At 41.0% G+C, this 69,646-nt stretch overlaps 8 protein-coding genes across 16 annotated transcripts; 2 read left to right on the top strand and 6 right to left on the bottom strand.

Annotated features, from left to right (window-relative positions):
• The first annotated feature begins 15,093 nt into the window (after positions 1–15,093).
• LOC115682868 (phospholipase D zeta 1) lies at positions 15,094–25,905 on the top strand. Of its 9 annotated transcripts, XM_056312470.1 has the most exons (20): positions 15,101–15,603; positions 16,336–16,437; positions 16,585–16,700; positions 16,795–16,936; positions 17,498–17,668; positions 18,187–18,360; positions 18,976–19,218; positions 19,317–19,433; positions 20,537–20,676; positions 20,774–20,923; positions 21,275–21,431; positions 21,523–22,044; positions 22,722–22,832; positions 23,262–23,408; positions 23,491–23,688; positions 23,832–23,933; positions 24,477–24,608; positions 24,777–24,842; positions 25,236–25,297; positions 25,444–25,905. In XM_056312470.1, the coding sequence occupies exons 1-20, from the start codon at positions 15,373–15,375 to the stop codon at positions 25,691–25,693; spliced, it is 3,333 nt and encodes a 1,110-aa protein (XP_056168445.1). In that variant the 5' UTR covers positions 15,101–15,372; the 3' UTR covers positions 25,694–25,905. The 9 variants fall into 9 exon arrangements, 6 of the variants coding, with proteins under 6 accessions (XP_056168446.1, XP_056168447.1, XP_056168445.1 ...); XR_008816815.1 differs by lacking the exons at positions 24,777–24,842; positions 25,236–25,297; positions 25,444–25,905 and adding exons at positions 24,025–24,130; positions 24,270–24,358 and having other exon boundaries at positions 15,094–15,603; positions 24,477–24,516; XM_056312475.1 differs by lacking the exon at positions 15,101–15,603 and having other exon boundaries at positions 16,339–16,437; positions 16,610–16,700.
• A 7,386-nt stretch (positions 25,906–33,291) lies between these two features.
• Positions 33,292–37,501, top strand: LOC115682893 (probable protein phosphatase 2C 41). Its single transcript, XM_030607250.2, has 6 exons — positions 33,292–33,484; positions 34,928–35,175; positions 35,289–35,579; positions 35,907–36,024; positions 36,149–36,372; positions 37,119–37,501. The coding sequence occupies exons 1-6, from the start codon at positions 33,307–33,309 to the stop codon at positions 37,374–37,376; spliced, it is 1,317 nt and encodes a 438-aa protein (XP_030463110.1). The 5' UTR covers positions 33,292–33,306; the 3' UTR covers positions 37,377–37,501.
• A 1,111-nt stretch (positions 37,502–38,612) lies between these two features.
• Positions 38,613–42,974, bottom strand: LOC115682892 (uncharacterized). The gene is made up of 7 exons (XM_030607248.2): positions 42,560–42,974; positions 41,721–41,918; positions 41,083–41,355; positions 40,807–40,909; positions 39,848–39,966; positions 39,550–39,726; positions 38,613–39,374 (listed from the first exon to the last, which is right to left on the bottom strand). The coding sequence occupies exons 1-7, from the start codon at positions 42,872–42,874 to the stop codon at positions 38,634–38,636; spliced, it is 1,926 nt and encodes a 641-aa protein (XP_030463108.2). The 5' UTR covers positions 42,875–42,974; the 3' UTR covers positions 38,613–38,633.
• A 2,807-nt stretch (positions 42,975–45,781) lies between these two features.
• Positions 45,782–47,227, bottom strand: LOC115682894 (leucine-rich repeat extensin-like protein 2). Its single transcript, XM_030607252.2, has 3 exons — positions 47,181–47,227; positions 46,961–47,045; positions 45,782–46,844 (listed from the first exon to the last, which is right to left on the bottom strand). Exons 1-3 carry the CDS (start codon positions 47,196–47,198, stop codon positions 46,063–46,065), a joined length of 885 nt encoding a protein of 294 aa, XP_030463112.2. The 5' UTR covers positions 47,199–47,227; the 3' UTR covers positions 45,782–46,062.
• Positions 47,228–48,108: 881 nt separating this feature from the next.
• On the bottom strand, positions 48,109–48,537 carry LOC130138513 (uncharacterized). The gene has a single exon (XM_056312737.1). The coding sequence runs from the start codon at positions 48,535–48,537 to the stop codon at positions 48,109–48,111; it is 429 nt and encodes a 142-aa protein (XP_056168712.1).
• Positions 48,538–50,573: 2,036 nt separating this feature from the next.
• Positions 50,574–51,590, bottom strand: LOC115682896 (major allergen Pru ar 1-like). Its single transcript, XM_030607254.2, has 2 exons — positions 51,239–51,590; positions 50,574–51,099 (listed from the first exon to the last, which is right to left on the bottom strand). The coding sequence occupies exons 1-2, from the start codon at positions 51,420–51,422 to the stop codon at positions 50,801–50,803; spliced, it is 483 nt and encodes a 160-aa protein (XP_030463114.1). The 5' UTR covers positions 51,423–51,590; the 3' UTR covers positions 50,574–50,800.
• Positions 51,591–54,727: 3,137 nt separating this feature from the next.
• On the bottom strand, positions 54,728–55,291 carry LOC115682899 (major allergen Pru ar 1-like). Its single transcript, XM_030607256.1, has 2 exons — positions 55,108–55,291; positions 54,728–55,017 (listed from the first exon to the last, which is right to left on the bottom strand). Exons 1-2 carry the CDS (start codon positions 55,289–55,291, stop codon positions 54,728–54,730), a joined length of 474 nt encoding a protein of 157 aa, XP_030463116.1.
• A 7,839-nt stretch (positions 55,292–63,130) lies between these two features.
• On the bottom strand, positions 63,131–67,899 carry LOC115682867 (major allergen Pru ar 1-like). The gene is made up of 3 exons (XM_030607224.2): positions 67,760–67,899; positions 63,891–64,011; positions 63,131–63,516 (listed from the first exon to the last, which is right to left on the bottom strand). The coding sequence occupies exons 1-3, from the start codon at positions 67,814–67,816 to the stop codon at positions 63,227–63,229; spliced, it is 468 nt and encodes a 155-aa protein (XP_030463084.2). The 5' UTR covers positions 67,817–67,899; the 3' UTR covers positions 63,131–63,226.
• Between the last annotated feature and the right edge of the window lie 1,747 nt (positions 67,900–69,646).

Genomic DNA, 69,646 nt, shown 5'->3' with positions numbered 1-69,646 from the left:
GCCCTCGTCGGATCGTCCAATCGCAAGTTGCCTCGAATTGCACCTACTGGAGGGAAAACCTGCATTGATACAAAAAACGATACCACTGTCACGTCCCAATCTGGAATCAAGATCGATACTTGACGACCGAACATGATCCAAACGGAGCCGTGACTTGTGGAAATACGTTAAAGCGACCCATTTATTTTTAACAATGCGCAAGCGGAAGCAAATAGAAATAAACAAGATAACATGAGTAATATAAGCAAACATCGCATGTTGTATTTACATGATGCGTGCTTATTTTGACAAGCCCCTTTTTCGGGCCCTTGCTTATTTTTTACATGCCATCGTCAAGGCGGTTCTGCACACGAGTTAACTATGAACAAACAAAACTTTGGCTTGGTCATCCTACTCCCACTACTTCTTATGGCTACTCGCTCCTTGCTCCACGCTCGTCTCCTCCCCGCATCCCGTCCGTCTGGCCGTCTTACACCCCGCCTGTGGCCTTCCCCAGAGCCGGTCCTTCTGTGCCGCCAAACGGCCCGTTGAACCCATGTAGGGGTCCAACCTAATCTCCGTTCGCGAGGCGATACCACGCCACGTACGGATGAGGAACCAAGTCCTCATGGCCTTCATCTACCATAATATACGTCGTAATCCGACGATAGGCACGACCTTCTCGGGCATCTATCACCGTGAGCAACTCGGCTCTCATCTCCACGGGATTACCAAACCGGGTAGGGGGAGACGTCATCCTACGAACCTAAAAAGAAGAAAAATAACGGGGAATGAGTTGGGGAGACTCAATAAGTGAAAACACTAATATCAAGTGATGATGAATCAATCGCCGTTAGCATAAGTTGGCTCTTACCGTATCGGCACCGATGGCAAATCAATAGCAAAGTTCATGCTACGAAACAACAAACAACATCAAACATGATTGTCACGCGTGAACATCATTAGCCAAAGAAGGAACAAGCTATAATCGTCCAAGTAACCGATAAACGGTCCAAGCAAACCATGTTACAACGCATCTCAATTTCCTTTCCCGATATTAGGGAATTCACTTACTCAAACAAATAAAACAAGAACTAGAAAGTGAAAGGCATGCGGTGAACAAGGGAGTCTCGGGCGTGGCTCTCTAGCTTGGCCGAATCAAAAGAAAAGAGAGAGTCAGTGGGGAATTCTCCTTGGGCATGAACAAGGAAATAAGAGAGCAAGTAGCCGGTGGTGTGTGTGTGTGTTTGGGCGTGAGAATGAGGGGAGAGATGGTGATGGTGTGAGTAATTCTCAACAAATTGGGACTTCCTCTATTTATAGTGACCAAAGCAAAAGAATAGACAAAATTTCATCATGACAGGGGGGTCCCTAAAGTCTAAGGTCATTTAAGGATTTGTCATCATGAAAGGGCTTCAAAGTCTAAGGTTATTAATGGACATGAGCCAAAGAGCATAATGAAGGTGATCTAGACAAATCTAAGCCATTATTGGCTCTAATTCTCTCCCTTTCTCTCTCTCTTGGCCTCTCTCTCGGCTCCCTCTTCCTTGGCCGACTTCCCCCTTGTTTTGTGTCAATAATTGATGATTACGAGTCATCAAACTTCATTTAATGAGATGCACAACTCAGCTGGTCAGAAATAAATGAAGTGGGACACCTAAGCTTAGGGTCCATTATTGGTGGCTTTTAGAGAATTGACTTGGTCAATATTTTTGTCTCTAGTTCCTTCTAATTTCTGAACCGTGGGACTCAATTCTGGTCCTCTGGGATTGTTGGTTCCACTCACAGATGATTCAGGTCAACCGGTTCACACAAACCGACTAATCGATAGTTAACACGCAACCCCGCATCGTAATATCTAACTTGTTTTCCGAGGGTTTTTCGCGACAAAATACGCATAACAATTCCATTTAATCCGAGGTTCGATGCGAGAATGTCCTCAAATATCACCTAACACAACCAAATCAAGGTCCAAGTTAAATGGAATAAACTCAAGCTAATCGGCTGGCTGGGCGCGTGACCGGGTCTAACTGGGTAATAGGCCGGTTGCACTGTTAGCCCATACGGGCACGCGACTGGGCCACACGGGCACATGGTCGGGCCGCACGGGCGCTGCGTCGGGCGATGTGCCGAGCACCACGCCGGCTGCATGAGCAACATGCCGAGCACAATGCCGACCCACATGAGCAAGGGGCCGGTTCATGAGTCTAACACATGCATTGGCTCATGTATGGGCACAATGCAGGGCTCATGGCCAAGTCCATTGGGTACGGGACTAGATCGGAATCGAATTTGATGAGCACATTGCCTGGCACAAGGGTCAGACACAATGACCGGCACACGGCCGGGCACGTTGCCGGCCCGTGGCCTAACTGACGGTCACGATGGCCGGTCATGTCCGGGCACAAGGCCTAGCCGGCACATAACTTAGTCCGCGGCCGGCACATAACTTAGTCTGTGGCCAAGTCATTGGGCTCATGGCCTGGCACATGGTTCATCCATGGCCTACCCGACTTGACGCAACGATTCATGACCGATTCGCGACCAGTCCACGTTCGAGTATCATTGATCCATGGTCGACCCTCGATTGTCATGTGGCCTTGTGGAATCCAGTACCTCGAAATTAACTCATGGTCATCTGTGGCCGATGCATGGCCGTGCGGTATCACTCACGACCGACACATGCCGACACAGTACTGATCCATAGCTATCCTGGACCGTCCCACTAACGACCCTTATGGTCGAAGGGTCACTCCACGGTCATATTACTCTAATCGTCTTGCGTAATCGGGGAGTCATTCCACTGTCGATCCCTAGGCCTATTCATGGACAATCTTTTGATTAAACCATGACCAACCCTCAGTACACTCGTTCCGACCATGTTATCCGTTTCATTACCGACCATCGGCTTGGACTACTTGTCCAATCTTTTATCACATACCTTCGGCTTCCTATGCCCGAATTCGGGGATGTCACAATATTGGTCTTTCGTGTTAATTCATGTCTTCATTAGTGTTAAGTGGTATTTCCAACCATGAATTGTACGTGTATCAATTTATAATGTGAAACTTATATATGAATGATATGATTAACTGTAGACCACATGCCCGATGAAATGCCAAAACTAGATTCGCATAAGTTTGTCACTTATTTCCGGTTTACTTCGAGTGTGATTTGACCTGTCTTATGAGAGTTCACTATTTTGGTTTGTATGTGGAACTTGAAAAATACCAAGCAAGCTTGTTTGCCGAACTTGACCTTCTCATCTTGTTTGTCGAACTTGATTTTCCCATCTTTGCTAGTTATCAATGAGAGGTTTTTACAAGCTAATTGGTTTGTTTGTTACTCTCTTGTAGATGTCTAATGAATTACAATTGCACTTAACCTAGGTTGACTTATGAGTTGGAGACATCACGATGTATACAGGCCGCCATGTAGAATATCTCCATGGTTGTAAGTCAATGATAGTGAACTATAATGCAATTGTTAAAGCTGTAATTGGTCTAGGATACACAGTTCAAAAGTTATGGTACCGAATTTCTAGGTATTCCTTGAGAGGTGGTGTTGTGAAGATTTTTGGTGATGATCGAGTCCTAGAATTGATGATTCTAGGATCGAGCTTTGATGTTATTAAAGTATATATTGAAGGAGCTGCTCTTGGTGATGGTTGTGGTGCTCTTGGTGATGGTAATTTTGATGAGGATGCTAGTGAGAGTGATGATAGCAATAGTGATAGTCAATCAGAGTAACGTCCACTAAAAGTGTCATTAAAAAGTTCTCGCTAAATGATGTTCGTAATTTCCACGACCTTAGACAAAGATGACGATGAAGGACTTGATGAAGAAGAAAAAAATCTACAGTTCTCGCTAAATTTAACGGTAAAATTTGATGAAAGATAACTGGGTAAATGTATCACACATGTATAAGTTTGGAGTAATTTGTCACAGATGTACCGGTATGGGGTTTTCGTGATATTAACACATACAAATTTCCACGTGGACTTGCAATGTCAACTGCCATGTATCATCTCATCAAACAAATTAACGGAAAAATTTGACAAAAGTTAACATATGGTAAATATGTCATGCGTATGCCCGTTTTGGATTCTTGGTAATTCAAAGATTATTTTTGGGTAAATTTATCACTGATGTACCAGTTTGTAGGTTTTTGTGGTATTAATCCATTATTTTAACACAAAACCATCTCAAGTTATAGATTGGGTAGGAATTAAAACTTAATTATTTTCGCAAATTGGTTGCACTAAACCAAGCTACTTAATGGCAATGAAGATGTGCGCCAAAGTAAAGGGATGACTCACGCTGAGTTGTTCACTTCAATCGTTAGTTTCTAAATAGACGTTTTGTCCTTTGTAGCTGGCCTATGTAGCATATTGGTCCTATCTTGTCTCCCCGAAAGAGAGGAGAAATTGCTAATATTCGATTAGCATGCGAAAATTATATATTTTTGTGATATTTGAAAAAGTATAGAGCGATCAGTCCTTCCTTTAATCAATTTTTAGAAGGCTTAGGCTATGCTATGTAGTAAAAGTAACAATCATGATAAATTTGTTTGACTCCTTGTCACACCCCCAACACAAAAGAGCAAGGGTATAACACGGCCGTCCTAACACGCAAGGGCGCAACCTCAACAAAACCAAAATTCAACCTAATATCAAATATATACATCCATATATATATATATATATATATGTAATAAAAAGTTCATTTGGTTACAGTATCAGAGTTCACTATAATCCATCAAAAAAATATATACATATCCACCACAACTAACTTAGAAGCTCATTAGCTATAACATCTCATACCAAAAATCCCCATCACCAAAAGTCCTCCCGAGAACGATATGCTCACGCCCTACTTGCTACTTGTTGAAAAACCTGAAAAGTAAGTAAGATGAAAGGAGTCAGCTACCACGGCTCAGCGGGTAATATATTTCTTCTAAGCGGATCGAACAATCACATGCAACGCTATAAAATGACATCATAACTCCTCGTCACAAATTCAATATACAATATATGTAAAATATCAAAAATATATGATAGCTTTCCAACAAAACTTTGTAACGTACAAGATTAGTCAATAAAACCTACTCGACAACAACACCAACCACCAATGGTCTATCCATTGACTAATCTCATCAAATCACACGTCGATGGTCCATTCCATCGACGAATCTAATGCTCACTATCAAACTATAGTCACGTTTAACGGCGTGACAAATGCGGCCAAGTTTACCCCCTGGCTAGGTCTACCACCTATATCAGCCGGCGGTTCGGCCGAGAAAGACATCCTAACAGTATGCATATTCCCCCTCAATGGGTTTTCATCATAGCGATATGAGCCATAACAACCAAAATCTTTCTCTGACAACTCACAATTAACATCAGAAAGTCATTTCATAAACCGATTTCACAAACCGAATCACATAATCAGTTTCTATCATTAAATAGAATCCATTTTATAAAACATTTCGCATCCAATACAAACAGCTTTTGGTAATTCTTTTCACAAAACATTTGAGCAAAATATTCACAAATACTCATTTCAAGCTACTTTGTAAGACTTTCCAATATATTGTCAATAGACTAAAAGATAGTAAAAGTTTTTTTTTTGGTAAAGTAAGATGTATTTATACTTTTAACGCACCAAGTACAAAGAAAGGACGTCGTACTCAAAAACCTCGTAAGGATAGTAAAAGTTCGATCCCATTTATGCAGAAAACATGCTCTTAATAACTCTTACTAAATTATAACATTACCATTTTCAAAACATGAGCTAGTAAATTCATAGAAGAAATAGTACCACTCACTTGAAAAAAGCCGAAAACCAACCTATGTGGTTACTCGAGCCAATGCACTCGAATTCCTAACAATTAACCGAAATACGGTATCAAAAACCGAGTAAAATCTACTTTTAACTAACTGCTCGATTGAACTACACTTATTTGTCCATAAAACGACTCCTAACGCTAACAAATAAACTCGGTTATAGCAGGCGTTCACTTTTCTCCGTTACTCGTATTATCCGATACGCGTAACTCGAACACAAAACCTCTTAAATTCATCCCGGACAAACCATACTTCGAAATAGTTACTCGACAAACCCCACCGCTCTACAACACCATAAACCATCATTCCACACAAAATCGCAGCTTAATAACTCCTCAATCGAGCCTCGTAATTCAAAATCAATATTCCTTCAAATTTATGCCCTAATTTCCGAAATCACTACGATTAGACGAATAAAGGCCTCGATTACTTACTCGACGTTGCAAAACGGCGTTGATTCGGCTTGTCGAGTCGTCCGAATCGTAAATGCATGAAGATTTTCCCTCTTCCCCCTTTTCTTCTTCTCTGCATGCATCCTCTTCTTTCCCTCTTGTTTTCGGTCACCGAGAGTTTGCTTCTTCAACCCTTGCGTTGAAGATAAATGGTGAATTAATGGGCTGGGCTCTAAACAAAATAATGGGTTATTTAAGCCTATTATTACATTCTATCCTCCTTACAAAAATCTCGTCCTCGAAATTTAGACGTACCTCAATCGTCAAACAAGTTCGGGTATTTACGTCGTGCCTTTTCTTCGAGTTCCCAAGTGGCCTCCCTTTTAGTATGGTTTTGCCATTGAATCTTCACGTAATGGATAATGCGTCATCGCAACACTTGATCCTTTCTATCGACAATGCGTATAGGCTGCTCTTCATAAGTTAAGTTCTCCTTTAACTTCAATGGTGTAAAATCTAGTACATGTCCAGGATTTGGTACGTATCTCCGCAATAAGGACACGTGGAACACATTATGCACTCCAGATAATGCTAGTGGCAAAGCCAATTTATAAGCAACTTTGCCAATCTTCTTTAATATCAGGAATAGTCCCACATATTTTGGACTCAACTTGCCATGAGTACCAAATCTCATAACGCCCTTCATTGAAGAAACTTTGAGGAATACATGATCTCCTACATTGAACTCAATCTTGCGCCTTCTAAGGTCTGCATAGCTTTTTTGATGGCTTTGTGCTATTATCAGATGCTCTCGAATCAGCATAACTTTCTCTTTTGACTGTTGTATCAACTCGGGGCCGATTAGTCTTTTCTCACCAATATCGTCCCAACAAATAGGAGTTCTACATTTCCGACCATACAATGCTTCAAATGGAGCCATCTTAATGCTAGAATGATAGCTGTTGTTATAAGAAAATTCCGCCAAATACAGGTGTTCATCCCACGAACCGCCAAAGTCAATAATGTAGGATCGTAGGATATCCTCTAATGCCTGAATGGTTCTCTCCAACTGACCATCTGTCTGTGGATGAAAAGCTGTGCTAAAATTGAGTTGAGTACCCAACGCTCTTTGTAAACTCTTCCAAAAGTTAGACACAAATTTGATATCTCTGTTGGAAACAATGCTTACTGGAACTCCATGAAGCCTCACTATCTCATTAACATACCGCTTTGCCATGTCTTCTAGTGAAAGATCGAATCGGTATGAAAAAAAAGTGCACAGATTTAGTCAATCGATCGACAATCACCTATATGGCATTCTTACCGCTGGGCATCTGCGATAACCCGATGATGAAGTCCATGGTGATATGCTCCCACTTCCATTTACGTATCTCAAGTGGTGCAGCTGGCCACTAGGTTTCCGATGCTCAATTTTTACTTGTTGGCAAACCATTTATTGATCGACAAACTTCACAATGTCTTTTTTCGTGTTAATCCACCAAAAGTTCTCTCTCAAATCTCTGTACATCTTAGTGCTTCCCGGATGAATAGAGAATCTTGTGCTATGAGATTCTTGCAATATTTCCTTTTTCAATTATAAGTCATCAGGAACACATAGCCGACTATGAAACCCCAACGACCCATCTACATGGATCCCGAAGTCCTCTTGTCTTCCAGCTTCTACGCCTTCTCTAATCTTCTCCAACTGAAGATCCTCATTCTGTTTAGCCTTAATTCTGTCAATCAACGTTAGTTGTACTCGAAGATTTGCTATCCGAGTACCCAGCTGATGTACCAATACCTCAAGGTCTAGCTTCCTCATATTCTTGAGGATAATCCTCTGAGAAGTGAGCAACGCCGCCATGTTTCCAAAAGATTTACGACTCAAGGCATCTATTACTACATGTGCCTTACCTGGATGATAATTAATAGACAAATCATAATCTTTCAAAAGTTCTAACCATCTCCTCTGCCTCTTATTCAATTCTTTCTGAGTAAAGATATACTTCAAACTCTTATGATCAGTGAAAACTTCACATTTTTCCCCATACAAGTAGTGCCGCCATATTTTCAAGGCAAATACAACTACCACCAACTCCAGATCATGAGTGTGATAGTTCTTCTCGTATGCTTTCAAGTGTCTGGAGGCATAGGCCACGACTTTACCATGCTGTATAAGAACACAACCTAAACCTTCTTTAAATGCATAACAGAAAATTGTGAAGCTGCTAGTTCTTGAAGGTAAGGTTAATATAGGAGCTGACACTAACCGCCTCTTCAACTCTTGAAAACTATCTCGCACTTATCCAACCAAGCAAATTTAACTCCTTTCTGAGTTAGGCAAATAAGTAGACCAGCGATTTTGGAAAAACCTTCCACAAATCGTTTGTAATAGCCAGCTAACCCAAAGAAACTTCTCACTTTAGTTACATTGGTCGGGCGATTCCACTAAATAACCGCTTCAACTTTCTTTGGGTCAACTGAGATATTATCCTTTAAAATTACATAACCCAAGAACTCTATATGATCAAGCCAAAAGTCACGCTTACTGAATTTGGCGAATAACTTCTTTTCACGCAAGGTTTGTAAGACAAACTTCAAAAGTTGCTCATGCTCCTCCAAGCTCCTCGAGTATACCAAAATATCATCGATAAACACCACAATAAATTTGTCAAGATATTGCCTGAATATCCTGTTCATCAAATCTATGAAAGCAGTAGGCGCATTTGTTAACCCAAAAGGCATGACAAGAAATTCATAATGCCCATATCTTGTCCTAAAAACAGTTTTAGGCACATCATCTGCTTTTATCTTCAACTGATGATACCCAAAACGAATGTCGATCTTAGAAAATACATGAGCTCCCCGAAGCTGATCAAATAAATCATCAATTCGGGGCATAAGATATTTGTTTTTTATCGTCACCTTGTTAAGTTCTCGGTAAGCTATACAAAGTTGCATGCTACCGTCCTTTTTCACAAAGAGAACAGGAGCTCTCTAAGGCGAAACACTAAGTCTAATAAAACCCTTATCCAACAATTCTTGTAGCTGTGTTTTTAATTCCTTCAATTCAGATGGTGCCATTCGATATGGCACCTTAGAGATAGGCATTGTACCATGCATCAAATCAATACAGAACTCAATATCTCTATCAAGAGACAAACCAGGTAAATCCTCAAGAAATACATCGGAGAATTCCCTGACAATAGAAATATTTTCTAGCTTTACAATTTCTTTACTTGTATCTTTTACATAAGCCAGATAACCACAATAACCTCTCCTTAAAAGTTTCCTCGCTTGCAAAGCTAAAATCGAACTTGGAAAAATACCTTTACAGCTTCCCGAAAAAGAGGATTCAGGCTGATTGGGAAGTTGAAAGATGACCTTTTTGGAATAACAATCAACAGTAGCATGAAATGTTGATAACCAACCCATCCCCAGAATAACATCAAATCTTGTATATCTAACTCCACCAAATCTACTGGCATTTCAACATTATCAATCTAGAGAACATATCTCGTAAACACATGATCAGCAATCAAGAAATCACCAGTAGAAGTATCAACGTGCATTTCACATTCAAGAGGCTTGGGTAGAACACCAAGTTTCTTTGCAAATTCAGTAGAAATAAAGGAATGCGTAGCACCGGGATCAAATAATGCATAAGCATATCGCAAGGCAATAAAAATATTACCTGTAGCAACTGCATTAGATGCTGCCGCATCCTCCTCCGTCATCGCAAAAATTTTCCCAGTCGTCCTTTACTTTTGCAGATTTTCTTGAGGTCTACCAACTGAAGGCACATCCTTCCTCATGGAACAAGTACGTGCTAAATGTCCAGGTTGCGTACAAAACATAATCTATTACTCACTGGAGCATTCCTCTGCATAGGACAATTCTGTCGCATGTGTCCCATCTTTCCACATAGAAAGCAAACTCTCGTCTTCCAATAACATTGACCACTGTGTTGTTTTCCACATGTAGTGCAAGGACCTTGAATAGTTTGACTTTTATCCTTTCTAGGGCGGCTAATGCTTCTTTGCTTGTTGCTACCACTAGTATAGCTTTCTTGGAATTCCGTGAACTTCGGCTTCTTTTGTTGATGACCACCTTGTGTCCTGTGCTCCAACGTGTCTTGTTCAACCCTGATCGCTCGTTCCGGCACGTCTTTGTAAGTTGTTAATAGAAGAGGTACGAGTGTGAAATAGATCTTGGGCCGAAGTCCTCTCTAGAAATGTTCAGCTTTATCCTTCTCACTGGCCACAAAATGCTCCGCAAATCTACTCAACTGGTTGAAGCGTGCTGCATACTCCAAAACGGTAGAGTCACCATGAGATATATATATATATATATATACGAAGTCGCCCCTCATCTTCGCTTGGAATGATTCTTGAAAGAATTGAGTGTTAAAAGCCTCCACAAAATCCTTCCAAGATATAATAACATCCCTGCCTCTAAGAGTTGGCCTCATTCCTTCCCACCAATACTCAGCTTCACTCTCCAAACATTGGGTGGCAAAATCAATCTTTCAATCCTCGGGGACTCCTTCAGCTCTGAAGATTCCCTCAATTTTCCTAATCTAACGTTTAGCAGCGAGCGGATCAGCTTTCCCATTGAAAACGGGTGGCTTCGACTTCCTAAATTGGGCTAAGGTACAACCTACGTCATTCCCAGATTCAAGAACTCCAGGTGTACCAGTTTCTTTTAGCTGACGATGAAAATCAAGAACTACTTGGCAAGCTTCAAATATATCAGCCACTGGTTTCTGACGCTCATCTCTTGTCTCCTGTGAGTCCGAGTTTGCATCATCTCGTCTTTTTGTCAAAGCCGTGTCTTACTTGAGGCATATCACTAGTGTCAAGGGTAATGACTCGCTTGCCTTTGCTATTCTTACGAATTGAGGCAAGTGTCTCCGTGTTAGAACGCATGATAACCTGGATCCAAGGCGAAACATAACCTTAGTTCCTAAAAGATCAACGTGCTAAAACTATCATTCAATCTCACAACTTCCCATCCATATCTATACTCAAAAGATCAAAACCTAAGCTCTGATACCAACAAATGTCACACTCCCAACTCAAAAGAGCAAAGGCATAACACGGCCGTCTTAACACGTAAGGACGCAACCTCAACAAAACCAAAACTCAACCTAATATCAAATATATACATCCATATATATGTGATAAAAAGTTCATCTAGTTACGGTATCAGAGTTCAATATAATCCATCAAAAAGATATATACATATCCACCACAACTAACTTAGAAGCTCATTAGCTATATACATCTCATATTAAAAATCCCCACCACCAAAAGTCCTCCTGAGAACGATACGCTCACGCCCTACTTGCGACTTGCTGAAGAACCCGAAAAGCAAGTAAGATGAAAGAAGTGAGTTATCACAGCTCACTAAGTAATATATTTCTTCTAAGTGGATCAAACAATCACACGCAACGCTATAAAATGACATCATAACTCCTCGTTACAAATTCAATATACGGTATACGTAAAATATAAAAAATATATGATAGCTTTTCAACAAAACTTTATAATGTACAAGATTAGTCAATAAAATCTACTCGACAACAACAACCATCAATGGTCTATCCATTGACTAATCTCATCAAATCACATGTCGATGGTCCATTCCATCGACGAATCTAATGCTCACTATCAAACTATGGTCATGTTTAACGTCATAACAAAGGCGGCCAAGGTTATCCCCCTTGGCTAGGTCTACCACCTATATCAGTTGGCGGCTCAGCCCGGAAGGACGTCTTAACAGTATGCATACTCCCTCTCAATGGGTTCTCATCATAGCGATATGAGCCATAACAACCAAAATCTTTCTCCGACAACTCACAATTAACATCAGAAAGTCATTTCATAAACCGGTTTCACACACCGAATCACATAATCATTTTCTATCATCAAATAGAATCCATTTCATAAAACATTTCGCATCCAATACAAATAGCTTTTGGTAATTCCTTTCACAAAACATTTAAGCAAAACATTCACAAATACTCATTTCAAGCTACTTTGTAAGACTTTCCAATATATTGTCAATAGACTAAAAGATGGTAAAAGTTCGATCCCATTTATACTGAAAACATGCTCTTAATAACTCTTACTATATTATAATATTACCATTTTCAAAACATGAGCTTGTAAATTCATAAAAGAAATAGTACCACTCACCTGAAAAAAGCCGAAAACCAACCTATGTAGTTACTAGAGCCGACGCACTCGAATTCCTAACAATTAACCGAAACACGGTATTAAAAATCAAGTAAAATCTACTTTTAACTAACTGCTTGACTGAACTACACTTACTTGTCGATAAAACAACTCCTAATGCTAATGAATAAAATCGGTTATAGTAGACGTTCACTTTTCTCCATTACGCGTATTATCCGATACGCGTAACTCAAACACGAAACCTCTGAAATTCATCCCGGACAAACCATACTTTGAAATAGTTACTCGACAAACCCCACCGCTCAACAACACCATAAACAATCATTCCACACAAAATCGTATCTTAATAACTCCTCAATAGAGCCTTGTAATTCAAAATCAATATTCCTTCAAATTTGTGCCCTAATTTCCGAAATCATTATGATTAGATGAATAGAGGCCTCGATTACTTACCCGGCATTGCAAAACAGTGTTGATTCGTCTTGTCAAGTCGTCCGGAACGTAAATGCACAAAGATTTTCCCTCCGCCCCCTTTACTTCTTCTCTGCGTGCGTCTTCTTCTTTCCCTCTTGTTTTCGGCCATGGAGGGTCTGCTTCTTTAACCCTTGCATTGAAGATAAAGGGTCAATTAATGGGCTGGGTTCTAAACAAAATAATGGGTTATTTAAGCCCATTATTACACTCCTACCCAAAATAGGATAAAATCGAATATAAAAATGGTATAATTTGAATAAAAATATCTCATGAACGAGGTAGGATAAAAGTAGATAAGATTTATTTTATCTATGGTATAAAAGCTATTTTTCTCGAATAACAAATTTTTTCAATTAATGAGATTAAAATAATAATTAAATATTAATAATGTTTGTATTCTCATATAAATAAAGAAAATTCAATGTGACAAAAAATAATAACAATTTTCGTTTTTATTTATTCCTATTTTTATTTTTATTTTGAATTTCTTTCTAGTATATAATATATCTTCTATATATGTATTTAGCATTTATATTTTCTACATGTTTTATATATAAGTATAATTTATTGTTTACTAAATTTTTATTGAGGAATGATGGAAGGGAATAAATAAAAAAAGAAATAAAAATATAAAAAATAGGAAATAAAAATGAAGTAGAAGAACCTAGATTTTACACGAACAAATTCAAATTTGAAAATGATTTTCTCTTATTCTTGAAGAATGAGGGCCAATAAGAATTCTAAAAAAAAATCTCTACCCTCTTTGTTTCCTCCTTGCCTGTATCTCTAGATCATTGTTAAATTTTCACAAAAAACTGCAAAAGAGTTAAAACTCATTTTACCTCTATGGTTCAGGTCAAAAGTCTACGAAAACAATAAGATTGTCGAAGTTCCTTCTCCTTTGTAACTCTGTGGTTCATGTTGAAACTTGACCAAAATGGCAAGAAAGTTGAAGTACTCTATACCTTTTTGGGAATTGTGAAGGTACATGATCATTTTTTCTTTCTCTTACTAGATATAGCATTTGTTGACTGATCTAGCTATGTTGCTAGAACTCGTTTACATTTATTGTCATAGATGAACCTATCATTCTAGAATATTGCAATGAGCTCTTCTGTTGTTTAAGACTTAGATGGTACAATAATGATGGATTAATTGATGGAGGTTATCTTCGTTTGTGTATTTGTTGTTTCTTTAGTAGTGAGATTCTTATTCGTTCGTGCATTTTCAAGTTCATTTACATCGATATATCATTCATACCAAACAATATACGTGATAGGATGCGAAAGTATCTAGTTTTATTACTGTGATTCATCAAAGAGTGGATAAGATATAAAAAAAATCTCCTCATTTCATATCTCATTCTATCCAGTCGTATTCTAACTAAAAATCTAGACAACTAAACGTAGATGTACAATATACGGTCACCGATCATTGTTAATCTTAGATGTTCATCATCACGGGTGTGCCTTCACTTTAAAAGATTAACAATAAAATCAACGAAAACCCAATTTTTCCAAACCAGCGTGATATATCTTCGTTGCCATTTCAACGTTACCAACTCCCCGAACTTCTGTTCAATTCATTAATTGTACTATCTCAACACTTAATCAGAATCTGGGATCATTTGCTCTCGATGACTTTACCGATCATTTTCTCTTAAATTTAGGCAAAGGCTTTCGTTGATAAATTTCGCACCATATGCTGCCAATCCCTTTTAATCGACAAGCTCGTAATTCGTCGATCGTCTTGCTCACTGATGGCTTATGTTTTTAGATTGAACTTTGTTCTCGCTTCGGTGTCGACAAAATAAATTTATTTCTCATGAACAAAGTTAACATCGGTATCCCATTACGATCACCACTCTACTACGACGAACCACACAGAAAGTAACGACTACAGAAACATTTCCATATAAACAAGCCAAATCATCGATATGGTTCCACCTAACTTTTCACGTTATTAGGTTGTTCATAACGATTAGTCAAATCCTTGCATGCCTTCCCACCTCCCCCAAAAAAAAAAAAAAAATACCAATTAACCATATAATTAACTTAATTTAATTCATTGATTAAGGAGGAAGGCATGCTCCGATTCTAGAAGACCGCACCCCGGCCATCTACTCGGAAATTCGATTAAATTAATAAGAATTAAAAAAAGAAGAAGAAGGAGAAATTTTCCAGATTTTCGTATCGTCGCTATTTTCAGTTTTCGTGTTGCAGTTGTGTACAGCGAAATCAACCCAAACTCTCTCTCTCTCTCTCTCTCTCTCTCTCTCTCTAGAGATCCAGAATTCCGATCGAAAACCGCATTCCGTCCTTCGCGATCGCCGCCCGAGATTCTCGACGCTCGCCGGAGAGATCCCGTTCGGAACTTGGAAACCTCGGAGCGCGCCCCATCGATCGGCGCCGGAAGGAAGGAAGGAAGGAGCCGTCGCGTTCCTCGATCGGGGGGAGGATTGTTTTTTTCTCCCGGAGCTCCGATGGCGTCGGAGCAGCTGATGGGGACCGGCGGGCACCGGTACTTCCAGATGGAGTCGGAGCCGTCCCAGGCGACGGCGTCGTCCTTCCCGTCGTTCCGCCAGGGCTCCGCGGAGGTGGCCCGGATCTTCGACGAGCTCCCGAAGGCGGCGATCGTGTCCGTCTCGAGGCCCGACGCCGGCGATATCAGCCCGATGCTTCTGTCTTACACGATCGAGTTTCAGTACAAGCAGGTAACGGTTTCTATCTTTGGCGCGGGGGTGCGGGCTTGGGATTGTGCCTTCTGGTCCGTGCGGCGATCGTCTCGAGCTGTTAGAAGTATTTCGGCTTTTGTTTGGCGGGGCTTGTTCAGTTGACTTTGCTGCGGCGATACTTTTTGAGATGTTGACGAATCGTTGGTTATGGATGAGCATTTGAGCAATTGTGTAATTGGCTTTGCTCTTACTGATGAGCGTCTCTTTTACACCAGTGAATGTGATACTCTGTGATGTTTTACTGTGTTGATTGATGCTTCCATTATGTTTAGTTTGCACGGCTGTGTTTCTTTTCTTATGCTTTTGGTTTCGGAGGTAGTGGGGGCGGTGTAGTGTAGTTTGTTTTGCGAATGGGCAGCTTGAGATGAATCAATACGATGCTCCATAATTCTCTGTCATCTTGGTGCTTCGATAAATGTAAAATCTGTATTCTTTGTTGACCAAAATCTGAAAGTGGTGAGTCAAGTAGTTCAAATTCCTGTTCTTTGAGTCTTTTGCTTCAAATGTCAGTCTGAAAAGGTAGATCCTTGATCAGAACTAATTATATGGCAAGCTCGTTGTTCCTTTTGAGATTTATTTTTCTGTAATTGCGGATAAAAGTTTTGATGTTTTAACTCATCACGATCATAATTTGCCAACCTTTTGTTATCTCACACTCTGCTTTAAAAGCTTGGTTGGTGAATTTCTCTCTCTTTGTCGTGAATGCTCTAGTTCAAATGGCGTTTATTGAAGAAAGCATCCCAAGTCTTCATTTTGCACTTTGCGTTGAAGAAACGTGCCTTCATCGAGGAAATTCATGAGAAACAGGAGCAGGTGTGTGCTGGATTGTAATGTTCTAATTATCTAAGTATACAGTTGTTCAATACCCTTTTAGCTTGTTTATGCTCTATTACCTTAGTTATTTAAGGCTAACGTTTCAGAAATGTGGGCTTTTGATGTACTCCTTTTTGGAATATTAAGGTTAAAGAATGGCTTCAAAATCTAGGAATTGGAGATCACACAACTGTTGTGCAAGATGAAGATGAAGTTGATGACGATGCGGTTCCATTTCTTCATGATGAAAGTTTTAAAAATAGGTAATCCACGGCACTCTATGGCGCATTAATTTGGATTTTATGATTCGAAGCATCCATAATATTAATAATTCTTACAGGTGGGTTTTTTGTTCAGAGATGTTCCCTCAAGAGCTGCTCTTCCTGTCATTCGGCCTGCTTTAGGAAGGCAGCAATCTATATCAGACAGAGCAAAGATTGCAATGCAAGAGTACTTGAATCACTTTCTTGGAAACATGGATCTTGTCAATTCTCGAGAGGTATACCGCGGTAATTATGCTCAACTATATGGTTGTTATTTTCCCTGAATTTGGATGTGCATTGGTTTCTGAAAGTTTTACTTTCATGTCTGGACTGTTTAATAGTTTTGTGCCTAGTTGTAGCTAGCTGATGCGGTCATGTCTTTGTCTGTGAGAGTTGTTTCTATGATGAAGTCCGGCTGGATAATGTCAATCTACTTGTAACCTTAAGGAAGTTTTTGTGTTTAACAATATTACGGCACTGCATGTGAACACCTTGGTACGACCACTGAAAGCAAGTATAATTTCAACATCACTAGTTGTGGAAATAATAGTCAAAGGTCCTCCTTGGTAACCACTTAATGCAAAAAATCTGCGTTTTTGAGTTTCTTGACTAAGGCATAGACATGCTTCTCAATGAAATGTTTTACCATCTAGAAACTTTGTAGTTCTCACATGTTTCTGAGAGAGGCAAATGGTCGAGGCTTCTTTGCATTTGAATATGGGGAGCTTGTAGCAGTACTGTTATTGTCCCGGTTATCCTAATATCAGTTCTTTCATGCTTGGCAAGCTACATCATAGGTATGCAAGTTTCTGGAGGTTTCTAAGTTATCTTTCTGCCCGGAGTATGGCCCTAAACTGAAGGAGGAGTATGTAATGGTGAAGCATCTGCCAAAGATTTCGAAAAGTGATGATTCCAGAAAATGCTGTGCATGTGGTTGGTTCAGTTGCTGTAATAATAACTGGCAAAAGGTAATATAATGCATCCATGCAGTTGAGGCTAATATTAGTGGCAGTAGGTGTTGATGTAGATCTTACTTGAAATCTTGTTGAAGTACTTTGCTAACTTGTGCATTGAGCGGCTTTCCGTCTCATGCGCATCAAAGCATGTGTTTATGCACGTGTATTTTTTCCCCTTATGAAAGTCACTCCAGAGATAATTACTTGTTTTCTTCTTTGCAAGGTAAAGTATTATTTGTTCATTATAGATTGGCTGACATACAGATTGATGATTTTCCTACCAGATTTTGGCATTCATCAGTTTTAAACAGTGTAGCTATTTTTACCATAGTTATTTTTCTTGTTTTCATCATGATATTCATTGTCATCATTCGTTTTCTTTTTTTCTTTCTCCTTTTTCTCTGTATATACCCGATACTCTTTGAGCATTCAAACTTTCTGACTGGAACAGAAGTTTTGTTTAGTTGATTTCTATGGACACTTTCAGATATATTTTCGCGACCAACTCTTGAGAACACTGTACATTGCAGATGTGGGCTGTGCTAAAACCTGGATTCTTAGCCTTGCTGGGGGATCCCTTTGATACAAAACCTTTGGATATAATTGTTTTTGACGTATTACCAGCATCAGATGGAAATGGAGAAGGGAGAGTGGCGTTAGCTAAAGAAGTGAAGGAAAATAATCCACTCCGCCATGCATTCAGGGTAAGAAAGCATGCAGCATGCACAGTTCGCTCTGCATGTGTGTTTGGGGGTGGGGGGCTTAAAAGAATTAATTGACATGGCACTTTCTAGTGCTTTTGACCTGTCAATATCATTATGGGAGAGTTTAAATGTACTTACAACTTCTCTATTATTGCCACAATGCGGCTCTGCTATGGGATCATTATGCTAACTTTATGTCATAGGTTTGTAATTGAACTCTGTATCATTCACAGAGGAAATAAAGTCATTTTATTAATAAGAAATCTAAAATTTATTTGGCTCATAAACAGAAAAATACGACTCAAAAGAATTGGTGGAAGTTTTCTACGTGATGTTGTTTGTGGTTATTGAGTGGTTGAGAAACATCTTAAATAGAGGTCAATATAGTAAAACCTAAATGAACAATCTTTAGTGATTGTTAGAGAGGAAGGGGAACACTTACTCTGACTCACATCGGTTGCAGGATGTTACAGGCGAAGGGTATATGTCTCAGATGATTGAGGAGTTATAACACATTTGCTGTTAATCATGGCTAAAATCGAATAACATGTTGCACTCAATGGAATTAATAGGCAACAGTTTTATAGTCGAACTAACAAATGCGTAATATGAAAGGTGACTTGTGGAACCCGGAACATCAGATTAAGAGTCAAGAGCAATGCTAAAGTCAGAGATTGGGTGGCTGCTATCAATGATGCTGGTCTTAGGCCTCCGGAAGGTTGGTGCCATCCGCATCGTTTTGGCTCTTTTGCTCCTCCAAGGGGTTTGAATGACGATGGTAGCCAGGCTCAGTGGTTCATTGATGGACAGGCAGCATTTGAAGCCATTGCTGCCTCTATTGAAAATGCGAAATCTGAGGTTTGTGTCTGCTAACCTTGACTCTTAGTTTTTTCAGAACTATTAAATTGATAAATGGCCATATAATGCGTATCATAATTGGCTAAGGGTTGTTGCAGATTTTTATCTGTGGATGGTGGGTGTGCCCAGAACTATATTTAAGGCGCCCTTTTCATACTAATGTTTCCTCAAGACTTGATACATTATTGGAAGCAAAAGCTAAGCAAGGAGTGCAGGTAAATTTTACTGTTCGATGGCAGATTGGGGTCACTATATTGAACGTTCTAATGATATTGTTTTATAGGAGAAAATACAGTTCTATGACGGTTCAGATTCAAAATTATAGATGAACACACAAATGGATGATTAGTTTTAGCTCATTTGACATTACTAAATTGGTACTAGAACCAAATATTCAGGTATGACTATCAAGGTAGTCAAACTCGCCTTTTCACCTAGGATCGATGAGGTGTCCATAAAATCGAATCATAAGATCGAATCGTGAAATGGTAAGATTTAACAAACTCTTTATGAATTAGCTACAAACATTTCACGAGTCTAATACATATTGGATCATAAAGCTCAAAACTACTAAATTAAGTAATTACTGGCACTATCGATTACAACTTCAGAGTAATCTCTTTTTTATACATCAACTAGTATTTGTTAAATCCAAAAGATTAAAGGTGGTTCGTAAAATAAGTAGTGATCATTATTGAAGTTACGCAAACAATACTTAAATTGAATGTATTCATTGTACCAAAAGGAATTTGTAATTGTTGAAAAGTTCATTTGGCAAAAGAAAAGGTTAAAACTTCAAATGTAAGTTAAAATTTAGCTTCCAAACATATCTTTTTGTTATTTAACTGTGAGTATACTGATAAAGCTAAATCACTCACTGATCTAGATTAAATTGTAGAGAATATATCCAAAATTTGCTTCTATCGGTAAAATCAAAGGATACAAAAAGACATATGGGTCAGAGGTGATCATGCTTTTGGAGTTGCTCCAAAGTGACGTTGTGGCTGGCAAGGAGCGATCGTTGTTGTTGAGACGTTGAGAGAGTCGTGACTCTGTCTCTGAATCCTAATGGATTTGTATCTATGTCTCGTTGAAGAAGAACAGCTTATTTTTCTTTTAAAAAGTTTTTAGACTGTGCTCGTCAGTGAAGCAATGAGTTTCAGTGGTGTGAAGTGGCTGTTGGGCTTCCCAAAGCCCAAAATCACAACATAAGATCATGGCCTTATATAATTTTTAACTGATTTTACAAGTCAACTCGCAATTTTGACTGCACCAAGCTGTCTTGGTTTCTTAGTCATGAAATATTTTGTGATTGCAGATTTACATTCTTTTGTACAAAGAGGTGGCCCTTGCTTTGAAAATCAACAGCATGTCCAGCAAACGAAAGCTTCTTAGCATTCATGAGAATGTGAGGGTACTTCGATATCCTGATCACTTTTCTAGTGGTGTCTACCTATGGTATGCGACTTTTAGGAACAATTAATAGGATTCTAAGGCTTTCTAGACATTGTTCTTGTGGGCTGGCAATTTCTGATATCAGCATTTGACTGTTCAGGTCCCACCATGAAAAGATCGTCATCGTGGATAACCAGATTTGTTTCATAGGTGGACTAGATTTGTGTTTTGGTCGTTATGACACCTCCGAACACAAGGTCGGTGACCATCCCCCTTTGATCTGGCCTGGAAAGGATTATTACAACCCAAGGTAAGCTTCATCAGCACATCAGCGATCCTATTTTACACTTGTGGTGGAGATTTGGCAAAGGACGAAATGCTCCATACGCTACTTAGCTACTTGTTATACCATGTCAAATTCTATTGTCCCTTGTCTATAAACTGATTTTGTCCTTAGAGTAGTCATTTATATGACTAGGAGGTCGAAGGGATAATTGCTGAATTGGATTGAAAAGGCTTTTAGGAAAATACTTAATTTTGTTAGCGGCGATAAGAAACTGTACCTATCCAATTACTTGTTTAGATACATGGAGGACTATCGCTTTGTTTTTCCTTGATCTGCCACTTGATGAGCATTGCACTTTAAAATGTGATCTATCAGGGAATCTGAGCCAAATTCGTGGGAAGACACAATGAAAGATGAATTGGACCGTGAAAAATATCCTCGCATGCCTTGGCATGACGTCCATTGTGCTCTATGGGGACCACCTTGCCGGGATGTAGCTAGACACTTTGTTCAACGGTGGAACTATGCAAAGGTTCATTTGGATTTTCATTTTCTTTGAAATGGTAAATCTTCTTAGCAGTCATGAAGCTGTGACTTATTGTGCTTAATATTTAATCTTTCAGAGAAATAAAGCCCCGTATGAGGAGGCAATTCCTCTACTTATGCCTCAACATCATATGGTTATTCCACACTACATGGGTAAAAGTAAGGAGTTGGAGGATGAGAGCAAGAATTTTGAAGATAGTGACAGTAAAAGCCTCAAAAGACAGGACTCCTTTTCCTCTAGATCTTCTTTACAAGATATTCCACTACTTCTTCCTCAAGAGCCTGATAGTGTCGATGCTCCTCCTGAAGGGAGCCCAAAATCCAGTTGTCTGGATCATGATATTCGTCTCATTGATCAACCAAGCAGAGTAGGCAGGAATCATCACTTTTTGTTACGTAAATCCAAATATGAAGATGTGGTCGATACACCAATGAAGGGTTTTGTTGATGACCTTGACATCGATTTTCCTAAAAAACCCTGTCCACCAGTTGTGTTGACTTCGGATCCAGAATGGTGGGAAACACAGGAGCGGGGTGATCAAATGGCACCTACAGATGAAACTGGGCAAGTTGGTCCTTGCACTCCATGTCATTGTCAGGTGGTCATGTCTCCTGACTGCAGTTTTTCCCATGTTACTCAAAATATAATTGGCATATATAGTACTCTTTGACTGATATGTTCATTTTAGCATTTTGAAGTTTACATCTTCAGTTGGAAATTTAGTCTTCTCTGCAAATTCTGGACCTTTGAAAGGAAGATTTCTGGAAATTTGTTGTATATTGATTGATTAAATATTTCTGACAATTGTCAGATATAGCAAATACAGATCTTGAACTAAATGTTCCTCTCAGGCAACATATTCTTGGGGGATTTCTGTTGGTGATTGTTGAAAAGTCATTTGAAAAATAATGTACCTTGCTTAATCTTAAATTATTATCAAATTATGGTACGTGAAACTGCCCTATGTGCTTTAATATTTTTTATTCTACTACAAACTACATCCCAATATTTCTGTGAATGAAGTCTGTTAACTGTTGGTAACAGGAGTCAGTCATGTGATGCTATACTTATTATATTTTATCTTATCCTAGTTTCATTTGTGTTTTGCTCGAGTATCTAGTAGATTGTCATATGCCTTGAACGACGTCAGCGCATGTCTATATCCTTGTTCTAGCCATAGATACTTCAAAATCCTTAGAAGGCTTGTAATCTACATGATTATTTATTGCTAATCAAGGTGATTTCCTCTATATAACTCATTGTTATAATTTCCAGGTATTTAGGAGTGTCAGTCAGTGGTCTGCTGGAACAAGCCAGACTGAGGAGAGTATTCACAATGCCTATTGTTCTCTTATTGAGAAATCAGAACACTTTATTTATATCGAGGTATAAAGACAAACTCCAATTTCCTGATAATTTTCGCAGTTTTCAAGGCAAAGCTTGTGGAGGGAGTGGTTTTTGTTGGAGATAACAGATTACTGGACAAAGAATTTTGTAAAACATATTCAACTGGGTGAAAGTATGTTGGGGTTGATATCCTGCATCAAGTAAAACATAAATCTTCAGAAATTCTATTTCGTTCTCTTATTACGAGCCATATTTATGTTTCCTTTTGCATTTCCATGGACGATTATGCAGTTGGCTATGCATCTTCATTCTCATTCATTGGTGAATGGTGATTTTGATTATTTGGTCAAAATATGCCTTTTTATCTTCTTTGTACCATAGTTTTATATCTTTATGTTGGGTTGCATTCTACGTATAGTGATTGTTCACTCCTGACCTTGCCCAATTCTCTGGTAACCAAATTGCCAGAATCAATTTTTTATATCAGGTCTTTCAGGAGATGAAATTATTCGAAATCGTGTTTTGGAATCACTATACCGCCGGATTATGAAAGCTCATAATGATAAGAGATCTTTCAGAGTTATAATTGTTATACCTCTCCTACCCGGTTTCCAGGTTATTTCTCTATTACTTGACATTGAACTTAGAATTATTAACTTTCAGAATGTTTTCTTAAAAATCTGTGAACTTCCAACAGGGTGGGCTTGATGATGGTGGTGCAGCATCTGTTAGAGCTATAATGCACTGGCAATATCGAACTATTTGCAGAGGAAACAATTCAATATTGCACAATCTTTATGATCTACTTGGTCCTAAAGCTCATGATTACATCTCTTTTTATGGTCTCAGAGCTTATGGAAAGCTCTTTGATGGAGGCTCTATTGCATCTAGCCAGGTAGGATACCATGACGAATGCAAATTCACTCTATATTGCAGTATTTGCTTTCTCAGTTACTTTCCTCGCCTTCTTCCATTTCTGTTGTTTACTGGGTCTAGCATTTGCACTATGTTCTGAGTTTTTGTTATCCTGTATTGCAGGTGTATGTGCATAGTAAAGTCATGATAATAGACGACTGCATGTCGCTTATTGGATCAGCAAATATAAATGATAGAAGTTTGCTTGGTTCCAGAGATTCTGAGGTACTAGTTACTATTGGAACTTTATAGCCATGTAATTGCTTATTGGTGACTTAGTGATGATTGAAGTCTTTCACGCTTGCAATACTGGTAGGGTCTTTTGCTTATGGAAAGTCATCAACACCCATAAGCATGAGAATGAGATAGCTGATCTTCTAATGAACTTTTTCTTCTGCAGCAGATCTTAAATTGGTAGAATGGTGTGTCAGCTTTCAATTGATTGCTTTAGATCTGTTATTTCCATTTCCACGTTATCTTCATTCCTTTCGTTTTCCATACCTTCTTTTCTTCATCCTAAGTTAAAATGGTCGTCTCCTTTTTGTCCTTAAAATGGAGAAGTAAGCTATTGGATATACATCGCCACTGAATATAAGGGTGGATTTATCAGCTTATGGAATGGTGAAACTGTGAAAGATTTGATACATCAGGTTCTGTGGCTCTGCTTCAGTATTACATAGTCTAGCGTTACTGTACTCTGTGGTATTTCTGCATGTACTTGATGTTTTTTCTTCATCTCATCCTTCTTGACTTCTGCTTTTAACTTAGATTGGCGTGCTTATCGAAGACAAGGAATTAGTTGATTCAACTATGGGAGGCATGCCTTGGAAGGCTGGAAAATTTTCTCGGAGTCTTCGTCTTTCTCTGTGGTCTGAACACCTTGGTCTTCGTGGAGGAGAGGTCAGTGAAAATGGTTGTCTGTTATTGGAATTTTGGATTGAGCTTGACGGTGGTATAAACATTAGCTTCTGGGTGCTGCATATGTGTGGATAAAAGTAGACATTCTCTGACGTTTTTATTAAATCACAAGCGATGAGTTTTTACCACAGCTTGTTTTGTTTTACTCAGGTGAATCAAATAATTGATCCGGTGGTTGATTCTACTTACAAAGATATATGGATGGCAACTTCAAAGGTAAGAAGCTTTTCACCCTGATTTCAAAGATTTTCAGTGTACCTGAGGAGTAGTTTTGGTTTTTCAAAATATGTGAAAGCAGTTGCAGTTGTTTCCATTGCATTTGGTAGAATTAGGTTCCTCATGTGAAGAAATCTGTCTTTTATCTCCTGTGCAATGGGAAAGATGAATGGGGCTTTTGAATAAATACTAGAAGAGCTTTAATTTCTTAATTTTAGAATGGATCGGCACCTGTGCGTGCGTGCATGAGAGTGTGTGTGTGTGTGTGGGTGTGTGTGTGTGTGTGTGTGTGTGTGTGTGGGGGGGTGTTTGTGGAGTTAGTTCCAATGTGTATTATAGTCGTTCGATTGGGAACTGCCAGCATTTGCTGATCATTTGTTGTACATTTGGCAGGAAAATTCAGCAATTTACCAAGACGTCTTCTCTTGCATACCTAATGATCTTATACATTCCAGGTACAGCACACATCTAGTGCGGTCGTTTTTCTGCATCTCTTTCCTTCCTTTGGGTTGATTATGACAATGCATATGTAATCAGATCTTCCTTTTGCATCTTTTACTTTCTTGTGAGTTGACTGTGTTTTGTGATGATTGCCATGCAGAGTCGCTATCAGAGAAAACGCGGCCCACTGGAAGGAGGAAATTGGGCACACTACTATCGATTTAGGTATTGCCCCCGAGAGGTTAGAGTCCTACCACAATGGCGATATAAAGAGGACCGATCCCATGCTGAGATTAGAGTCGGTGAGGGGTCATCTTGTTTCTTTTCCCTTGGATTTCATGTGCAGAGAAGATTTAAGACCGGTGTTTAACGAGAGCGAATATTACGCATCTCCTCAAGTTTTCCACTGAGCACGATTTTAGGGGGAGCTTAAAGGGTTACAACCATACGAAAGCGCAAAGAGACAGCCGTATTTGTATCATTACATGCATATACCATTACAGTATACAAAAAACGATTTGACTCCACGTCTCTTTTTTATTTCGGCGGGGTCATTGTTGGGTTGGAGGGAAGTTGTGATGTCTGTCATAAATATAAAGTACTGACTTCGGAATAATGTTAATCCTTTGTCATCTAAACTTTTGCTTCATCTCATTACAAAACTTCATTCCGTTAAAGGTTTGTTGTTTGAGTCGAAAGATGGCCTCGTCGGAGCGACTTGTTTTGCAAGCATCAAGTGAACACTTTTGTACTTATTTATAAAACCTTGGAGATCATCAGCCGGTGGCGCCTTAAAGATTATTGCACGCCGGTGCTGATCTCCAGGCATAGTGCATTGTCAGTCTGTTTGTTTATCTTCATGTAGCTAGGCATATCTCTGGTGCAAGCTACATAGTACTCTGGGAATGGTCCATAAACTGCTCATTCGATGGAGTCTCTAGCTTACAAGACGATGCTCTTACGTTATGAACTCCTTTGACCCCATCTCCGCGCATTCGCAAGAAACGCGATTGACAGAGACCAGAACCACCAGCATTCTTGCTTATTGATTTTACATAAAAATAAGGAAAAGAAAAAGTGTCCCGAATTTGTATGTTCCTTTTCTTTTGCGTTCTATAAAGAAAGAAGCAGCATGGGTTTAGAAGTTGGGGGACGGAACACTCATGCGAGCTTCGAATCTCAACCTCACGAAAAAGCACGCTCTTTTTCCAATGGATAGGAATCGTGCCTTGTCTACATCAAATGTGGGTGAAATTAGGTGGGTGGGGCGGGGCGGGGCATCCCACTAACAGTATGACCAAATCTATGGCCTAAGTCTCCCCACTAACAATCGCCAAATCTTTAGCCCTTACCATATGCTCGTTACACGTAAAATGTGCTGTAGCCAGCTGACCCCTTTCTAGCTTCTCATTCCCCAGAAAGCCAAATCCACTAAAATTTTCCCCTCCTCCTCCATCCTACATAAACCACAATTTCGGTCCCCTCTTGAACTTCGGCCTTTCTTTTCTCCCCCTTTCTTATACGTCCGCGTTCGCACCGACCCACGTTGAACTCCCCCACGAAAACACACGGCCCCCCCTCCATCCACGTGGACTGGCAAGCAACGCGCCACGTGTCTCTCGGCATCTTGATTGGCCCTTAAAGTTCATCAATTGCAATAACAAATCTCCACAAAATAACTCTCACCTAATTGCTCACCCACTAGTAAATGCGTTCTACTTTTCCCCCACGGAACAAGCCCAAAGATAAATCGATGGGTTGGCCTGGCCAACCACGTAATATATCCAAAAAAAAGCCGAAGGTCGATTATGCTAAGGGGGTCAACAATGATTGATTATTATACCGTGATGGAGAGGTGTCGATGTGACGATCTTGAAAGGTGGCCAGCCGATTCTCGTCCGCATGTATACCATTAACATGTGCGCGCTGACGTACTTCCCTTACCATGAAACCCAACTGTCCCTTTGGACCGACCTCGCAATTTTTGTATAAATCGAGGTGCGGTCTAATCTCGTTCTCAAATCCCTTGTCCCGTCGCCCGTCACATCACCAGCGTCGACGTCGGGCACCGGGATGGACGTTCACCACTTCCCCATTGGTGGGTGGGTGACCTAGTTATATCTTTATATTATCGCACGAGAGGCGCCGTGGTTCTATGTCGGACCAATCGAAAGGATTAGTTTATGCATACAACGTCACCAATGATTTTCTTTAGTTTACCAAACATTCCTTAAAAAAAGCCATTGTGATCCAGCATATTTTTTAGAGGTACCAAGAGAAAAGACATTTATAGCTCTTCACTTTCCGTGCGGCCTAGCTTTCGTATACGAAAACGAGAGTAACTTTTACGCGGATGGAGGAGGCCCACGACACGTCATGACGCTAGAACCTAGATTATATGTAAAATGACCACAAATGGTTACCAAATTTTGGCCTAATGAACAATGCCGTCCCTAAACTTTTAACTTCTGCAATGGGGTCTATGAATTTTGATCCAATCTGCAATGTCATTCCTAGATTTTTAACTTATGTGAATGTATAGTATCTTCTAGAGACTTTTAATTTATTCGATATAGTCTATGAACTTTGGTCTAATATTCAATGTGATCTATGAATTTTTAAACATTTTAATATAATCTAAAGACTACGTTGAACATTTATTGATAGTTCATGGACCACATCGAATAAATTAAAAGCCTACAGACTGTCAAATATCTAAATTCGATCCTATCAACGATGCAAGAAAGTAATGAAAATTCACACAACACAAGAATTTACGTGGTTCAGCAGGGGAGATGTTCCGCCTACCTACGTCCACGGGGAGATGAGATCTGTTTCACTAATAACGTAGAAAAGTGTACAGCCGCTCTTTTTCACTCCCTCCCTCTCTTTTTAGAGACCTGTTTCGCCCTAAACATATATAGCGAAACCCTACATGGCACAAATTACAAAATTGCCCATATAGTCTAAAATATTTAGCTTTTCCATATAAATCCTTCTATGCCCACAGCGGGACCCTGTGCTGTCCAGTCGTCAGGGGGCCTTTCGGAACCGTCTCATAATCTCTTGGATAACAGAATACAAGACATCAACCTCAACAATCTCCACCTTTTGGCTTGGATTCTGTAAAGCCACCTGTGAAAGAATATGAAATATAGATGTTTTCATCCCCGTACCTCCATAAGAGGTACACTTCCGCACTCATTGAGTGCGTCCCTCACCTTCAACAGCGAGTTATATTAATTGAGCCCAAACAGGACCCAAACTTCTCAATAGTGACTGGCTTGGTAAAACAATCTGCAGGATTGCTATTCGTGTGAATCTTCCTCAAGTGAATGCTGCCATCTGACACAAGCTCCCTGATTTTGTGAAACTTCACATCTATATGCTTTGTTCTTGCATGAAACACTTGATTCTTGGCGAGATGTATGGCACTCTGACTGTCACAATGTAACACCGCACCTCCTTGCTCTAAACCCAACTCACGAACCAACCCAGTCAACCAGAGCCCTTCCTTAGCAGCTTCTATAACTGCCATGTACTCTGCCTCTGTAGTAGACAATGCAATTGTGGACTGGAGCATCGCCCTGCATGAGATAGGTCCACCAACTAATGTGAAGACATATCCTGTAGTAGACCTCCTCCTGTCTAGGTCACCAGCAAAGTCTGAATCAACATATCCCGCTAGCTCCTTCGAACCTCCGTCACGACTGAACATAATACCCAAGTCTGCAATCCCGCTCAGATATCTAAAGATCTACTTGACTGCATTCCAATGCTCCTTCCTTGGATTACTCATGTATCTGCTAACAACACTAATTGCATGAGATAAATCTGGCCTGCTACACACCATAGCATACATGAGACTCCCAACTGCGCTAGCATAGGGAACTCGAGTCATCTCCTCAATCTCCTCATGTTTTGTGGGGCATTGCTGTTCAGATAACCTGAAGTGGCTAGCTAATGGTGTCCTCACTGGTTTAGCCTTATTCATGTTGAAACGCTCAAGCACCTTTTCAACATACCTCTTTTGAGATACCCAGAGTTTACCTGCACTTCTATCTCTATGAATTTCCATACCAAGGATCCTCTTAGCAGCACCAAGATCCTTCATCTCAAACTCATTATTCAACAAGGACTTTAAAGAGACAATATTATGCATATCCTTAGCAGCAATGAGCATGTCATCAACATAAAGCATTAAAAGAATAATCGAATTATCATCTGACACTTTAAAATAAACATAGCAATCATACTCACTTCTCGAATAGCCAATTTGCACCATAAAAGAGTTAAAACGCTTGTACCACTGTCTCGGAGATTGCTTAAGGCCATAAAGTGATTTCTTAAGCAGACAAACGTGATGTTCCTTTCCTGGCACTTTGAACCCGTCAGGTTGCTCCATGAAAATCTGTTCCTCCAAGTCTCCATGAAGAAACGCCGTCTTCACATCAAGTTGCTCAAGCTCAAAATCAAACATGGCTACCAAGGCAAGTAGAACCCGAATGGAAGTGTGCTTTACTACTGGAGAGAATATTTCATTATAATCCACCCCTTCCTTCTGTGCATACCCTTTAGCTACAAGTCTAGCCTTGTACCTTACCTGTTCATTCTCAGACACTGCCTCTTTCTTGCGAAAAATCCATTTACACTCAATGATCTTTCGCCCTTTAGGTTTCTCCACAATCTTCCAAGTCCTATTTTTCTGTAAGGATTCCATTTCTTCCATCATAGCTGAAATCCATTTATCACTATCAGCATCAGATATCGCATCCTGATAGGAAGATGGATCGCCTGAACCTACTATGAGGGCATAAGCAACCATATCCTCAAACCCGTATCTCACAGGTGCTTTGTGAGTACGTTTTCCTCTACCTTCTGCGATGGTGTAGGTATCTTTTTCTGTCTCGTGTGATTCTGGTGAGTTACTGGATGATTCCCTTCCTCCCGCTATTTCTGGTTCACCTGACTCCACCTGCACAGTAGATCCTTCTTCACTTCTGCCATCTGCATGTGAACTGTTATTTGCCTTCACCATGTCAGATTCATTAAAGACAACGTCCCTGCTAACCACGGTCTTCCGTGCATTTGGATCCCATAGCTTGAATTCTTTCATATCTTTCTCATAGCCAAGAAAGATGCACTGCTTAAACTTTGAGTCTAACTTGGAACGATGTCCACTTTGTACATGAACATAGGCTGGACAACCAAATACTCTCAAACCAGAATAGTCAATCGGATTACCTGTTCATACCTCCTCAGGAACTCTGCATTCAATGGCTGTAGATGGAGACCTATTAATGAGATAGCATGCCATATTAACTGCTTCTGCCCAGAAACTTTTACTCAGCTCTGCATTCAGCCTCATACTCCGGGCCCTTTCCAAAAGTGTCATGTTCATCCTCTCAGCTACACCATTTTGCTGTGGTGTATCTGATGTTGTGAAATGACGTATGATCCCTTCAGCTTTACATAGTTCTAAGAATGGTGTGTACCTGTATTCCCCTTCATTGTCTGTTCTCAAGCACTTTAGCTTCTTTCCTGTCTGCCTTTCTACTTCAGCCTTCCACTCTTTGAATTTGGAGAAGACTTCGTTTTTCTGCTTCATGAAGTAGACCCAGACTTTCCTTGAGTAATCATCAATGAAGGTCACAAAATATTCGGCTCCACCTTTTGATTTGATCGGTGCAATACCCCATACATCGGTATGTACATAATCAAGTACATCCTTGCTCGTATGCTTCGCAGTTCTGAAACTAACCCTGCTCTGTTTTCCGAAAACACAGTATTTGCAGTAGTTCAATTTGTAGCTTTTGACACCTTTTAACAGCTTCCTTTTATGGAGCTCCATCATACCCCTTTCACCCATATGCCCTAACCTCATATGCCACAGATGAGTGTCATCTGAATCGGACTCTGCAGCTGTAGTCACGGATGCTCCACTTGTTACTGTACTCCCTATGAGCCTGTATAAAGTTCCAGTCAACTCTCCTTTCATGACAACCATAGCTCCCTTGATGACTTTGAGAACTCCACCTGCTGCTGCGTACTGGCAGCCATTCACATCAAGCGCACCCAAAGATATCAAATTTTTCTTTGGATTTGGAACGTGCCTTATATCCACTAAAGTTCTAACTATACCATCAAACATTCTGATTTTAATAGTCCCTATTCCAATGGTTTTGCAAACCGCATCATTCCCCATTAGAACAGATCCGCCACTGTATGACCGGTATGAATCAAACCAATCCCTATTCGGGCACATGTGATAAGAGCATCCAGAGTCTAAAATCCATGAATCAGTGAACTGATTCTTACCTGATGATATAGAGAGAAGATCTCCATCATCACCGTCTGAGCTATCAGCCACACTTGCTTGATTAGAAGTTTTCTCGCGCTTCTTCAAGTCTTCCTTTCTTTTATAACAGTTTCTTTTCAGATGGCCTTCCTTCTTGCAATAATAACAAGAGAGTTTTGTTTTACCCCCTCTTGATTTCGATCGACCCTTATTCCCGGATCTCCGCAATTGTTCTTCCCGTTCTCGCTCCTTGACTTTTCCAATGAGACCTCACCACCCGTGCCGTAGCACTGTTAACCCTCTTTCTTGTATCATTAGATAATAGGGCAGCAGTGACCTCATCTGTCTCAAGCGTCTCCTTTCCATACAAGAGTGTCATCACCAGATGATCATAAGATGCTGGTAGCGACGATAGCAGTAATAGGGCTTTGTCTTCATCTGCCATACTTACCTCCAGACTTGCAAGTTTACTCAGAATCTGATTGAACGTGTTGATGTGTTCTAACAGATCTGAGCCTTCCTCCATCTGTAGAGAGTGTAAGTGTTTTTTCAAAAACAGTTTGTTCGTTAGGGACTTGGTCATATAGATGCTCTCAAGTTTCGACCACACCTGCGGAGCCGACTTGAGATCCATCACATACTGCAGAACCTCATCAGATAGGTTCAATCGAATGGCGCTTACCGCCCTTTCCTCCATCTCCGCCCAATCTTCATCACTCGTTTCTGGTTTCTTCCCTTTCCCCAGCAGCACTTTCAACAGGCCCTGCTGAATCAGAAGATCCATCATTCTTCGTCGCCAGAGAGTGAAGTTGTTCTTTCCATTAAACCTCTCGATGTCGTACTTGACACTCGAACCCTTTCCTGCCATCTTGATAGCTTGCCGAACCAAGCTCTGATACCAATTGTCGAATATCTAAATTCGATCCTATCAACGATGCAAGAAAGTAATGGAAATTCGCACAACACAAGAATTTACGTGGTTCAGCAGGGGAGATGTTCCGCCTACCTACGTCCACGGGGAGATGAGATCTGTTTCACTAATAACGTAGAAAAGTGTACAGCCGCTCTTTTTCACTCCCTCCCTCTCTTTTTAGAGACCCGTTTCGCCCTAAACATATATAGCGAAACCCTACATGACACAAATTACAAAATTACCCACATAGCCTAAAATATTTAGCTTTTCCATATAAATCCTTCTATGCTCACAGCGGGACCCCCGTGCTGTCTAGTCGTCAGGGGGCCTTTCAAACCGCCTCATAATCTCTTGGATAATAGAGTACAAGATATCAACCTCAACATAGACGACATTGCACATTGGGTCAAAGTACATGGATCGCATTACAACAAATTAAAGATTCGTGGACGATATTGCACAATCATATCAAAGTTCAGAGATTATTTATACTATTATCCATAGTTCATACGAGATTTCTAATGAGATTCGATTAACGAGGGAGGAGGAATTTCTATACAATTATTTCGCCTAAAATACGAAACGTTGGAATTTAAGGGGGGGGAGAGGTGAGCTTGCAAATTCGATTTATATATTCGGTTCCCCAAACCGAACCCCCTCCTTCCAAATCCAACGCCAGATTCTTCTAATCCGAAAGGACGAAAGGGGCAATCCGGTAATTCCACAACCGCGTAAATGCCGTTTCCTTTTTGGTTTTTTTTTTTAAGAGTTCGGCCGACTCTACACGTACACGCTTGATAAAGAAGTCGGCAATGGAGGAGTCCAAGCGACACTTGCTCCTCCTCCTCCTCATCTTCCTCCTCCTCTTCTCCTTCCTCTTCCTCCTTCTCCGAGCAACGCGAGCGCCGGCGTCTCCTCCGGCGATCGTCTGCATTCCGGAGCCTGGATCGGGTGCTTCGTCGGCCGGAGGCAGCGGGCGATTCCGATCAGGTACTGGTGCTGGATATCGATTCCTCTCTGTGCCCGTCATCGCCTTCGGAGTTCGGTTTTTAGCTCGTTTTTGCGCTTTCTAGAGAGAGAGAGAGAGAGAGAGAGAGAGAGAGAGAGAGAGAGAGAGAGAGAGAGAGGTCATGGAGGTTTTGGATGGTTGCGATCATATATCGATTCCTCTCTGTGTTCGTCATCGCCTTCGGAGTTCAGTTTTTAACTCGTTTTTGCGCTTTCTAGAGAGAGAGAGAGAGAGAGAGAGAGAGAGAGGCAATGGAGGTTTTGGATGGTTGCGATCATATATCGATTCCTCTCTGTGTTCATCATCGCCTTCGGAGTTCAGTTTTTAGCTCGTTTTTGCGCTTTCTAGAGAGAGAGAGAGAGAGAGAGAGAGAGAGAGAGAGAGAGAGAGGAAATGGAGGTGTTGGACGGTTGCGATCATCGGGAGCGAATGTGTGATCGGAGGATGAGACGATACCGTCGCCATGATTGACGTACTTTATTTCGGGTTTTGTTTAATGTTTCCGGTTGCTTCTTTGGAGATTGATGTGAGTTTTTCTTGTCTCTTGTTTCGGTTTCTTCTGGGAAGCGACTGTAGCGTGTGAGGTCAATTGCGAACTGTGCTGGATTCTGTTTGCTCAGAATATCTGTTTCCACCGGAAACCAAAGTAAAAAAAAAAGAAAGTGAAAGCGTTCATCTTTGCGGTGTGACGATAGCAAAAATGGTTATACTAAGAATTTGGTAGATGAGGAGGTGGTTGCAGAGAGACTCCAAGGTTTATAAATTGTAGTTTAGCATTATTATTATTATTATTATTATTATTATCAATTATGGAGCCACTGCAGAGGAGGTAACGAAATTCTCTTGCTCAGTTGAGCCTAATACTGCCATCTAGCAGTTCCGGTCGAGGAGGCTTTGGTTTGTTTCCTTAGGAGCACGGTCGGTCGCGGGAATTTGTTTTCTATTGGTTCTTCCGGGTTGTTTCGGCTATCGAACAAGTCAAGAGTCGGTTTTTTTTTGGGGGGGAAATTGGTAAAATTCAATGGGCTCTATACGTGTAGTTCTTATGGAAATTTTGTACATAAACATGCAGGGCCGCGGTTTTTTATATAATTGCGTTTATTCGATTGAATACTATGCTATGAAGAAGTTTCTTTGAACTATCAAATATATCTTCGTGTTTTATGTGGTTTTGGTATGCTTTGTTGATCTATTTGAAGATGGATGCAAAGAAATGGAAGCATTCTGTCTTCAGTTTTTGCTCTAGTATGTAAAGATCGGAAAATTCACCTATATTATGTAAAATCCATTTGAATCCCTGAATGTGATAAATTTGCTTTCACCTTTTCATGATTTTGTCAGATTTCTGGGTGATTCTCACGAGCTTGGCCTCTTCCTACAAAATGTTAAAGGCTGCTGATTTATTGCCTTTTGTTGAGATGCAGGGGCTATGGTTTTGTTACCGACTTTCCTTGATGGACTTGCGAAAACCATATCAAATAAGAAAGGAAAAAGTGGTCCATGTGATGTTGGAAGGGAAGCCGCAAATACCCTGGCCAAGGAAGCAAAGAGGAACGAGTCGATCTTGAGTTCTACAGCTGCTGTTAAGACTAGCAAGTCTAGTAGACTCGCCTCTGCATGCTCCAAAAGAGGACACAAAGGTATAAATCAGGATTGCTTCATACTCTGGGAGGTAGGTCGTTCAATCATCTTCTGGATTTTTCTGAAGCCAACAAACACTATACTGCAAAAGAAGAAGATTTGTGCAAATGGACCTTGCCTAAATTATCGTGCTTTTCTTGGCAGGAGTATGGTTGTCAAGAGGACATGACCTTTTGTGGAGTGTTTGATGGCCATGGTCCTTGGGGCCATGTTGTGGCAAAGCGGGTCAGGGAGTTGTTGCCTTCTTTTTTGCTGTGTAAATGGCAAGAAGCTCTCGGTTTAGGATCCCAAGATTGGAATGCAAACCTTCAGGACTTTGACATATGGAAGCAATCCTTCCTGAAAACGTATGCTGCCATTGACCAGGAGCTGAAGCTGCATAGGAGTATCGATACTTTCTTTAGTGGAACTACAGCTTCGACAATTGTTAAACAGGTACCCTGATTAGGCTCACACTTTTTTTTGGTTGCACTTGTGTAGTGCATGCTTGGCCTGTCCATCAAGAGAATTCTTATAAAAATTTACTACAATCTAATGTTGTCTGCTGAACTATTAAGTTTAACATACAGCCCCAGTTTGGCTTCATTTACGTTAACTGTTCTTTCTCACTGTCTTTGAAAAAATATGGGCAAAATTTTCACTGTATTTTTTAAATAACCAAAGCTCATTTAATTGCCTGTTTATGATCATTTATGGATCTCTCAGGTTTAATCTGTCATAGTCTAGTCTGAAGATTTCCTTTTCCATTTTCTATGATTTCAGGGTGAAAATCTTCTTATAGCAAATATTGGTGATTCTCGGGCTGTTCTGGCTACTTCTTCTGATAATGGCAGTCTGGTTCCTCTTCAGCTAACCATCGATTTTAAGCCCAACTTACCTCGTAAGCCTCTCTCTCTCTCTCTCTACATGTTATCTACTTGCTTGTGTGTATGTGAGCATGTGACACTGAGCATGGAGACACATGTTTTGGAAGACTTATATTGTGTTGTTGATGTTGGTAACAGGGGAAGCTGAGCGAATAAAGCAGTCAAAAGGGAGGGTATATTGTTTGCACGATGAACCAGGGGCGTACAGGGTCTGGAGGCCAAATGATAAGACACCGGGATTAGCAGTTTCAAGAGCCTTTGGTGACTTCTGCTTAAAGGACTTTGGACTAATCTCAGTGCCGTATGTGACACAACGAAAGATAACCAGCCGCGACCAATTTATCATTTTGGCTACTGATGGAGTAAGCATTTTCATAATCCTCTTATTTTGCTTGCTGTTTTATAAAGCATCAGGACTTTCTAAGTAGATAAAATGAGTAACTTTGATTATGGATTTGGGAGGTTAGCTTGAGTTTCCAAGATAAGATGATATTAGGGGTAAGCTCAAATGGATTCTGTGGTGAAATTGAGTAAAATGAAACAATGTGAAAAGAATCTGCTTTTCTCTTGCATTCGGGTATGTAAACTCTATGTATGCATTAATCTTTGATCTAGTTGATTGAGAATTCAGTGTAAACTACTATGAATCACCATTGAGCTAGCTTGGAGGCCTCATAGGATCAAGATAGGAAATGATTACGTGGCGGTGGCTAATGAATATTGCCTGAACTGTGATGTTTTCCATGTGATGATCTGAGGGTTGGCAACCCAACTATGGAATTAATGCAAATGTCACGAGCTCACATATTTTTGTGGATATTGCAACCATCATTTAATGTTAAAATGGGCACTTAGCTTAGAACACAACCTTAAATTGAGACTAAAATGTTAAATATGTGATCAATTTAGTTGATAAATACACCTTGATTTTCCTATATAAAGCCGATATCCTACTCAGATAGCTATCTGTTGTTACGGAAAGAAGAACAATTTTCAATCTAACGTCTACCAGATCTTAGTTGGAAAGTTACATTGTTGCCCAAGAGAGAATGGATTGAGATCGATATATGATAGTTCAGATTCTGAACGTTTACGCATCTATGCGCAGGTGTGGGACGTGATATCCAACCATGAAGCAGTTCAAATCGTGTCGTCGGCACCTGATAGGGAGAAGTCAGCTAAGACGCTGGTAGAGTGCGCCGCTCGTGGATGGAAGCTCAAGAGGCGAGGCATCGCGATGGACGACATCTCGGCTATCTGCCTCTTCTTTCACAATACGGTGACCGCGGGGTTCGATCGCCCTCTGAGGGCTCCGACAAGAGGAGTTGGTGTCAAAACTCCGAAACACCGCGGGTTGGATGGTTGAATCCAATTTATTGTTGCTGCCTTTTTAGGATGACTCAAAGCAGTCGCTGTACATACAAACGAAAGGTCTTACCTTTGTAGATCTCTAACCACAGATCCAATAAAACAAATAGGCGTTCTGTCCCAGCTCTGCGTGTTCCGCCCTAAAAGATCGCGAAAGAGCTCTTCACCTTTCTCTTCAATTTTAATCGTTGAATCAAGCTCTTTGCAATTCCGACAGATAAAACCAGCCTCAAATAACAAATGGGCAGTCGCGAAAGCACCGTTTAATCTGGCGTCGAAAAGGCAAGGAGAGAAGAGGAGGACTGAAAATCCCACATCGACCGTAAAGGAGTTTCCTACAGTTCTGTGGCTGCTTATAACTTATTCGATTTAGGCACGTATGGATTAACTCGTCCTGTCAGGGGTGAAAGGCGACTCGTCAATGATCGTTTAGAGACGGCGGGTCGCGCCGACACCTAGTACAAACGAACACACCCTAGTAACAAGGCGAGCGGGTCCTGCTCTACTTTAGGTGGGACTTGCCCGCCAATTTTTGGAAGCCCTCGCCTCTTTTGGTGGGGCTCACACCTACCGGATACCCAACGCATCATTCAATAAATTGGAAGGCTATTCAAAGAGATTCAATTCGAGATGAAGGGCTTATGTTTTACGGATGACAGATGACGGTAATTTCGAGACTCTATTTGACATTAATAGAGCCCCGGTGATAATCCCACATCAAGTGATAATCCTTCAAGACCATTTGACATTAAGAACACTCTATTTGATAATCGCACGTCGTCGATAAGGGAGTTTTAAGGGAGTTTCGTCAGTGAACGGCGGATTATAGAATTGCGGATTATAGAATTCTAACCGCCATGGAGAATTGCAATACTAAGAAACAATATTAAAAGTGAATTTGATGTCCAATACCCATCCATAAATGATTTATTATTATTCATAATTTAGCTAAAATTATAAATTAATCATAACTCATAACTTACTAACATATAAATCAGTCGAAATAACTACTTTCTTTGTTTATTATTAAGACAGGAACAGTTCTCTTTCCTCCAACTTGGATATTATCTTTGAAGGAAGCATTATAAAAGACACGTGCAGTGCAATTTTCTTTGTAAGGCGCATGACTCAAAAAGTCGCATAATATAGAATCCCATTTGACATACTATTTCCAGCCTCAATCCGTTTAGTCCCCCATTTGGCGTGAATCTCGTCACTTTCCTATGGCCTGAAATCGAAAGCAAACCAACTATTCTCATATTTCACAATATACTTCGTCATTTTCCAGTTCCCTAATTAACAATTCCATCATCCTTTTGTACATAGGCATATAATGGTCATTGATCATCGTTCTTGATAGTCTGATTTTACTGTACAATTCCCTTGGCGTCTCATAAATTCCCACACGTTCCTCGTGAGAGCTGCCGTGATCCATGTCGGTGTCAGATGATGCCGACAGAGAGACCATGTGCATAATTCTCCCGGGAGGATAAAACCTGTGGCTCTCTAGGGAGTTGAGCGAAGTTCCAGCCTTCTGGCTCTCTGAAGCATCGGCTATCTCATTTTCCTCCTTGGTAATTTCTTTCGCTGCAGCTGCTTCTTCCTCCTGGGCCTGAATGTCAGGCTCCTTCTCCTGCCTTTGAAGCTCCTTCTCCAATTCATACCACAACTCGCCTTCTGTTATGTTTTCTGCTTCTTCTGATATATCTCTCTCCCCTGGAATGAGCTCCTCCTCTTCATCTGTACTGTCGATTCCTGATCCATCACTGGGATGAAGTTCATTATGACTTTGTACAGACCCTATCATTGTCTTTTCTGTCAGATGAGATTCACATGTTTTATCAGGTATAAGAGGAACTTCAGGCTGATCCTCAACTTTCGAGTTTGATAAAGAAGCAACGTTGCGGCGACGAGCACCCATGCAGGTCCATGAAGATAGAGACGGGCGAGTCCTGACTACAGCTTGAGCTACATTTTGTGCTCTCTTCATCACCCCCTAAAATGGGCGCATCACATATTAATATGATAGAATACCATTTTCTTTTATTATTTTAAAAGTAATTACACCCTATGTCTCTTAGTATCCAATGCTCAGCACATTCAAACGCGCACAAGGCTGTGTAGAAGACAGTATCCGCCATTTTAGCTGTAATAATGACACGCAACATTACCTGAGTGCTACTTGAGACTGGGCGCAAAAGTGCGCTGGCACCAACAACTCTGGCTTTTGCACTAGCCATAGAAGGCAGACGAGATCCTATAGCAGTTGCAGAGCGATAAACAACATTTAGGACCCTCGTCTGTTCCACTTGATCCCTTAAATCATTCAACCAGGATGATGCTGTCACCTGATATTAGACATAAGACTGACTCATTAGTTCGACAGAATGGGAGGAATAATAGAATTCCCCATATTCCTACATTTGAAAGGGCACTACAGCGGGAATAGAGGAATCAACAGTTATCTACCTCTGAACGAAGATCATCAACGGAAACGGTTGAAAATGTTGGCACCAAATCAGAGCCATTTATTATAGTAGTCACAAAATCCTTGCCTGATTCTGCCAACTCCCATGTCATACATGCAGCTGCAGAATGGTAGAAGTACAATAAGCTTCCTGCTAAAATTGAATTTTTACCATTCTATCTATGTAGTTTCCCCGGTAGGGTTACCAGTCAAGTGCATATTTTACCAGAAGTAGCGTAAGTGTTCCTTTAAATTCAAATCAAAGAGGCAAGAAGACAACTTTGCTATGGTTTCACAAGTTCAGTCATTGCCTAGTTAAGAAAGGAAAACAACACGCAAGTTTCAATGTGGCAGATCTACATCACCAATCCCAGTCCTATGGAGAAAAACTGAATCAATTTCCACTATAAATTCAGCAAAGTGATGAACTGGCAGATGTAAAAGTCATTACCAAACATCCTTCAAACAAGAAGATGAAGATTGTCGCGTCTAGTAAAAGATCCCGCTTCAGTTAAATAAGCAATCTCATGATCATGCAGTGGAAACACTGTGCCGCCCATGTCAAAGATTACTTTGCTCATTGGTCGGTTAATTTTCCCTCTGATGCTGAGATAAACCTCCTTGTCTCCACCAACAAGTCTTATATCAATTCAAAAAGCTGATAATCTCCAGATCCTGATACCCCACAAGCTTCTACAGTTTCTTTTTCTTTGTGGCCAAAAACAAGCTACAACCAGTTTAAACTAGCCGGAAACATAGTAAAAACAGTAACGTTTGTTCTACCAACTTCATTTTTTTGCTAAACTTTAGCTTGACAATTAGGCAACTGCCTACCCAATTACTGCCTCACAGGTTTGGGTGAAAATATAAAGGTGAAAATCATGCGTTACAGCTTGTCCAGCTAATTACCATCTCGCAGGTAATAATCATGTATTGGCATGAAAAAATAAGTTGTGCTTACCAGGGGCGAACGTGACACATGTGGTTGAGGAGAACTCTTTCTGCTCTCTGAGAATGTAGGTCAAGAGTGCAGCAGTACCGCCACCTAGAGAATGTCCAACCACCTGGAAACAGAAGAACAAACACAAGCTTTACAAATTTAAGTAAAACACCAACTACTTCATACACAGTTGACAGTTCAGAGGAAAAATTTACTGCTATCCCATTTTTGTTAGTCAAGAAAATAATTTCACTTAAGAGCTTCCAGTGATCCTTCCCAACAGGAGACATAAAGTACCTTAATCTTGTAGTCAGGATGTTCATCAAGAGCCTTAAGCAAGTAAGGAGTACTAAGCTTAGCAATCCAACGAGCAGCAGCAACCATTCCACAGTGGGCGTATCCTAAAACTAAATTGCTAATTCCACCATCACATAAAACTGAATGGTGAAAAGGGACCACTGCGCCAGTTGCTGCAGTTAGCGTATCTTTGATGCTATGTGTACCCCGAATCAATAGGAGAAGGCACTTTTCACTTTTGTCACGTATTATTGTAAAAGCGGGCTTCAAAAGCTGCATATATCATAAACAAATTATATAGAATGAGCTCTTGCTCTTCAAAGATAAAAGTAGTCATTTATGAGCAAAAGGGTTTGCCAAGACTGTCACCCACAGCGTAATATTTGAAAAATTTATTTAATCTTGTCAGTGAAATAGTCAACAGTGTCGACAATCCACTGTTGAAAAAGGTGCAGAATGGATCTTCTCGAAAGTCGAAAGAGTATCCAGCCATACTTCAAGTAAAAAACTGCAAAAGAGATTTTCTCCGAAATTGAAAAGTATCTTAAAATGTGCTAAGCCGGTGTACCCATCCGATGTTTGGCAGGGCAATCATTCAAGGTCAGATCACTGTGATTGTGCTTATGAAGGTAACATACCGCGGCCTTAGGTTTTTGAAGGAGCACGTCTTCTTGAGAGTATCCGGATGACTCCAAAAACACTGGAAATGGCTTCTTAGAGAAGAGCATGCAAAGCGTCAGCAACCTCAAGAGATGATTCACCTTGGTCAGAATCTCAAGGCCCCCCAGCCGCATGCAGTTACTTCCAGCATATATACTTGCAACTGAGATATTACCCTGCAAGAATTCGTACATGCTGATGAAAAAGTTGCAAGGAGAATAATATACGACATAATACAGAATCACCGTCCTTTTTCTTTAATCTTTACAATTATAGATGTGCAAAATTAAATCTTTGAATCTCTACTAGACATGACAAAGCATAAGACGCTTCATTTCCGTTATTAAGCAAGAGAAAACAACAACGATACCAACTCTATCGTTTCCTGTCAGTATCTCCTATTGGTACTGCTTATAAATGTTCTTTGCTATAGCTGTTCGCGATCGAGACAATGTATATGGAAGTTTTCCTAACAATGATTTAAAATAGCTGACTTGCGAGAAGACATGTAGCATAACAACTTGTAGACAAATTGCTTCTCAAGCTGCCATTCATAACTACAACCAAGGAATGCAACTGGTTCAGGCGCCGTAACAGCCGTACTAAAATGATTGCAGTGCCAGGGCGATATCTTCCAAGTTCACCATTTGAGGAACCAGCGATTGAACATTGATCAAGAGGCTCGACTTGCCACGCTACAAGACACTATCGTATAGCTCAACTACACTAAAATCCAAGCCAAGCGACTGCGTTAACAGGCCTAAACAACCAAAAGTTTCCAGCCGAAGAACCCCGAGAAAAACAAGCCCGTACGTACCTGCCTTCTGATCAGGTACTTGATCCCGAACGCCAGGTCCCCGATCGGCCACTTCCCCAGAGTCTCCGAGTACGTGAACCGGAGCGTCTCCGCCAGCGTCGCGATCGCCTCGAGCGGCGTCGCCGGCGCCTGGGCCGGCCGCCGGGCGATCCTCCTCTTCAGCGACCTGCTCGATCTCGACGGATCCCCGCCGCGGTCCCCGGTCTCGTCCTCCTCGCCGCCGCCCCCGCCCTCCTTCGAGGCAAGCGTCCTCCTCAGGACGTAGTACAGGATCACCGCCGCTCCCGCCGCGGTCGCCGCCGTCCCCGTCGCCATCGGGCTCACCGGCGCCGGGGGGGAGGGAAGAGGCCGGAGGTCCGGAATGCGGCTCCGCTACGGAGGTGAAGGAAGGAATGCAGCTGTGAACTGACGATGATGGCTCGGAGAAGGAAGAAGGAAGGAAGGGAGGAAGGAAGGATGATTAGAGGGGTCATCTGCAGTGGTGTGGAATTACTGAAAAGTCCCGCGCGTTCGCCGGGGGCACGCGGACCCGATGATGGGGGTGATATGGTCATTTCGGGCGAGCTAATCGCAATTATGGGGAGGCTTTTCTGGAGATAAGAATGGAGAGTGGCTGGATCCAACTTGGGCTTGTGGGCCCGGCCTGGTGGGCCAACCTCTCTCTCTCTCTCTCTCTCTAATAAATAAATCAAGCATAGCTCGATTTTGTCATAGCTTCATGAAAAAATATATCTATGTATAGATACTTTTCCTTCCCAATATTTTCCTCGGAGGAGAAGTGGAGGAATTCAAATCGTTTTCTCTTAAAAGCTTAAATTATTAGAGTAACGGCATACATTTTACGTACATCACCGTCGGATAAAGGGTGACAACTCTCGACACGACACGAGAAACGCGAATCGTACCCAACACAGACTCACCGAGAGAAACCTGGCCAGGCTCGGCTCGGCTCAGCTTAACTCCAAATTGACACCTTTGTACTAATCTGCAGTGGAAATAAGTTGAATTTACGTCGAAACATCTCTGTAACGACTTGAAATGACGCGAACATGACATGCAAACATGAATTCTAAACCTAGTGTCGGGGGGTTCTTTACGATCTCGTGCCGATTAAATGTATTCTTTTCAGAAAATAATATCTTGACAACGAAAATTGTTGGGGTCCAAAACTCAATTAACTAATATCAAATATACCAAGCAGCAGCCAGTCACAATATTCCAATAATATCAATCTCAAAGCGGTAAATATGGTGCTTAAAATTAAAGCAAGGCAAAATTCGAAACAGCACCCACAAATTTTACGTGTAAAACCCAATGCGGGAAAACTCATGGAGCTGCTCAAAATAACTTCAACTAATCTCTAAGAATAGTAGAATACGTAATAGTTCACATATCGAGCCACAGCTGGAGGCTATTTAGATTAGTAAACTACAATATATCATTGCAACAAAGGTTGATTAACTCAAAGAAGGAAGAAGCTTCAACCCTGTTAGAGAAATTGAGTAATAATTTGGATAAGGATTGCAACGAATAAAGCCGATCAACTTGTAGATCTTGGACTCGCGAACAGTATACTGAAAATTTAGCCAAATCGATGCAATTTCACCATCGAATGTGGATGGGCCTGTCCCGCTCTTTGTTTTTTTTTTTATTCAAGATGATGAGCCGGACCCCACAAGAGGCGGACCCAGACCAACAAAAATCACTAACGTTAAACCACCACAAGTGTATTTCGAAAATTCGTACCGCCTTCGAAGAACCAATCTAGGACCTTTGAGTAAAACCCGATTGTCATGAATTAGATATCTATGTTGTACTAGTGGTGATTACAATCTATGCTATAATTATGGATGACAAATGAAGTTTCCATATGATTTCGAGGTAAAACTTCTTTGTAAGATCTTGGGGAAGTCACAGCGAGGTTGACCCCCAAGTAATTATGAGGCAATGATAATGACAGTGCCCTTCTCGTGGGCATTAAGAAGAATTATTAAATTTATATATAATTTTCTTGCGTTTAAATTCATTAGGTCAACTATATTAATCATGTGGTACACATTGTCTGATATTAATTTAATCAAAAGCTAGGTCTGACAGCTCAATTGTCTTTAATAGTGATTTATCGTGGTTGGGCAAGCTCTGATGGATCACTCCATATCGCACGAATCAGATCATATCAGAAGATCCCATTCCTTATTATGTTTCTTTTAAAATTTGCTTGGTCTGTATCGCCTTTTGTTTTTGGCTCTCGAAAACCACGTTAAAATGGTCTTTTCATTTCTCGTGAAGGAATAATAATATAAATGGTCTATGATTCATAAACTTTTAAATTGTTCAATATGATCTCTGAACTTTAGTCCAATATGCAATGTAGTCCCTGAACTTTCAATTTGTTCAATGTAGTTCCTAGACTTTCGATACATGTTTAACCTAGTCCCTGAATAAAATGAAAATGTTCAATGTTGTCCTTCCATCAATTCAAGTTTATGGACAATATTAAATATTTTCATATAGTTCATGGAGTATATTGAATATGTACCGAAAGTTTAGGGATTATATTGAACAAATTGAAAGTTTATGGACCACATTTCACATTGGGCTAAAGTTCAGGGACCACATCCCGTATTAGGCCAAAATTCAAGGGCCATTTGTGTCATATTTCCTCATATGAACATGCAGTGTCGTGAAAGCTAATCCATAATCTCAATGAAGTAAGAGAAGGTGAGCAGGATAGATAGGATTACTTCGGTCATCTTTGGCCAGATCTTAATACCAAAACCTTTTCTGCATATATGGACCGTGAGCAGAATCTACACGATTACTCTCTCAATCATTCTTGTTTTGTGCATATACCTTCAGGTAGCTGCTGGTTCTATGTTATCTATTACACATTAAGAACACTAAGAACACCTCTTCCCATTCATAGCGAAGTTTAGAAATGCTTATCGAGCAGTCCAAACCAGTTTATTTGCCAAAGTAATCAATCAATCACTGTTGCATATAGAAACACAGGGCGGTCCTTCACTGGTCGTCGAACGGCCCAGCGCTTGATTTTCTAAGGTCCGTGGTCTAGCATGGCAAGGCCGCGCATAATTCCGGATCTTTCCACTTGTTTTCTCGCATGAAGCTTTTGCCTAAAATGACAGAAGTAGTCTATCATGTAGCAGAAATGGAAGTCCAAGGAAGTATATGTGTGCCCACGGAATCAGATTCTTTCTCCAGGAAAAAGGAAATGGTTACGGCATTGAATTAGACTTTCAAGTTTCATTTTTAACTTTCTCATTGTATGTCCGATTCTTCCTGCACTTACAAGCTTGGAATCTCATTCTTTTCCTCAAATGCTAATCCACCAAAATACTGCGGCCACTCAAATTTTATTGTCCTACAAATTATTCCTAATTTGGATTAACCTTTTTTCTTTTGCCACACCCTCTTTGAGTCCAAGGCGAAGAACGGTCCATGTGCGTTGCTTGATCATGCCAATCACCCTCAAGACAATCCTCTCACATCACTCTGCAAGCATTCGGGTTCTCGTCGCTGAAAATCGAAGTGATGTTTCCGCTCCCAGCGGCGCTGGCATAGCTGCTGGGGGACTCCTCCCCATAGTGGTCTATGTTCCGGTATTGACTGTAGTTGTATTGTGGTGGTGGTGGTGATCTCACGTACTCGTATTCGGTGACATAAGGTGACGGCCTGTATGTGTTGTAGCTGTGAGTCACGTAGACCGGCGCTGGTGGCAGTGGCGGTGGCTCGTGTTGAAATGCTTGGTGGCTGCTGCTGCTCGGGTAGTTGTAGTAGTGGCCATTGTAGCTGCGGTTGCAGCCGTATGATCTGTAACCATATTCCGGGGGGTGATGGTATATTGTGTGAACCTCGCCTACCTCCTTAGGCATGGAGGGTTGTGGTGGCTGGTTTTCTTGCGGAGGCAGTTGGCCTTCTTGAGGGTTGGCAGCAGCGGCTGGAGGCGGATTTGCATCCGGCTGCGGATTTTCCGCTTGCTGAGGCGGCGGCGGCGGCGGATTTTCCTGAGGCGGAGGTTCCTTTGGTTGTTCTGATGGCGGGGCCTCAGGTTGGGAAGGGTTTGCTGCCTCCGTAGGCGGTGGGGCGCCACTGTTGGGGGCTTGTTCTGTGGGCTGAGAAGGTTGGTCTGATGATGGCTCTGTATGTGAACAGATGGTGGCAGTTTTTCTGGTCTTCCTAATGGCTTTGACAATCTTCTCAGGATCAGCCCAACCAACAATTGTCAATTTCTGTTGTGGGAAATCAATGTGGAGATCATATATACCTGAAATTTTGACGGCAAAGCAAACTCTTTTACTTGGAACAAAAGTCAGATATATAAATGAAAGAAGAAATGAAGAAATTGATGCTGATGATTTAGTAATTCTCGATTGCACTTACCATTAATGCCATGTAGCGCCTTCTTGATCTTCTGCACACAGCCGTTACAGTCCATCCGGACATTTATCTCCGTGACCCGAGGCTTCTGTGCGGACACGAATGAAAAAGACTTGCGTCATTAGAGAGCACAAACCCAATGTTTAACAAAATCAAAACTTTTTTCCAAAGGGGAAATAAGAAACAGATGAATTGAGGGAATGGACTCCTGAAGCATCAATACCTCCAATTCTGGAATCATGAGGCAAAGCTTGGGATGAAGAACAGATTGGAGAGGAGGAGGTGAATGGGCATGTGTAAAGAGAGAATCAGAATAGGTGGCATTTATTTGTGCACCCAGAAGGGGAATATGTGAAAGGCAAAAGTGTGTGGGACATGTAAGGAATCTCTTTTCTCGGAGTGTGAGGGAAATCGATATTACTTGTGCTCTCTCTTTCTTTCATGTCATTGTCAAATGTTGAAGAAAGGGTCAGTTTTTGCTTGCACCCTGAAACGTTGAGCTAAAGAGAATTTGCTTTTTAAAGATGGGTGGCTATCTATAATTGATGGGGGTGTGAGTGCACGTACGATATCCAAAACCGACCAGCGATAAATAACAAGAAAAGTTAAAAAGAAAAAAAAAGGATTAAAGTGATGGTGCGGATTGCAGAAGATAGATCAGTGAGATGCATATGGTTTCATCAGTCAAAGAGATGAAAGTGGCTTTTGTCGAGCATGATGGATATGCACGCTCAGGGAATCCTTGTGTCTCAAGAAAAGCTCACACTATGCCTCAAATTGATAGTAACGAAAAAATGGAACCTGTCCCTAATGCATTATTAAGAGGGTTTGTGATGTGCAAAGCCATCATTTGTTTTTGTCATAAAGTTTGATGCAGATTGGAAGGTTAGATTCCCCGGCTGGCATCGGGTCCATGAACTTCCTGCACCGCTTGAACCAGAAATTTCTGGACACTAGGGCTGCGAATGATAATCATTCTAATTTTATTTTTCTGTTTCATAAATAAGTGTGGAACAGAAATCCGTTTGATAACGCAATTTCATTTTTCAATTTCTGGAGTAAATTTTAATTACAAAAATAGGTTTGGAACAGAAATTAGAAGTAAAAATTTTCTACTTTTTTATTTCTGGAACAAAAATGAGAAATTCTTCTCATTGCACGCCCTCGTTACTAGCCGGTCGCCCACCCACTGCCCATTGCCGCCCACTTGCCGGCTGTCGCCTCCTGTCATTCGCCGTCCCCTGCCATCGCTCACTGTGGGCCGCCACCCGCTGCCTGCCGGCCACCTCCTCCTGCTGCTCTCCTCCCGCCGCCGCTCCCCTCCCGCCGCCGCTCATCGCTTGCCTCCCGCCGTTGCCTGATGCCGGCCGCCTCCAGCTGCTGTCCTCCGCACTGGCCGCATCGCCATCCTCCGTTGCCTCCCCCCACCGTCCGTAGCCCACCGTTCGCTGCCCCCTCCCACCATTGGTCGTCGCCCGTTGTCCGACGTTGGCCGCCTCCAGCCGTCGTTCTCCGCACTGGCCACATCGTCGTCCGCTGCCGCCTCCCCCCGCCATCCGCTGCCCGCTGTTCGCTACCATTGTCCGCCGCCCTGCCATTTGTCGCCGCCATCTGCCCACTGTCCACTCGCTAGTCACCTGAGAGGGAGAAATTTTGTGCTGTTATCAAACAAATTTTTATTTCGAAAACAAAAATTTTGTGTTGTTATCAAACGTGTTTTTTTGCTTAAAAACTTGTCCAGGAACAGAAATAGAACTATAAATTGATTTCTGAAACAGAATGGTTATCATTCGCAACCTAGACCATCGGGTCATGTTGTGAAATTGCTGATTTCACCTGATGTATGAGAGGCCCTGAGCTATTTTGGCCTAGTTGGTGATGCTATCAATTGCTTGCATAATCTGAACGGAATAATAGCCCTCATAGACCAGAATTACTTGATATTAGGTAAACATGGGACTTAAAGCCAACTAGAGATTGTTGAGGAGCCAGGAGGATGCGTATTTTCAATAGCATTTGCATTGTTTCATGGGAAAGACAATGAAACATGCATGGAAATCCTAGTGCAGGGGGAGTCTCTGTATCAAATTTGGGTAACCTCTAATACAGTCATCATGCTCAACCCTTTTGCTGGGGACACCTTTGACTGAGAATGGGAAGAATACTTTCCCTGGTCTACAGTGAATGAATGAGGATTCCCTTATGATTGCTTGGACCTGTGTGCTTTATGAAAAAAAAGCCACATTGGAGGGTGGCCATTGCTAGTATCTGTGGGTTCTATTCGGGAAATTTTGTGAAATATATCAGCGGGGACAAGTTCGATCATGGATTTGTGGTCTCATGGAATCTTGCACAAGAAAAATGTCAAAAAGGGCAAAAGAAACCTCTGTGGTTCTATTCACCCCGGTGGTTTAATGGGATTGAACAGGAAAAGATGTTTTCCTCAGCTCATCGAGGGCTTAATCTTAACAAGTTGCAAACATGGCTTACAGACTAACTTTTTCAGCACAGCATACTCCATAAAACTGCTCACGGTCACTCCGACAGTTCATATTCACATAGTTCTGAGATTACATGTCGACGGGGAGCTGTCATTGCCAGCAGCCTCATACCGATCTCAAAATCAAAGATTCAATCCTTTCCCAGGAAACATCTCGCCGAATCATACTACTGGCGAATGCTGCATGACACCCCCCTGAAGTAATTAACATGACTTGAAGGCCAGCGATCTATATTTTTATCTCCAAAATCACAACACAGAGAACTTTGGAGTGTTAACTGGAAAAGAAGTGGCGCTCAAAGAAACGGAACCATCCTCTTTAAGGCGATGAATCTGAATCATGACCACACCCGGCTTTGTGTGTAGTGCTATCAACTGAAGTGGCCTTTCTCGAGCTTTGTGAGGGTGCGGAAAATTTCGAAGACCCATTCACAGAGTTTAAACTTTTCTACCGAAGAGAACTGTCCTACAAGAACATTACAAATTACCAATATAGTCTTGTCTGGAATGGATTAGAATTGAAACTGTAAGAAAATACAGCTGATGCTGATGTTAGGTAAAACCATCTGTGACAGTATATGGTTTTTACCAGCAGAAGAAGAACAGATAGACTCAAATTCAATCAAAGTCCGCACTAAATTTGACAAATAGTTGGCATATGTTATTTCTTTATTAATTCAAAGAATTGGGGTGCTGAGTCAAAAAAGGCAGGCCATCTCAGTCAAAACTTCCAATCATTCTAGAGTAATAGCCTCAAAGGAGGGGATAACACAGACTTCTTTTCATTATAAGTCTCTTGAGGTTTTTCTTTTGTGGAGGCGGGCTTTGAATAAACTAATTGGGTGTATTTTTGCCATACTCACATTTTTGAGGAGCTGCTTGTGACTGGGAACCCTTACAATTTAAGAAAAAACAGTCTTGTTAGGCCCATCACCATCTAATTCTTGAAAATGATCACATGATACTTGTGTCAAAGCAACTTGCCCAAAAAAAGTGAAATTTATAACGAAATGAAACTCCAGCCACCAATAACTTAGCCGCCAGCGCCTTCCCTTCCACGGCACTCTCTCTCTCTAAAATGTGCAGAAAAAATGCTTCTTTTGATAACTTGACAACTTGAGTAATTGCAGAGTAAAATTCATAGTCAGATGACTCATAATACTGAACCCAGATTCATCAAATCTCAGTTCACATGACAACTCCCCTTGAGCTCACCTCAGGAACAAGAACACTGTTGAATGAACAAACAAACCCAGATCTGCTTAAAGAATTGTTCAATAAGCGACCATTTTACTTTTTACTTGCAGAATAAACAAAGGGAGGAACCAAAAATCTGGTTTTTCTCAAGCGTAGGCATGTGGGTGTGCCATGAGGTAGGCCTCCACAACTTCATACATCCCAATTGCTCTGTCCTTCCCATGCTCTATGTCCTCCTCCTTGATCTCAATGCCCTCTTTGGCTTTGTACTCGCTGGTCAGCTTGCAGATGCACCCGGTGAAGCCGAATCGCTCGAACTTGACCTCGTAGGTGACGTACTCGAGCTTCTCCATCAGCGGTTCGGCTTCGATCAGAGTGTACTTGCAGGTGAGATTGTCCTTGTCGAGCGCGTCGATCCGGTGCTTCATGTACTTCAACGGACTAGCTGCGAATTCCGAAAGAAACCCGGTTCCTTGTTACTCCTCAAGAATTCAAAATTTCTGATATCTAACTTGTGAATAGGACTACACAACACAGGTCATGATGACCATCAATATGAATCAAGATATGACTTTCGTTCTTACCTTCGGTGAAGTTGACCTGCTTGATGCTCCCGACCTCCCCGTCGCCTTCGATGAACTCGATGTTCCTGATGGACGCGAACATGAGCTTCGGGCAGAGGTTGTGCGAGTCGAGGAACAAGGCCTTGAACATCCTGGCCGGGGTCACCTGCGCCCGGAACGTGTGGTGGTATCGAGTTATGCCCATGATAGCCGAAAATTCGACAGACAGAGAGAAAGAGCTTCAATGGATCGACTGAACTTCGGTGAAGGAGTTCAGATTGGAGATCAAAATTGGGAAGAATGAAAGGACGCTGGTCTTTGCAGTGATATGAGATTGGATCCAACCTACTGGTGGTCTCCAATGTATGAAAGGGAATATAAATAGATTGGGACTTTATGTCTGCGCAAATCGTTTGACCAATTCAACGCGGCGCTAGATTGTTCTATTCTCGAACCCTTATTTTTCTTTCGAGGACTGCTCGCTCGATAGAGATGGAATGAAGCTTCCGCGCTCAAGGGTGGGGCACATTGGAAGGTACGAGGTTGCTTAGCAATGGCATTTCTTTGACGATGGGGTATAAATTTCGTCAAAAGTTAGATTTCTTCTCTTTTGTATTAATTGTTTAGTGGAGGGGAATATTATCCAAAAAGTATTAAACTTATTGCGCTTTTGTCAATTCAATCCTAAATCTTTTAATTTTACTAATTGAGTTCTAAACTGTTTCACGTTTTGCCAATTGAGTTCATCTGGCTAATTTTGATCGAAAATTGCTGACGTGGACGCTGGCCGTCATACGTGTCACAACCAGCGCTGACGTGGATAATTTGTAATAATAATTTTTTTGAATTTTTAATTAATTTTTTCCTTTTTTTTTCTTTTCCTTCTTTTCTTTTTTTTCCTCTCCTCTTCTTTTTCTTCTTTCTTTTTTCCTTTTTCTCTCCGTCGGGCCTCATCAATGGCCAGCGAAGGTCGCCAGCCTCGGGCGAGGGTCGCCTCACCTTGGCGGGCGATGCAACAATCGTCCTTGATCTGGTGAGCTAAGGTGAGGGCGTCCCTCACTGGAGGCCGGCGGAGAGAAAAAGGAAAAAATAAATAAGAAAAAGAAAAGAAAAGAAGAGAAAAGGGAAAAAAGAAAAAAAAAGAAGGAAAAGGAAAAAAACTCAAAAAAATATTAAAATATTATTAAAAATTGTCAATATCAGCGCCAGCTATACCACGTAGGATGGCCGGCGTTTATGTTAGCGATTTCAGGTCAAATTTAGTTAGATGGATTCAATTGGCAAAATTGAAAGGTTTATGACTCAATTGGCAAAATTGCAATAGATTTATGACTTTTTGAACAAATTTTCCCTTAATGGTGACTAGGGGTGTGCAAAGGAACTGAGAATCGCCTGGAACCGGATCGGACTGGCCCGGAACCGGCGGTTCTCGTGAGGACCGGTCCGGTTCCCGGTTTTAGGTGTGGAACCGCCTACCCGCCCATCCGGACTGGACCGGTAATATATATAATTTTTTAGGAAAATTTTGACCAACAAAAAAAAAGAAAACATGTTTAGAAAAATGAAAACCATAAAATCCATAATCTAAGGCTCCGTTCGTTTGGCGGAAAATATTCTCCCGGAAAATATTTTCCTTCCCCCCCTCACAAAATAGCCTAAGTCTATGGAAAATGACTTTCGCTTCTTCAAAAGCGGAAATCATTTTCCGGAGCTTCTTCTTCACTAAGGTCGTCGGCCACCGCGCCACCGGCCGCACATCGCCCGCCGCCGCCGCCGGGTCCCCCCGCGCCGCCGCCGCCGGCGCGGCCCGCCGCCGCCGCCGCCGCCGATCGCCGATCGCCTTGGTCGCGGCCGCCGTTGCCACCGCGCCGCCGGCGAAAAATATTTTCCGAAACTTTTTCATATTGGTCGCCGAACATCGGAAAATTATGTTCCGGGAAAACATTTTTCAGAAAAATGACTTCCGGAAAAATATTTTCCAAAAGGAGAATATTTTCCGCCAAACGAACGGAGCCTAAAACTCGACTCTCAACTCCCATTAACTCACGGCCGCGCTTTTAGCCGTTCATCGCCTCTCCCTCTTACTCTCGGTCACCTCTATTTGCGTGAAACTTGGTGGGACCGGTTCCATGGACCCACCCGGGAACCGGATCGGACCGGCAGTCCGATTCCCGGGTGGATTCATGGAACCAATGGGCGGTTCCCGGTTCCAATTTCTCTGAACCGGTCCTTAGTGGGCGGTTCCCGGTTCCATGTCGGGAACCGCCCGCCCGGACCACGCTCACCCCTAATGGTGACTATGGTACCATGGGTTACTAAACAAAGGAATGATCCAAAATCAATATCACATCTCTTGTCGCTCTGAGCAACACTCACGCACAATCTTAATTAGTCACCAATCAACTAGATTGGGTCGACCGCGGACCTACAGATCATGTACTTCCTCCATCGGGATCGGGTGTATGACGCAGTGGGCGTTGAGACCATAGTATTGATAAAAAAGATTCACACCAAATTTCTCTATCTCTATGGCGATGAACAAAAGTTTGGGACGGGGGAGGAAAGAGGCCTTTAGCATTTGGGGAGATCATGGTTTTTTGAGAAATTAAGTTGGCAGACATTGCTGAACCTTACTATGAAAGAGCAGTAAATTTTCATGGTTCAAGCTATTGAATCAAATCAGAGGCCATCGATATACACTTGCTGTAATTTTAGAGCCTAATGTGCTTGTTTCAAAATGGTCAATCTTAGGAACCGCGAACCATATTATAAGCCCATTGTTGAAGGACGAAACCCTTGACAGATGGGTGCGAGTGTTTGAAGGGTTGAGGTGAATCGAAGTCGCAAATCGACTACGCATAAATGAATTGAATGGCTTGTAACATGATTCGACTATTTCCTAAGGTTGTTCATTTTGGAATGTTGAGTTCTTTAAGCTCTTGGCCTCTCTTACGTGCTCGGGTGGGCTTCCACCGGTAAGTGCAATTCACACCCTTTTCCTCTCTCGTCTTCACTTTATTCACTTATATAAAAGAAAAATAATAGCCCATAAAATTCAATATAGGATTGAGTTCAATGGATGGTGCATATCAAAGAAATCATCAGCAGTATTTGTACGTGACTCCATGGGCCATATCTTGAAAGCACTTTGCTATAGGACAAGTTCACGTCCAATCCTCCACTGGGCCTAGAGCCCAAGCCTTAATGTTGGCTCTACTCAATTGGCTGCGAGACGAAACTGGGTATAGGCTCAGATTCCGAAAGCTGACTCTGTGGCTCGTTACAGCTATTTAACATTACAAATAGTTCCTCTCACAAGGCAATCACAGGAATCGCTTGCAATTGTGTTAAAAAGTACGTCTCTTTATTGCCATCCAAATCTGAGGGACGTTTACAGTAGGCATACAAAGAAGTAAAGGAACTCGGATACTTCTAACGGAAGATAGAAAATATCTCAAGTACTTATTGACGGGACTTCTTAAATTTATTTAAAAGAGAGCATCTTAAGTTTCAAGCATAAGCGGAGGGGTTTTGGAGGAGGTAAGCTTCGGCAACCTTGTACATTCCCAAGGCTCTCTCTTTGCCTGCCTTAACGTCCTCTTCTTTGAGCTCGACATCGCCTTCTGTGTAATACGTGCTCGTCATCTTGTTCTTGCTCCCACCTTCCGGTGTTGGCTCAAATTTGACTTCATAAGCAATAGATTCGAACTTCTCCTTGAGATCGATCACAGTATACTTATACGTGAATGTCTCCTCGTTTAGCTCATCCACGCGATTCTTCAGGCTTTTGAGCTGACTAGCTGTATATAATAGGAGATCGTATCACGGTGTACTTTTATATGCCATAATATACGTTAAGCTAGAAAGAAATGGCCCATTTGTGTAATTACCTTCAATGAAGTTGATCTGCTTGATAGATCCAGCCCCTCCGTCGCCTTGGATGATGTCAATGCTCTTGATAGCTTGAGGCATGAGTTTGGGAATTAGGTTATGTGAGTCCAAAACTAGGGCCTTGAACAACCGTGCCGGAGGAATTGGGGAAGCGTATTCATTTGTGAAAGCAAACACACCCATGATGTTTTTTTTGGTTGCTAGCTAGAGAAATATGGAACAATATGATCAAAGAGAGTGGGGTTCTGGACGTTTGATAGCTTGGGATAGAAGAGACGAGAACAAGATACATTTATAGGGTGGAGTGGAGGAGTCCTCATTTTTCCAAAGTGTTTCGCATTGGCTGATGAGTTTTAGACTCGTGAAACTAGCAAAGCACCAACCATTCTACCTTTTGTCATGTTTTGTATCATGAGTTTGTTTTTGTTTGTTCCAACATCATGAGTTCGCTAGCTGGATTAGGGTTTCATTCTCTAGGACAGAGAGATGAAGAGAGAGCACTAGAATCCAAAAGGGAGCATTTCTCATGTTCATAGCCTTCGTCGTTCAAGTAACACAATGGCAACTAAAAAAAAACAATAAATGTCAGGCTACATTTATTTTGTGAAAAATATTATAAAAAAAATCATTTTCCTTATTTTCCAGCGTTTAGTTTGCTAAGGAAAATGAGTTAACGGAAAACTTATGCTTAAATTCAAAAAAATAATTTCCTCTTTGACAAAGTAGGTAAACATTTTTCAAAATATGACTAAATATCGGTACTAGGGTCTTCGGCGACTAGGCCCGGGACCCCAATGCCCATGCCCGGGTCCATCAAGGCCAGGCCCAAAGCCCTGTACCCATGTCCAATGCCCCGACACCTGAGCCCGGATCCATAAAAGCAGTGCTTGGGTCCTGACACTCGAGCTTTGGTCCCCAGCACTCAAGCCCGGGCCCACAAAGGCCGTGCGCGGATCCTCGGTGCTCGGGCTCGGGTCTTTCATTAATCAAACGTTTGTTCTTATGAAAATATTTAAAAAAATCGAATTTTTAATTATTTTTTATTTCTTTTTCTTTTTTTATTTTCTTGAGTTAATACAACGAAAAACCCCAAACAAGTATACTTGTGATAAATTTATCCCAAACTAATTTTTGACCATAAAAAATCCCAAACTGGTACATCTGTGACAATTTTATTCAAAACTAACTTTTTTTATCATAAAAAACTTCAAATTGATACATTTATAACAAATTTACTCTCAATTAGTTTCCGTTGAATTGAATTTAGACCATAAAAAATCACAAATTGATACACCTGTGATAAACGGAGGATAAAACCTCAAACTGGTATACTCATCAGCTACCACGTGTCATTCAACTCAGTAATTTAACTGTAAAATTTAACGAGAATAAATGGAGGGTAAATTTGTCACATGTGTACCAGTTTTGTATTTTTGGTGCTTAAAAAATTATTTTAAGGTAAATTTATCACATGTGTACCAATTTGGGGTTTTTTGTGGTATTAACCCTATTTTCTTTCTTTTTCTTTTTCCTTCTTCTTAGGCCGGTCGCCGGCCATAGCTACACCAATGACTTATTAGTCCGCATTCGATCCGATCCAATCCAAGCACATGAACTACAGCCCTCGAATGCTAAGTCCAACTCCTCCTATTTACTGTATCTTTATATGTCTTTATTCATATCCGAAGATAGCTTTCATACCTTTTTTCGGCCAAATTACTCGATTACCTTAATAAGATCATGGCAACGTCCTACATAGCAGAGACTTACATGCCTAGAAATCCATATTTCCTGCCAAATTTCCAACGAGGAAAAGGACTTATTACTAATTTGTAGACTGTATCACACGAACTAGAAAACTAAAGGATAAGCTCCGTGGGTTATTTTTTTCTTGTTTACGCTAGAATAGAATATTTGGTCATTAATGTTTGAATTCGTTGCTCAGGGTTGGATTAGAAAAACTAAAAGGCATTTCCAGGCTTCAGAAATGCATCCGCAAAAACTATAATTGGCGACTTTGTCCTGTTCAGAATGATATTCCTGTTAAGACTTTGTAGTGTTATCTTAACTCAATTCTCAGATACTGATTGCCGATATTCTTGTGACCATTCCAGGTTTATGGCTCCTCAAAATCTAAACATTTCGTAGAGTCATTTCCCCAAGGAATTGTTGATAGTTTCTTAAAACCATTGTTAATAACCGTGTAACCCAATCGGTCGTAGCACAGGCACAAAGTCTAGTTACCAATTATTTGAAACTGTCGAAAAGAACACTTATCAAAAAAACTATCAACAAAAACTGTCGTAGCACAGGCACAAAGTTTTAGGTTGTATTTGGTGTTTTGAAAAGTTATACATATTATTACCTTTACCAAAAAAAAAAAAAAAAAAAAAACACTTATCAAGCCAAGTTTTGGAGCGTCGAATGACAATAATCTCGTACCCATAGTCAAATTTCAGATAAGCAGAGTTCAAGCTTCCATAAAGCTATGCTTGAATTCCATGTTAGTGTCCACTGAGCGTCGGAACTGAATGGTCCTATAGAGTTGTTAATATCTGTCTTGAATTGGACTTGACCAATTATGGGATGAGGGCATGGGTAGAGGTTTCGCGAACCCACCCCGCTGCCACAAATTATGACGTACGCTCAGCCACTTTGGGCTGACCTTAGGTGAGCATCAGCCCTGGGACTTCCTCATTGCCTGTCGACCCTGTCTAGGTAAGAATGTCGCAAGCGCTTACAAGGCCGAGTCTTATTCTCTCTCCCTTCTCTCTCTTCAGCTTAATGCTTAATGTTGGACTTAATAATTACAATACGAGCCCCTTATTGCTATCTTGAGCATACACATACACAAGGACGGACAGTGACTTAGTAAAGAAAAGGACTGTCTCCACTATTGACATCCAAATTAAAGTAGCTTTTTGCTGTCGGTAATGTGAAACGAAAACTCCTTTCAAGTAACATCCAGTGAAATGTCGGAGGATGAAGCCAAATATTATTATTAAGGGCTTTTTTGTCTTTTCTATTAATTTTGCTTTTAGGTTAAAAGCTACGCTTTATATATCAGCTATTGATAGAAGTTAGCCGTCAAGCGCTGAGAAGAAAATAGAGAGAAAAGAAAAGAGAGAAGAAAAAAGTGAGTTTTTTCTTTGTGAGTGTTCTCAATCTCTTTATGCTCCGATCTTGAGAGAAGATCATAATTGTATTCCTACTTTCTTCGAAGTCTAGCGGATTCGCAGAGTGCCTCTGCGCGGAGATGTAGCCCAGGTTTGGGTGAACTTCGATAACAAATTCTCTGGTGTGTTCTTTCGATTATGTTCTTTTATTATTATATTCTGCTAGTGAGGATCATTTGTTTGGGTTATTTTTCTGGAATCGGTGCTCGATTCCCAACAACTGGTATCAGAGCTTGGTTGGTTAATTGAGAACATCGAGGGGTTTTTCGGTGACTTTTGATTGAAAGCAAACGATATGGCAGAAGATAAAATCAGGATCGATAAGTTCGACGGGCAGGATTTCGGATGGTGGAAACTCCAAATCGAGGATTATCTTTATCATAAAGATCTCTATGCACCACTTGAGGGTTGGAAACCTGAAATAGCGAAAGTGGATCCGACAGCAGAATCAGGATGGAAAATTCTTGATCGAAAGGCATTAGGTGCGATTCGTCTAGGGTTGACGAAAAAGACAGGGTACCACATCGCGAAAGCAAAAACTGCAAAAGAAGCCATGGATATTCTTACGAATATATATGAGAAGCCATCCACATCAAATCAGGTATTTTTGCTGAAGAAGTTGGTTAATATGAAGTTATCTGATAGACGTTCCGTAGCAGAGCATATTAATAGTTTCACGCAAGTCACAGGTCAGTTGGAATCCGCAGGCATAAATCTGGATATGAAGCTTCAAGCTTTATTATTTTTATGTTCTCTTCCAGAAAGCTACAACACCGCAGTGCAGGGAATTTCAAGCACCATGAAGGATGATTTGACTCTGGATGATGCTGTGAGTAGTATCATGGATGAAGAGATGCGAAGAAAAGTCTCAGGTGGAAATAATTTTTCGCCATCTACATCTTCCACGGCACTAGCAGTGGAGAACCGTGGGAGAAGTAAAAGCAGAGGAAAATTCAGCAGGCGCGGTAGATCACAGTCAAAGGGAAAGAGAGAGGTCGCAAAGATGAGTGTTGGTTTTGTCACCAGACTGGACATCGGAGGTTTCAATGTGAGGCCTACAAAAAGAAGCAGCGGGATGAGAATCAAGGAGCTAATGTGGTTAGCGATGAACCTTCGCTAGAGAACTTGTGTTTATCTGCAGGGTATGACTTGACGACAGACAAGTGGTTTATTGACTCCGGTGCTTCTTTCCATTGCACCTCGCAAAGAGACATATTTGCTGATTATGCCAGTGGAGATTTTGGGCAAGTGGTTGTGGGAAATGGCCACATGTGTCCAATTGTTGGAAAAGGAACTGTGATTATGAACATCTCAGGTGGAGGACGTCTAGTTTTGCACGAAACTAGACATATCCCAGAATTAAAGAAAAATCTGATCTCAACTAGTAAACTTGATCAAGAGGGTTTGGTAACAACCTTTGGATGCGGAGAGTGGAAGATAACCTCAGGGGCAAGAGTAGTAGCAAAGGCAAAACGTACAGGTACGCTTTACCTTCTCCAGGGAGACAATATCTGTGATATGGTTGCAACTACAGTGGCTACAGGTAATTTGTCTACTCTTTGGCATTATCGTTTGGGACATCTTGGTGAAAAGGGTGTAAAGCAGTTACACTCAAGGAAGTTACTTCTAGGTTTGCAGAAAGTTGAATTAGATTTCTATGAGAGTTGCATTTATGGAAAACAAAAGGCAGTTAGTTTTCAGTTGAATGGGCGACAGAATAAAGGTAAAAAATTAGAGGTGGTTCATACGGATGTGTTGGGACCGGCTCAGGAACTCTCTTATGGTGGTAAGAGATATTTTGTCACATTCATTGATGATGCAACAAGAAAGACTTGGGTCTATGCTCTCAGAGAAAAATCAGAAGTATTCGAGATGTTCAAAATGTGGAAGGCCATGGTAGAAAAAGAGACAGGTTATCAAATTAAAGCTCTAAAATCTGATAATGGTGGTGAATACACGAGTAAGGAATTTGCAGAATACTTGAGCTGAGAAGGTATACACGGGTTGAAGACTGTTCCTAGAACTCCTCAAGAGAATGGTGTAGCTGAGAGGATGAATAGAACCATTCTGGAACGTGCGAGATGCATGAGGCTACATGCGGGTCTTTCGCTACACTTATGGGCTGCTACAGTTGATGCAGCTGTTTATCTGATTAATCGGAGTCCATCTAGTGCGCTTGAAGGAGAAATACCGCAAGAGCAGTGGTCAGGTAAAAAGATTGATTATTCATATTTAAAAGTTTTTGGTTGTATTGCATATGCTCTTATTGATAGGGAGGATAGGAAGAAGCTTGATGCTAAATCCCAGAAGTGCGTCTTTATTGGACATGGTAGCGATGAGTATGGCTATAGGCTTTGGGATTATGAAAATAACAAAGTCATCCGCAGTCGGAATGTGGTATTCCATGAAGAAAAGATGTACAAGGATCATCAGATGGAGCATCAGAAGGCAGTAAAACCAGAATATGTTGAGCTAGACACAATACCTGTGAAAATAGTTCTAGCGAATCAAAATGTACCTGAAGGGGAGGTTCAAGATGAACCTATTATCAATGAACAGGGAGTTCAAGAGGAACGCGGTGATCCAGAACATACTGACAACCCTGAAGTACCTATCTTGAGGAGGTCTACACGAGTTAGAAAGCCAAAGGTAATTTTTGATCCATCAGCTAATATTGTTATGAACCATGTCTTATATACAGATTCAGGAGAACCGGAGACTTATAATGAGGCAAAGAAAGACACATCTCACATGCAGTGGGAGCGTGCTATGAAAGACGAGATGAGCTCGTTACTTCAGAACAAAACTTGGGAGTTAACAGAGTTGCCTGCAGGTAAAAAGGCTTTGTTAAATAAGTGGTTGTACAGGATAAAAAATAAAGCAGATGGTAGTATCAGATACAAAGCGAGACTTGTGGTCAAGGGCTTTTCTCAGAAAGAAGGAATTGACTACTCCGAAATATTTTCACCAGTAGTAAAGATGACATCAATAAGAGTTTTGCTGAGTATAGTTGCAGTGGAGGATCTTCATCTCGAGCAATTGGATGTGAAAACGGCGTTTTTGCATGGGGACCTAGATGAAGAGTTATACATGGCGCAACCTAAAGGTTTTGAGGTCAAAGGTAAAGAGCACATGGTATGTCGCTTGAAGAAAAGCTTGTATGGCTTGAAGCAAGCTCCGCGGCAATGGTACTTAAAGTTTGATGGTTTCATGGAAGAAAAAGGCTTTGCACATTGTGAAGCTGATCATTGTGTTTATTTTCACAAGTATAGCGATGGTGATATTGTATATCTCTTTTTATATGTGGATGACATGCTGGTGGCTAGTTCCAATATAAAGAGAATCGCAGAAGTGAAGAAGATGTTGGCATCGCAGTTTGCTATGAAAGACTTGGGAGAGGCCAAGAATATCTTAGGCATGAAAATCATCAGAGACAGAAAAAATAAGAAATTGTGGTTGTCGCAAGAAGACTATGTGAAGAAGGTGTTAAAGAGATTTAACATGGATAAGGCAAAACCAGTTGCCACTCCTCTAGCGAGTCACTTCAAACTTTCTAAGGATATGTGTCCGAGTACTCAGGCTTTGAAAGATGAGATGGCGGCAATCCCATATGCATCAGCAGTGGGAAGTTTAATGTATGCCATGGTGAGCACGAGACCAGACATTGCACAGGCAGTGGGAGTTGTGAGTCGATATTTGCAGAACCCGGGCAAAGAGCATTGGAATGCAGTAAAATGGATATTGAGATATCTAGCAGGTACATCAAATTACTCTCTTTGTTATGGAGGGACATCTCTAGAGTTGCAGGGTTATGTGGATGCAGATCATTCGGGTGATCGAGATAGTGGTAAAAGTACCACTGGATATGTCTTTACAGTTGCAGGTACTGCAGTGAGTTGGGTATCTCAACTACAGAAAGTAGTGGCTCTATCGACGACAGAAGCAGAGTATGTGGCGATCACGGAAGCCTCCAAGGAAATCATGTGGTTACAAGATTACATGGAGGAGCTACATCGAAAGCAGCCGTGAGCACACTTTGTGGAGTGATAGTCAAAGTGCAGTACACTTAGCAAAGAATGCACTTATCACTCAAGAACTAGACATATCAAGAAGCGTTATCATTTCATCAGTCGCATTGAAAGATAATGAGTTACGATTCTGAAGATTGATGGCTTGAAGAATCCAGCTGATATGTTTACCAAGGTAGTAGACAGAGAGAAACTTATTCTCTGTACTACTACCATTGGTATTACTCCATGTTAATTGATGAGGAGTATCGCAGAAGCACAAGTTCAGGTTACTAGCTTTTGAAGTAGATGGATGCAAAGTTGCTTGGTGCATCGGGTGTATTTGTCTTCAAGTGGGAGATTGTTGGAGGATGAAGCCAAATATTGTTATTAAGGGCTTTTTTATCTTTTTTATTAATTTTGCTTTTAGGTTAAAAGCTACGCTTTATATATCAGCCATTGATAGAAGTTAGCTGTCAAGCGCTGATAAGAAAATAGAGAGAAAAGAAAAGAGAGAAGAAAAAAGTGAGTTTTTTCTTTGTGATTGTTCTCAATCTCTTTGTGCTCCGATCATGAGAGAAGATCATAATTGTATTCCTACTTTCTTCGAAGTCTAGTGGATTCGCAGAGTGCCTCTGCGCAGAGATGTAGCTCAGGTTTGGGTGAACTTCGATAGCAAATTCTCTGGTGTGTTCTTTCGATTATGTTCTTTTATTATTATATTCTGCTAGTGAGGATCGTTTGTTTGGGTTATTTTTCTGGAATCGGTGCTCGATTCCCAACATGAAACACCTGTGAGTGACTCACGGAAGGAAGCATTACAGGATTTGACCCACAAACAATTACCAAGTGCAAAGTACATATCCTTATTAACCATTCAAGTACTTATTGGAGAAGGTTGCTCCAAACTTATTTAAGAGTTTTATTTGTAAGAATCAAGCATAAGCATTAGGGTTTTGAAGGAGGTATGCTTCCGCAACCTTATACATTCCCAAGGCTCTCTCTTTTCCAGCCTTGATGTCCTTTTCTTTAAGCTCGACATTGCCCTTGGTGTAGTAGGTGTTGGTCATCTTGTTCTTGCTCGCACCATCTGGGGTTGGCTCGAACTTGACTTCGCATGCGATAGATTCGAATTTATCCATCAAATTGATCATAGTATACTTGTATGTGAACGTCTCTTTGTTCAGCTCATCCACTCGATTCTTCATGCTACTAAGTTGGCTTCCTACATCTCAAAACATTACAGATTAACACTACATCTTGTACACTTAGTAAATGAAATTTCACAAAGGAACTTTTTCCTTTACATCATATGATGAGAATTGTTTTTTTTATATGAATTAGTTGGACACATCTATTAAAACAACAGAGTTGATAATTATGCAAGAATTCCCAGATAAGAACGCTTAGAATATATTTTTAAACCAAGATTAACGAAGCCTACTACAATGGGAAAAGAATTTTCTTGATGTTTCTATGGAAATCGCTTCATTGTCAAAGTCTAAAAACTTGTCATGACATAAATACATAGGAGTCATATAGAAAGGTGATTGTGCCTTAATAATGGTAGAAGCAATAGCAAAGTCTCATAATCATTACCTTCGATAAAATTGATCTGCTTAATACTCCCGGCCCCTCCATTGCCTTGGACGATGTTGATACTCTTGATGGATTGAGGCATGAGCTTAGGAATGAGATTGTGGGAGTCCACAATGAGGGCCTTTGTCACGCCCCGAACCCCATCGAGCTTGCGACATCCTTCTTTGGTCGAATTAGTGCGACGTCCCAGGAACGTCACCGACCCAAATGAACCCATAAAAGTTTAATCGCGGCGGAAACAACAAACACCCAGACAATGATTTACCAAGGGTACTAGGGAGAATAAATTGCCAAACCACCAAATCACGTACTATACCTCGGCCCAAGTACAATATCCATTTACAATTTAAACTTATGCCACAATCGCCATTTACAAACCACAAAGCAAAATATGCACATTGAACAACTAAACTGCAAACCACCGATATCACAAAAAGATTAGTAGCCTGGATAAGCACTACACCAAAAATGGGACATTTCCAAAGTCTTCCTCAGCTCCAAACTAATCTCTACGCCCTCTAGATGGCATCCACTCTGACTCACTCTCTTCGGAATCCTCATCCGAATCCTCATCAAGCACATGCTTATCCGACGACTCTGAATCGGCCTCAATCTCGATCGGGTTATCCTACAACATCATGATCAGAGTGCATAACAGCCCAAAACGCTGCGACGGCGGCGGAAGATTCATGGCTCGGGCGGTGCTCTGAAATGGTTTGGTTGAAACAACCATAGGACACTTCTCAATAAGTACACAACCTAAACCTTATCTAGGCTACCATGTATTCCAGACAAGTCCAGACACCGAATCAAGCAACACACAAACAACGTCCACACAATCGTACTTACCGGATTCTCAATACACGAAACCTGCACGTTAGTCTTACAATAGCACTATTCCACTCGCATGCACGTTCTAATGACATTTCATGCATTTGTTTCCGTTTCATCACATCTTTTTCCACAACTCTCGTCAGTGACCTGCGTTACAGTACACGTCTCAGGTCCACTGCGACCCACTCATCACAACACACCAGGGCCCGCGTTACAGTACATGCCTCAGGCCATGTCTCTTGCCCGCGTTACCGTACACGCCTCAGGCTCAACATCCATTCTCCTAGTGCACAACCCGCGTTGAAGTACACGCCTCAGGTTGGCCATGTTTCCAGCACTCCTCGGCCCGCGTTACAGTACACGCCTCAGGCCATGTCTCTTGCCTGCGTTACAGTACACGCCTCAGGCTCAACACTCACCACCTACGGCACAACCCGCGTTGAAGTACACGCCTTAGGTTGGCAGTCTTCCGATAATACCGGGCATTGTCCCGCGTTGAAGTACACGCCTCAGGACGACACAATTCTCACGATCGCACATGCCACACCAAATTCACTCTCTTGCTCATGCACATGCTCAACAATCACTTGCCACACACAATTGGCCCATCACACGTGGCCCGTGCACGCATCAATTCTCACACAATTCATGCTCACCAAGCATTCTATATGGCCAATTTAACAATTAACTCAATCTGGCCCAAGCGTGCACACAACAAAGCACATTTCAATCCATCGAATCACGGTTCAATAAACACACAAGGCCACTCATGAGCCCACAAACACAGCCACGTTCATAGGCATAAATTCGACATTTCCAAGCATATTAAACACCACAATCCAGCCATACTACCACACACCAAACCGACACCATTTGTCCTTAAATCAAGCCCTAAGCTCGCCAATTCCATCCCACAACGTCCGACACTCTATTCAGTCTCACTCCAGCCTCGAAACATCCTCATTTCATCCTCAAATCAACTCATATAACACACATTCAAGCGTAAATTCCGGTCACGAGGCAGCACCTAATCAACCTCGACACCCTCACCATTTCGCTCATAAAAATGAACATCCAAAGAATCGGGGTAAAATTGGGCAGTTTGTACAGTGACCGAAATCCCATCAAAATAAATAGTAAACGAACTCCAAAAATTCTAAATTTTGATATATCATAAAAAAATATCTTGATAAACATTTCTTATGAAGAACACGAAATCCGATTCAATCTGCAACCATGCCTTTTTGTCCCTCGAAGTCAGGCCAAAATCAGTTCGCTCTAACAGACCGTTTTGTCCTCAAAATACATTTCTTTCAATACCCAAATCACCTTGAAAAGCCTTGAAATTTTTATATGTCATAGAAAATAAAGTTGGAAACAAATTTTGTGAAGGAAGTTTATTGAAAATAGCTCTGAAAAATTTTATAAAAATTCGGTAAGACAAGAAGGTCGGGATGAACAGTGTTCCGGGCAGTTTCAACACGGTGTGAAAATGGGTTTTCGTGCAACCCAAATGGCCTCCAAAAATTCCAAATTCCAAATATGTTATACTTCAAGATGTTGGGAGAAACTTTCATGAAGAAAACTTCCTCATATTCGGCCCGCAAAATTCTCCACAAAAATAGCAAACCGGACGTGTACAGTCACCACGAATCCGAGAATCACACCAAACCTCAAGGATTCGAACCCCAATTGATTTCTACCGAATTTCAACTGCCAAAACTCATTTCCAGACGTCTAATCTAACACGCAACAGCCATTAACAGCCATAATCAGCCACCAACAACCACGTTCAACACCCCAATCAACCCCTAAACTACCCTAAACCGCGTATAAACGAGTCCAATAATACCCGATGTCCTAGGCAAGGGTTAGATTGTGACTTACCGGACTCTAGACTAACTCGACTAGAGTGGAACGGGACGGCAATCGGCGCGGCGGCGGCTCGGCGGTGGCGACGGCAAGCGGCGGTGGCGAGCGGTGGCGATCCGGTCGGGCGATGACCGGCGTGCGGCGGCTCGGCGAAGGGAGGGGGCTGGCTCGGTGGGTGAGGGAGAGAGAGGTGCTGTGAGATGAGAGAGAGAGGAAATGAGGAGAGAGAGAGAGCCTCTTGACTTAAAACCCAAGTTTTGACCCAATTTTGCCAAATGACCAAAATGCCCTTCTCTCTACTTTTCATCCGACGGCCCAGATTCGATCTTATCTTGAAATCGACGGCCCAGATCGAATTTTATCCAAAAATATCCAAGGGCAATTTGGGAATTTCATAAAATTCTAAGGGCAAAATTGTCCAACCAAAAGTTAGGGCAAAATGACCAAAATGCCCCTCCCTCTTAAAACTTGCCCTTTATAAATCGCCAAGGGTAAAATGGTCACTTTCCTCATTTCTCGCCAAAATTGCATTTTTCTGAAGGATCCGAGAAAATCCAAGACTAAACATGCTAATAACAACGTCGTCCAAATGTCCTGTCGTGACTTCCTAAATTTTCCATGCCCAAATTGATCTCTAATTTAATAACTGAATTTTAAATAACGTAACTTGAGCGTGTCTCGAACTAACGGGCGGCTTTTGGGAAAATTCGCATATTCGACCCGTGACTGATACTAAATCAAGTCACGTGCAAGTTCGTTCGGATCGTGACGACCTCGGTTGTCAATGTAATCGCGAGAATCGATCGCTAGTTCCGACGGGCGCGATCGTTCGGTATAGGTTCTGGATCGTTCGTCAACTCACCCCGTGGTCAAACGGAATCACCCATGATCCACTCGTTTGACAATGACGAACCGGCCCATAACTATCCTAAGATCGGCTTACATTGGCTCAAAATGTCACCTCGATGATTCTATGGTCGAAAGTCAGTTCACGACCGAATTTCTTTAGTCGCACGAATTTAAATTCCTAATTAGCCCTTTCCTAATGGTTAATATCCCAGGAATTGCCAATTCCGAGCGAGACCTAGCTACAAGTATGTTCATAAAACCACTCATTTCATAAATCCCAAATGGGCAAATTTCAGGATGTCACAGCCTTGAACAATCTTTTTTGGAGGAATCGTGGATGTGTATACATCTGTGAAAGTGAAGACACCCATGAATAACTTTGTTGCTAGCTAGAGAAAATTATGAAACTATGATGAAGGTGGCTGGAGTTTAAGGAAGATTTCTGAGCTTGGTGTAGAAGTGATATGGAGGAGATGTATTTATAGGTGCAAGTAGAGGAGTCCTCACTTTTCCAAAGAGTGTTTCGTTGGCTATGTAAAATTCTTCAAATTGTCATAGTCCTAAAGTTCCATACATTGCCTTTTGTCAGCATTAAGCATGAAAACTCAAGAGTTGATTGGACTCGAGGCGTCGTTCTCCAGAGAGAGAGAGAGAGAGAGAGAGAGAGAGAGAGAGAGAGAGAGAGAGAGGCTCTTAAAATCCAAAAAAGAGCATGTTCAATGTTCACGGTCATCATCTGTTTAGATAATACGAAGGCGCAATAGAAATATAATAGATCTCTATGGTTAAAAAAATTGTAATATGAATGAAAATTCATCTCAAGGTTGACATGATTGGGACCACCACACATTGGTCCATCGTATCTGTGCTATTATCTATCTATTAATACTATACATAGAGTCAATTTTTGAATTTGATATCCAACCTCTTGTTTACAAATATATCCTTGATTTTCCTATCTATTATTTCGATAGAATCCATTATTGTAAATCAAACTCTTATCACTTGTAAACAAAAAAAAATCAAAGCCGTTAAAGAAATACAAACCACTTATTCACTAATTCAAAAGTGCATGAAGGCAACCACACGTGTGTGTCGAGTGCTAGAGAGCTAGTATATAATAAAAAGAACATCCTACATATGAGGGATGTCAATCATTTTTTTTTCAGTCTTCAAATTTCCTCAATTATTTATTTTATAAATATTGGATCCATGGATAAATGTGTAAATTAAATTCTCTGTTTTATGTATCACATGTTTCAATATTAGAATTTAAATCATTTCTATCCTACAACAATTTACCAAAAAAGTTTCCAATAAATCTTTTATATCACATATATTTATACGGTCCTTTGTATTGAGTATTTTCATTAGTAGTATCTTTTCATTAATGGTTCAAATATTTTGTAATAAAACTATTTTACTTTATTTTTCAAATGTCAATATCTCGCATACATGCAACCGAGTGCACATTTGCTAGTTCTCGTATAAATCTACATCATATTCTCTTATTTTCTCTTTTAGTTCAGTATGTACAAGAAGACTTAGTAAAAGACTGATATAATGATCATCAGAGAAACAAACATTAGAATTGGTTGATTATTTTTAAATCTAAGACGAAAAAGATAATCACCATTAATTCTATTTTTCGAATTTCAGGGTTAATTGGATTGCACATGTTTAGACATATCGGTAATCATATTGGTTGGCCATATTTTGCGTGTCGTATTATCCGATTTATGAAACATTATGCGAAATGAATGAATCCAAGCATAAATAGCCAAACGAAGTGAGAATTCTTCATCTCCCTGTAAACATTCGCGCGCAAAAACCCTATTTTCTCCTTATAGTACATAAGACTAAGAATAAAAGTATAGATCAAACAAATGAATTTATTTGTGTCACAATTATAACTATACTCATAAGATCTAAGAGTGCCACCTTCTTATAGGCATGGTAAGGAAGATTTTCGTGCTTTGCTCATTTCTGTTAAATATAATCTCATAGCAATATACAAGGTCCTTAATATATCACATAGGGGAAAATAGGGTCTCGCACATCTATGGTGAATTTTTTTTTTTCCATATTGATAAAACTCAAGAAATGTTGGAATTGCAGAAATGTTGATAAAAAAAAAGGGCTGGTCAACCTCAGAGTTTGGTACAATTGGTCTAGACGTTGGAGAATTTTCAGTTTAGGAA

The sequence above is a fragment of the Syzygium oleosum genome, unplaced genomic scaffold, assembly GCF_021117445.2.
Source record: "Syzygium oleosum isolate NSW1041296 unplaced genomic scaffold, Sole_v2.1 Sole_v2.06, whole genome shotgun sequence".
NCBI classification, from domain to species: domain Eukaryota; kingdom Viridiplantae; phylum Streptophyta; class Magnoliopsida; order Myrtales; family Myrtaceae; genus Syzygium; species Syzygium oleosum.
This window is presented reverse-complemented; position numbering and strand designations above follow the sequence as displayed.

Coding starts and splice junctions, on each gene's coding strand:
- LOC115682894 (XM_030607252.2), bottom strand. Junction 46,845..46,960: donor GGCGCTACATGGCATTAATG/GTAAGTGCAATC, acceptor TCAAAATTTCAG/GTATATATGATCTCCACATT.
- LOC115682896 (XM_030607254.2), bottom strand. CDS start 51,422: ATGGGCATAACTCGATACCACCACACGTTCCGGGCGCAGGTGACCCCG. Junction 51,100..51,238: donor GCAGGTCAACTTCACCGAAG/GTAAGAACGAAA, acceptor CGGAATTCGCAG/CTAGTCCGTTGAAGTACATG.
- LOC115682868 (XM_056312470.1), top strand. CDS start 15,373: ATGGCGTCGGAGCAGCTGATGGGGACCGGCGGGCACCGGTACTTCCAG. Junction 15,604..16,335: donor TCGAGTTTCAGTACAAGCAG/GTAACGGTTTCT, acceptor TGAATGCTCTAG/TTCAAATGGCGTTTATTGAA. Junction 22,045..22,721: donor GCACTCCATGTCATTGTCAG/GTGGTCATGTCT, acceptor TATAATTTCCAG/GTATTTAGGAGTGTCAGTCA.
- LOC115682893 (XM_030607250.2), top strand. CDS start 33,307: ATGGAGGAGTCCAAGCGACACTTGCTCCTCCTCCTCCTCATCTTCCTC. Junction 35,580..35,906: donor CTTCGACAATTGTTAAACAG/GTACCCTGATTA, acceptor CTATGATTTCAG/GGTGAAAATCTTCTTATAGC. Junction 36,025..36,148: donor TTTTAAGCCCAACTTACCTC/GTAAGCCTCTCT, acceptor TGTTGGTAACAG/GGGAAGCTGAGCGAATAAAG.
- LOC130138513 (XM_056312737.1), bottom strand. CDS start 48,537: ATGGTAGCGAACAGCGGGCAGCGGATGGCGGGGGGAGGCGGCAGCGGA.
- LOC115682892 (XM_030607248.2), bottom strand. CDS start 42,874: ATGGCGACGGGGACGGCGGCGACCGCGGCGGGAGCGGCGGTGATCCTG. Junction 41,919..42,559: donor AGTACCTGATCAGAAGGCAG/GTACGTACGGGC, acceptor GAATTCTTGCAG/GGTAATATCTCAGTTGCAAG. Junction 39,727..39,847: donor TTGATGATCTTCGTTCAGAG/GTAGATAACTGT, acceptor GTCTAATATCAG/GTGACAGCATCATCCTGGTT.
- LOC115682867 (XM_030607224.2), bottom strand. CDS start 67,816: ATGGGTGTCTTCACTTTCACAGATGTATACACATCCACGATTCCTCCA. Junction 64,012..67,759: donor CGATTCCTCCAAAAAAGATT/GTTCAAGGCTGT, acceptor GGCGTGACAAAG/GCCCTCATTGTGGACTCCCA. Junction 63,517..63,890: donor GCAGATCAATTTTATCGAAG/GTAATGATTATG, acceptor TTTGAGATGTAG/GAAGCCAACTTAGTAGCATG.
- LOC115682899 (XM_030607256.1), bottom strand. CDS start 55,291: ATGGGTGTGTTTGCTTTCACAAATGAATACGCTTCCCCAATTCCTCCG. Junction 55,018..55,107: donor GCAGATCAACTTCATTGAAG/GTAATTACACAA, acceptor TATTATATACAG/CTAGTCAGCTCAAAAGCCTG.